The 60,948-nt window shown below is 38.5% G+C and overlaps 4 protein-coding genes and 1 pseudogene across 6 annotated transcripts; 2 read left to right on the top strand and 3 right to left on the bottom strand.

Annotated features, from left to right (window-relative positions):
• Positions 1–203: 203 nt before the first annotated feature.
• On the bottom strand, positions 204–33,631 carry LOC306858750 (CCR4-NOT transcription complex subunit 4-like). 2 transcript variants are annotated; one of them, XM_079399442.1, is made up of 14 exons: positions 33,423–33,617; positions 22,031–22,259; positions 20,919–21,116; positions 18,935–19,021; positions 18,751–18,852; positions 18,550–18,675; positions 18,348–18,466; positions 17,845–18,048; positions 16,771–16,825; positions 16,346–16,601; positions 15,706–16,239; positions 13,290–13,346; positions 3,835–4,056; positions 204–2,099 (listed from the first exon to the last, which is right to left on the bottom strand). In XM_079399442.1, the coding sequence occupies exons 2-14, from the start codon at positions 22,202–22,204 to the stop codon at positions 1,786–1,788; spliced, it is 2,448 nt and encodes an 815-aa protein (XP_079255568.1). In that variant the 5' UTR covers positions 22,205–22,259; positions 33,423–33,617; the 3' UTR covers positions 204–1,785. The 2 variants fall into 2 exon arrangements, with proteins under 2 accessions (XP_079255568.1, XP_079255569.1); XM_079399443.1 differs by lacking the exon at positions 13,290–13,346 and having other exon boundaries at positions 33,423–33,631.
• Positions 33,632–34,800: 1,169 nt separating this feature from the next.
• LOC306859016 (toll-like receptor 1) lies at positions 34,801–36,228 on the bottom strand (annotated as a pseudogene). The gene has a single exon. The product of its transcript is annotated as a toll-like receptor 1 (transcript).
• Positions 36,229–36,936: 708 nt separating this feature from the next.
• LOC306858984 (putative E3 ubiquitin-protein ligase makorin-1) lies at positions 36,937–46,931 on the top strand. Its single transcript, XM_079399802.1, has 8 exons — positions 36,937–37,093; positions 38,236–38,364; positions 41,292–41,503; positions 43,405–43,625; positions 43,712–43,926; positions 44,125–44,235; positions 45,416–45,560; positions 45,717–46,931. Exons 1-8 carry the CDS (start codon positions 37,020–37,022, stop codon positions 45,924–45,926), a joined length of 1,317 nt encoding a protein of 438 aa, XP_079255928.1. The 5' UTR covers positions 36,937–37,019; the 3' UTR covers positions 45,927–46,931.
• A 1,488-nt stretch (positions 46,932–48,419) lies between these two features.
• LOC306859015 (transmembrane protein 121B-like) lies at positions 48,420–49,598 on the top strand (the record flags this gene model as incomplete). The annotated part of the gene is made up of 1 exon (XM_079399828.1): positions 48,420–49,598. The coding sequence occupies one exon, from the start codon at positions 48,420–48,422 to the stop codon at positions 49,596–49,598; it is 1,179 nt and encodes a 392-aa protein (XP_079255954.1).
• A 2,590-nt stretch (positions 49,599–52,188) lies between these two features.
• LOC306858376 (interleukin-17 receptor A-like) lies at positions 52,189–56,815 on the bottom strand. The gene is made up of 11 exons (XM_079398888.1): positions 56,515–56,815; positions 56,276–56,300; positions 56,036–56,182; positions 55,578–55,702; positions 55,367–55,493; positions 55,225–55,272; positions 54,928–55,082; positions 54,709–54,783; positions 54,530–54,602; positions 54,318–54,428; positions 52,189–54,107 (listed from the first exon to the last, which is right to left on the bottom strand). Exons 1-11 carry the CDS (start codon positions 56,617–56,619, stop codon positions 52,714–52,716), a joined length of 2,385 nt encoding a protein of 794 aa, XP_079255014.1. The 5' UTR covers positions 56,620–56,815; the 3' UTR covers positions 52,189–52,713.
• Between the last annotated feature and the right edge of the window lie 4,133 nt (positions 56,816–60,948).

The following is a 60,948-nucleotide window of genomic DNA, read 5'->3' as shown; positions in this document are numbered from 1 at the left end:
AAAAAATGAAGTGCCACAAACCCTCCTCCAGACCTGATCTCTCAAAGCAGCAATTGTCGACAAGCGCTGACGCAAATGAGGAGGACGTGTCCGAGCACTGAGCAAGAACGTGCGAACGTGAGCCCATCACCGCCTTTCATCACGTCTTGAGGCACTGAAAGAAAGTTGAAGGTTGACAGACAAAAAAAACGAGAAAGATCACTTCGACTCAAGCATGACATTTTGTCTTTTATTTAAGATTTATTTTTTATTTTCCTCCAGACCCACAGAGAGGTGCAATTTCCTTTTCTTACATTTTAGCACTGTGTAAAACCCAAGTTAAACAGTACTGGTTTTGTCGTCGTCGTGGAGATTTAATTTATTCATTTCTCTTGAATACTGTTGAATACCGAACTCTCGGCAGGAACCTACACAGCTGATACAGGATTAGGCCTGTTAAAAGAAAACTGAGATGGGGGCGAGTAGGAGTGATGAACAGTGTTAACCATCCCGGACGAGCCCCCTGTGTATTGCCAAAACATCAGTTGCCCAGTAGTGCCGCTATCCCAGCTTCCCCTTTGGTGAAAGAAGAAAAAAAAATAAAAAGGTGCAAACTGCTACAGACACAACCGTTATGATCACATCCTCGTGAATTTCCCTCCGCCGGAATCATTCGAAAAGCCCTTTAACCCTGATTAGTTTCTTCACGCACCCACCAATCGCAAGTTTCACACCACGCATTCACACATCACTGCAATCCGACTCTAGATCTGGCTCCTAAAACTCTGTACACCTCGCACACCTTCAAGTTTCTTCAGGGAGCATAGTCAGAGCGTAAACACTGATTAGGCCACGTACACCGAGGCAGATATGAGAGACGCCACACGGTGGCATTCCTTGTGCTACACGAGCCCTGCGCTTGAAAGGGGTTGGTGGTACCCAGCTCTCAATTCCTCTTAATTTCGCAACGCGCCGCCCTCTGATACAGAGGTTAACCGTGGTGTTGCGATCGAAAGCGGAAGAGCCCCCCCCGACAATTTGGCGAAAGGGTCAAAGGCAAAGGCCTGCATCCATCTACAGCTAAATGCCATGTCGAGAACGGGCACCACGTTTTTGACCCCTAAAAATGTATCTCCCTTTTAACAAGGGCACAGAAAGGTAGAACAAAGATAAAGGCCAAAGATCCTCGGTAAAAGTGCTTTTTGCTTCGCCATCATTATGCCTTTGATCCATCAGAATAATGGAAGCCAAGTACCCTTTTGATCAAACATAAAAACTGAAGCCCTGTTTAGATTTTGGACATCTACTTGATTGCTTAGCTGCATGGCTTTAAGGACTCTCACAGGAAGTATCTCCTCTGTTGTGCAGATGGATGAACAGGTGCTGTTCTTTTTGGTTTAGCTTTGAAGGCAGACTCTTGTTTCTAAATCAAGACACTTTTCGTTTGATTCTTTCCATTTGGTTCCAATGGAATTTCAGGAACACACATCATTGATGATGCGTACTGGTATGTAGAGTTCCAAAAATTAATTACATTACTAGGGAGCTTGTTTAGGCCTCATACCGGTTTTCTGCAAGAACGGGCTTATATGACCGCTTGTATTGGGAAAGCTGGAACAGAGCACTTGGGCAACAAGGAAAAAGAAAGACTAAACCAAGGAAAACACAAATCCGGGATAAAAATGAGCATAAGATGAAGAGAGAAAACAATACATAATCTTGTTATTTTGTTAATAGCTTTGCACTGATTCGTCTGCCGTGTTTGTCGGCTGTTCTTCGGATAAGGGGAATAGGATTTCACAGTTCCTAATGGCGGTCCATGCCGGCACTCTGTAGCAGATCTGTGGAGGCCTGGGCTGAGGCTCTGAAGGCGGTCTGGAAGCCTGGGGGAGGTGAGTGGAACTGGGTGGCGGGGTTGGCCGTGGCTGTGGTTGGATAAGGGGTCCAACCGGCTCTGTGGGGGAACTGGGCTCCGAAAGGGCCACTGTGTGGGGGCTGAGGGGGCACTGAGGAGCCAGTAGGGACATCCATCTCTGTGAGTGCCTGCAAGGAATTGAGCCAGTGTGGAGGATTGTCATCCTGCAGAGAGTCCAGACTGTTGCCTGAGGATGCTGGGATACCTGAAAGTGATAGGAATTTTTTTTTTTAAATATGTAAAATATTCTACTTTAAAATTCATGTGCTAGGTTCTTAGCTATTTTATTTATTTATATAAAATTTAATTAGAAAATAATTTCCGAGTGTGCACATCTAAATATTTATGAATAATGATTAAACAATATATATGTTTTTAGGGAGACACAATGCATAACATTTTACAATTTATCTCTACAATATAATTTTCTGAGAGATTTTTAAACTAAATTTACATTAACAAAACTGGTTCCCTGCTTATTTTAAGATTTGTTTTTTTTTAATGAAGATTCCCCCCCCCCCCCTTCATTATGATATATGGACACTGACATTTTTATGTTCAGCAATGGAGGAATTTTTTTTTTTTTTAATATGTCAGAAATTAAAGATGTGATTATCATAGGGTATGAAGTCATAGGTATGAACCACATAAAAGGAGCATCAAGCGATTCAAACTGTTTCAAAGTTATGAAAAGATTATTAGTAAATGATTGATTTAATTCCATCTGTCAATAGATACTTTAAACATAACAGCATACTGGTACAAACTGAGCAACAGTTTTCTGTGTCAACAAATCTACCGGAATCCATTAATCAAGTAGGCGACATTGAGGACATTTTTAAATAATTTGCAATAATGGGATTAATTACACAAGGAAACAGGGCATTTTGGGGTGCTTTTGCACCACTTAAAACATGCTGGCCTGCTGTGAGCTATTAATTCCAAACCCCCTGTGGATGATGGATGCTGCAGGCAGCCGCTGAGAGCACCCAGACAATATCCGTGACATCCATACAGATTGCAACTTCAACCTTAGAGAGCAACAGATAAGACGTTGCTATTTCCCTTCAACCCGGGGCAGAAAAATGGCTAAACTTTGCTTGAAGTATTGATTACAAAAATTAAGTTTTTGTCTATCAAACAGTAGATAAAAATGTATCTCTAACAAAAAGATACAGAAGAATGCTGTAAATGTTCACTTCATATTTAACCACTTTGTATACTGACTGTTGGCACTGTGTTGTATTCTTGCATGATATCTGATCTAGTCCACATGGATGCTTTAGACTGTCTGAAAGAGCAGGAGACCAAATTGATCTGAAAAGTGTGCCCTCTTCCATGGCCCTTAAAATGGCTTTACATCGCTGACATTTTTAGTGAAAAGGTTACAGAATAACTGTTTAAAAGGCCTAAAATGCATTATTCATTTTAGCTCCCAAAGGCACAATTTGAACGGGCTTGGTTTTTCCTGAGGTCAGGTAAATTTGTTTTGTGATTTTAAGCCCATCAGAACCGAACATGTTATTCTAGTTATTCTCATAAAACCAAAAAGATTGAGAAAATAATTCAATATAAACATTTAATATATACTTAATAAATAATGAAATACTAAATGTTCAGATTTAATATCTTTGTATTTTTATGTACGTAATATAGACCATTTTGTAGTCCTACTTTATTAGGTTTTTAATTACTATGTACTTGTGTAAAAAATTAAATGTCAGGTACAATGAAATTATTGTGTTCATGCTGTGTTGCAAAAAACTTTTACAGTTATTGGGATTGGGATACGGTTAATATTACATATCCATTGATTCATTTAGATGCAAGGACATAGTAGTAAAGACAATTAATATAAAGTGGGTCCAATGAGAAAAACAGGAGAAAAAGGGAAGGAATTATTCACAATTAATTTTTTAGCAAGGTAATTCAGGTTTTACCTGTGATGATGGCAGGGTCCATCCAGCTGGCTGTGCCATCCCAGCTAAGGCTGTGTGAGATGCCGCCTGTGTGGTTAATGCTGGATGAGGAGGAGGAGGATGAAGATGAAGATGAGGAGGAGCTGGGAAGTCCACCAAAGTTGATGTTGATGTTGGGTAAAAGCGCTCTGAGCCCATCCTGCCACTCCTTCACATTTAGACTTTCTACTGAGGTGCTGTTTTCTGTTTGGGAAGGTGATGGTGGAGTATCCAAACACCCATGTGTACAAATACACCACAAAAAATGATGGAGATGGAGAAAGAGAGAGAGAGAGAAAAAAAAAGCAATTATCAGCTTCAACATCTTACTTGCACAACATAAAAAACTGCCAATTTCGAGTGTTACTTTGGCATGATTAATTTTATAATTATGACAAAACCAAACAAACATTCAAAAACAGTTGAACAAAGTGCAACAGAAAACTGGGACAGCTTTTAGCCTGATACAGTCTTAAAAATGCAACGCTTTATGGGGAAAATGACGCAATGTGACGCAATCAAATCAAGTGATTAATTTGATTTATTATTTGGCATTTAATGGCTGAAGATCGATTGATAGCCCTAACAAAAACACAATTTAATTGAATTCCCTAAAAATTTAATTTTCATTCAGGATATCACATCAAGAAACAGCATTAATCAAAGCCGGAGTGTGGATTAATAGCAGCTACAGTAATGATGATTTATACTCTATTCAGCAAAAACAACAGGTGATCTTTGGCTCCCTTCTGAGTCTACTAGCCCTTACTAATGGAGGAACAATCATTATAAAGCTTTTTACAGTCCCGTTATTATTCAATTAGTTTCTCATTTATTCTTTTCCTCTGTGTCACACTGGAGAAGAGACGTGCGGCTTCGATAACGCAGAGCTTCTTTTGGCTGGACTCAGGCCAAAATAAACCTTTTCTTCTCTAATCAGGCCAGCTTTCTCCTAAGGTTTACTTCTGCCCACAGGGAGGGAGAAACCAGGCAGCAAAGATGATGAAGGAGGGAATGGGGAGAAAGAGAGAGAGAGGGGCAAACAAGGAAGAATTGAAAAGACAGGGGTATGGAGTGAATGAGATAACAACCCTGGCAGGGAAAAAACAAGTCTTTAGCCTCTGAGCTTGACTTAAGACTCGGCAAACTTCTCTGGGCACCTTCCTCCAACATCAGCTTCCCTCAAAGCCTGGACAATAAAACGTATAAGGAGGTGAAAACACAGAAAAAAAAAACAATCAATATTAAGGTTGGCTGATAGATTTAATACTGACTGCTGTATTAATTTGAGTGCAAATTAATTTAATATGTGAGAAGAAATGGATTGCAGAGTACTATGACAGATGTGAAACTAGCACAGCAATAAAGGAAACTGATTACCTGACACAGCTGTCAATTTTTGCAGTCATCATAAAATAATATACAATTAACTAATCAGAATTAAGCATTCCATAAAGTTGTCTAATAAGACAAATATTATTTTTTATATAATCTCTGATTAGAATGAAGCAGAGAGGTTGGGAAGTTGGATTCATTTTCGCAAAACTTAAAAACATTGATTCAACAATTTGTTTGCATCACCCAAATTTCCTTGCAATGTTTTAGCATAATTGCAGTAAGGTAATCATTACAAATATGCATTTCATTTCACCGTATTAGAGTATTTGCTAAAGATTAATTAAAATCTGATTAAAACTGATCAAATACGATCAGTTTTACCAGGGTTGACCTGCTGAACATTCGGCACAACACACCACAAAATATTTTAGCGGATTTTGACTTCTCTGACGTTTTGCTGGACATTGTAGTTGGCGGAGCCGTAGCTCTGGTCAAACGCTACAGGAGAACTTGCAGATGGGAGAAGCGAGCAGGAAACTCGCTGATATGATCACAGAGAGTGAGCAACAACACCCGGACTCTGTTTTAATCATTCTCAGGGACTTTAATAAAGCAAATTTCTCCCACGAACTGCCAAAATACAGACAGCACATCACATGTCCCACCAGAGACAGTAATATACTGGATCACTGTTACACAGCGATAAAGGACGCATATCACTCTGTCCCATGGGCAGCTTTAGGACTCTCTGATCACTGTTTGGTTCATCTTATTCCGTCCTACAGGCAGAAACTTAGCAAAACCTGTATTAAAAGATGGACTAATGAAACAGAGCGGGATCTACAAGCCTGTTTCTCTCTCACTGATTGGACTGTTTTTGAAAATGCTGCCAACGATCTGGATGAGCTCACAAAGACGGTTACATCTTAAATCAGTTTCTGTGAGGATGTGCGCATTCCTTCCAGGACTCATTTAGCCTACAACAATGACAAACCATGGTTCACTGCAAAACTCAGACAGCTCCGTCAGGCCAAAGAAGATGCTTACAGAAAGGGGGATAAAGTCTTGTACAAACAGGCCAGATACACACTGGAAAAGGAGATCAGAGTGGCAAAGAGGAATTATTCTGACAAGTTAAGGAACAAATTATCTTCCAGTGACCCTACTTCAGTGTGGAAAGGTATGAAAGATATCACCAGTTACAAGACAGTCCCCCAGCGCTCTGGAGAATCAACAACTGACAGATGATTTGAATGACTTTTACTGTAGGTTTGAAAAAACAACCCACACCCGCCCTGAACACCTCTCCACACAACCATTAACACCTCCAGCAACCCCCCTCTCCCCCACACCTGCAATTCAAATCAGTGAAGATGACGTGTGCCAGGTCTTCAGAAAGAACAAAAGGAGGAAAGCACCAGGCCCAGACGGTGTGTCACCAGCCTGCCTAAAAACCTGTGCTGACCAGCTGGCCCCCGTCTTCACACAGATCTTCAACAGTTCACTGGAGCTGTGCGAAGTCCCCTCATGCTTCAAACGCTGCACCATCATCCCCGTCCCAAAGAAACCCAAAATTACTGGACTTAATGACTACAGACCTGTGGCTCTAACGTCTGTGGCCATGAAATCATTTGAAAGACTGGTTTTGGCTTATCTGAAGGACATCACTGGTCCCTTACTGGACTCCCTGCAGTTTGCCTACAGAGCAAACAGGTCTCTGGATGATGCAGTCAATATGGGACTGCACTTCATCCTACAACATCTGGACAGACCAGGGACTTATGTGAGGATCCTGTTTGTGGACTTCAGCTCCGCTTTGAACACCGTCATCACGGACACCCTTCAGAATAAACTGACAGCTCTCTGTCCCCACCTCCGTCTGTCAGTGGATCAACAGCTTCCTGACAGACAGACAGCAGTTAGTGAAGCTTGGTAAAATTCACAACCACTGACATGGCACTCGTACCATCAGCACTGGATCTCCTCAGGGCTGCGGACTCTCCCCACTGCTCTTCTCCCTCTACACCAATGACTGCACCTCTAAAGTCCCCTCTGTCAAGCTCCTGAAGTTTGCAGACGACACCACACTGATCGGCCTCATCCAGGACGGTGACGAGTCTACTTACAGGCAGGAGGTTAAGGAGCTGGCTGTATGGTGCAGTCTTAACAACCTGGAGCTGAACACGATCAAAACTGGAGATGATCGTGGACTTCAGGAGAAACCCCCTGCTCTCCCCCCACTCACCATCATGAACAGCACTGTGACTGCAGTGGAGTCATTCAGATTCCTGGGCACCACCATCTCTCAGGACCTGAAGCGGAACAATCACATTGAGTCCATTGTGAAAAAGGCCCAGCAGAGGTTGTAGTTCCTTCGCCAGCTGAGGAAGTTCAACCTGCCACAGGAGCTGCTGAAACAGTTCTACTCTGCCATCATTGAATCCATACTCTGCACTTCAATAACTGTCTGGTTCAGCTCAGCTACCAAATCTGACCTCAGAAGACTACGGAGGGTAGGCCGGACTGCTGAGCTAATCATTGGTACAACCCTCCCCACTCTCCAAGAACTGCACTTATCCAGAGTGAGCAAAAGGGCTGGTAAAATCACTCTGGACACCTCACATCCAGCACACTCCCTCTCTGAACTGTTACCGTCTGGTCGACGCTACAGAGGTCTGAGCACCAGAACGAACAGACACAGGAACAGTTTCTTCCTTCAGGCAATCCATCTCATGAACACTTGCCAATAAAACGCAGAACACACAACTCTATTTATTCACCAAACTTGCTTACTTTATTTTTTTTCCCCATTTCAAATTTGCACATATCAGACCTGTACACACGTAATTGTCTATATTATAAATTGTGTTTTTGCCGTTTTGTACATTGCCTATTTGGATATTTGTATTATTCTTTATTATCTGTGTCCTGTCCTGTTGCTGTCTTTCTGTTGCACTGTGGAGCTTCTGTCACTACAACAAATTCCTCGTATGTGTAAACATACTTGGCCAATAAAGCTCATTCTGATTCTGAAAATAGAGTAGAACACTTTAAATTACACTTCCATTTTTAATTTAAATTACATTTCTTGCAATCAGAGTTTGTGAGTGGAGCGGTGTGACTTTGACTGGAGAGAGGAGCGGATTTTTTAAAAGTCGGAGCGTCGTGGTTTTCACTCGCTCCAAGAGCGCTCCACCACTGCTCCATCACGAGTACAATTTATGCCAACAACCCATAATATAACTGCATATTTAGCAAGAATTCACGTTAAACATTTAGCTAGCTTGATAGAGATGGATCACTCAAATCAGAAAGAATGTGAAGGCTATGACGGCAATGGACATGAGCGGGAAGTTTGTTTGTTCCTTCTAGATACTGAATATTTTCAGCTGAAAGCATGATTTAAACAAGCACTACAACACCTATTCACACGTAATTGCTCTCTCAATAATGCATCTAAACAAATGTAATCTTACAGTGCTACTTCATCTGTATCCAATTTCGTATGAGCAGAAATCTGTAAGAAATGCATCGATCCATAGGTAAAATAACTGACGAAAACGTACTGTAATTTTCATCACAAACAAAATTTGCACTGCAAAAAAGCAGCAATTATACCTTTTAATGCTGACAACCATGTTATTAGCTTGTCATGTGGTAGGAAAAAAGTTTGCACACTATAGTGTTCCAATAAGCCACTTTGAAACTCTCCTGTTTTTTTTTATTTTTTAATATATGTTATGAACAGAACTGTGATATTTCATATATTTCAAAACATACTGAATTCCTTTGACGCGGAGCGGTGTTTCTGATATCAGTGAGCGAGGAGTGGAAACGGTGAACCTGGAGCGGAGTGATTATTAAATGCTCAGAGCGGGGAGGGGAAATTGTTGACGCTCCATTCTGCTCACATACTCTGCTTGCAATAAACATTTTGAATAAACATGGTATTCTTCCATTTGAATAAATACAGTCTAATTGCGTGAAATAATTTGTGAGAATCTTTTTACAATAAAATTGTCAGAAAATAATTTCAGAAGACTTCAGAGCAAACATGTATCAGGTAAAAAAAGAAAAACAATAGCCAAAATTAAAATTTTTTGGTAACACTTAAAGCCTTTATATATAATGCATTATAAAAGTAGTTGTAATGCATTATGCCTCGTAACTCACCTTATGAATAACCACATTTAATACATTATAACACTCATTCATGCTTAGTGTCTCATTCATTGAGACACTATGCATTTTAATTTCGGTTATGGTTATAATTATATACTACAAGATATAATGCATTACTATTATCATGAATAATTATAATGCACTATACATATTTATAACTGACCAATTACACAAAAGCTTTAAATTAACTGTTACTGAATTTTTTTTTTGTATTACAGTCCACACTGTAACTGTACTAACAAATGCAAGTGTACTACCACCAGCAAGATGGTCTACTGCGACAGCCTGCTGTTAAAAGGTCTTCAGACAATAAAGGTGCATCCAGCCAAGACACCTTATGCACTGATACTGTCAAACAGGTCATGCTTGTAATTTAATTATTTGGCAACCTGGGAATCTAAGGAGCAGACGGAGCTCCCCTCTGATACCATTTGACAGGACTTCTGAGCGTGAGCAAGGGTCAAAACTATGGATGCTGCAAAGTCAGCGATGTGTTTATTACTCCATTAGTTAGTTAAAACCAGACATAATGGATCTCAACTAAAGTTTGGCTGGTTAGCAGGGGCCAGGTAGCCCTGTTGGGAGATGTAGTAAATACAGTATCTTGATGCAAAAAGCATGTTTCTCCATTGATGAGTATACATGCATATTCTGCATGGAGAATATAAAATTCTACAATATTTCATTTTACAGTAGATGTTTTCCCAGTGACTGTTTCTCTTTCTCCGTCACCAAAATAACAGCGATCAGGCCTCAAACACAGAGGAAGTGATACGTTCACTTGGGAAACACTGAATTGGTTCTGCAGTCGATACGGTCAAACTTGTGCAGATAAACGAAGGTGTTCTTTTTAAACCTCTCCACAGTTCTTTCTTCTGATTAGAAAGTGCTCGTCTAGCCAAGTGTGGCAGGCATTAACACAATCACCCATGTTCGCATTAGCATACGCAGATAAACAAGTGTCGTCATGTTTTATTTATGCAGATGGGACAAAAGCTAAACTCCGAATCACATCAGCAGAGTGAAGAAACTAAATTTGTCTTGCAGGGCTGTAGAGGGTGTTAAGTAGGTCTTTTTGCATCATTGCAGCTTTCTGTTTTGTGATGAACAATATATCAGTTAGACTGGGGCGTTAATAAAACATTAAATGAACAAACGACCACTGCAACGTATACATCACATTAAAGCTCCTTTTGTAGATTATAGTAATTCAATTCAAAATCTTTTATATACACCAATGCTCAAAAGTTTGGGGTCAGTAAGATTTAGTTTTCTCTTTTTTTTTGTGAATTAATTTATTCAACCTTATTAATCAAATGTGACTGTAAAGAATAATCAATTTCTATTTATCAAAGAATCCTGGAGTGTACCATGCTTTCAGAAAAAATATTAAGCAGCACAACGGTTTTCAACACTGATGAGATGCAAACCGCAAATTAGAATGATTTCTGATAATTACATCTTAAATATATTCAAACTAATTTTTTTAATTCATTAAATTAATTTTAAATTGTAATACATTTAATATATTTATTTTCTTTATATATATTTTATTAAAACATTTTTACTGCATTTTTGCTCAAATAAATGTTTTGTCAAATACACACACACACACACACACACACACACATACATATCTATATCTATGTATACATGCACATACATAAGGAAAAAAAGCAAACAAATAAAAAGAAATATGAAGTCAACCAATCTGCTTATATTTTTCCATTTATCATTTGCTTACTTCAGAAAATACTCAATTACATCTAATCCTATATTTTCAATATAGCAGAAATCGATCTCTCACTCAAACAACACATCTAACAAGTTATGAGACTGAATGTGTTGGCCCCTCCAGCCTATTTTGGTATCTTGACTCTTCTTTGTAAATAATGCAACGTTCCCCTCCCAGGTTCTGGGCAGCTGCATCCTCTGGAGGACACCATTGCAAACAGGGAAGACCATTTCTCTCACTGAGACCCATGGATTCAAGAAACAAACATAAAATACACTGCATAGCACAACAGAGCCAGAAATGGAGTCAGTAGTATTAAAAAAATAAGTCATACAAGTTATTCATTGTTTCTATGAGTAATGAAACCCTCAGGTCACTTCCAATTTCCCTTCCCTTATTTTTGCACCATCTGAAATACAAGTTAATCTAATCTTAAAAAGTAGGAAGCTCGCTGAGAAACAAACAGCCTGTTAGCAAATGCTACACTTCCACAGCAGTGTCAGCAGATTAGATTGTTTCACATAAAACGCCCTAAAGCTAGACCGCAAGGAAACACTTTCTATTTAAATGAACTGAATTTCTGAAAGATCAATTCAGGACGTGCTTGGGAAGTGACTGACGCTACTGACTTAAATGCATTTTTTCAGCTGCATGACAGCAGCTGAGCTGCTTTAAAAATGTCTGAATACATCTTCAGAACCAACTTTTATTTGTCTATGTTGTCATGGTATCAAACCAAACTGGGGCTGTTTTATGATATTTGATATCTGGATTTTTTATTTCTTCAGCTTGGCTCGTCGCTGACGGGTTCAGGTAAGGGCTTAAGTGAAATGTCAGACTGTAGCCTCTTCCCCCTGTCTGAGTACTTTCTCTTCAGATGGATAATACCAGTATATTTGATATTTTCTTGAGAGTTATGGGCTGTTCTCACATCCTGAGCACAAAGATGAATCTTTGTAAACAATCTTTGTTTAAGTTTAGGCTCAGAGTTCAGGTCAGGAAAAGCATCTGTCATTTCAAGTCAAACTGAATTAATTAGGCTAGACTGACTTTAAATAAAAGCATGTATTGCCTGAGGTGGACACCCACACTCGGAGGTCCACCACATAAATCACAGAAACATAAAATGCTAAAGGTAAGAAGAAAAAGTGGGCTGGCCCATCATGCATTACGCAAAATTGCAGTTCCGTCATGAAGATGTCCTCAGGGGATGATGATTATATGCTGTACAATTTGTATCAGCACTAAATGTGACAGCGATCTCACTGCTGTACTTCAAATCATGAGGTTTCATTCCATGAGAGAGCCCTCGGCAATCACCAGAATCTTCTATGACAGAGCTCTGATGATATACATTTCTGCATGTTATCAAAACAGCACCACACTGCCCTCTAGTGACTGAGTTTGCAATGACAGTTACCCATAATGCAAACACATATACTATAAATTACATGTACTGAAACGTTAAAAGTCCAAATATTTAGATTTACTTTATTAAATATATATTAAACAAGTAATATAAAGAATATATATTTAATATATATATTTTTTAATAAAATTTTTAGATGTCTATTTAATCAATTTATTCCTAATGTTAGTTCATTCTCACATATACACTCACCTAAAGGATTATTAGGAACACCTGTTCAATTTCTCATTAATGCAATTATCTAATCAACCAATCACATGGCAGTTGCTTCAATGCATTTAGGGGTGTGGTCCTGGTCAAGACAATCTCCTGAACTCCAAACTGAATATCAGAATGGGAAAGAAAGGTGATTTAAGCAATTTTGAGCGTGGCATGGTTGTTGGTGCCAGACGGGCTGGTCTGAGTATTTCACAATCTGCTCAGTTACTGGGATTTTCACGCACAACCATTTCTAGGGTTTACAAAGAATGGTGTGAAAAGGGAAAAACATCCAGTATGTGGCAGTCCTGTGGGCAAAAATGCCTTGTTGATGCTAGAGGTCAGAGGAGAATGGGCCGACTGATTCAAGCTGATAGAAGAGCAACTTTGACTGAAATAACCACTCGTTACAACCGAGGTATGCAGGAAAGCATTTGTGAAGCCACAACACGCACAACCTTGAGGCGGATGGGCTACAACAGCAGAAGACCCCACCGGGTACCACTTATCTCCACTACAAATAGGAAAAAGAGGCTACAATTTGCACGAGCTCACCAAAATTGGACGGTTGAAGACTGGAAAAATGTTGCCTGGTCTGATGAATCTCGATTTCTGTTGAGACATTCAGATGGTAGAGTCAGAATTTGGCGTAAACAGAATGAGAACATGGATCCATCATGCCTTGTTACCACTGTGCAGGCTGGTGGTGGTGGTGTAATGGTGTGGGGGATGTTTTCTTGGCACACTTTAGGCCCCTTAGTGCCAATTGGGCATCGTTTAAATGCCACGGCCTACCTGAGCATTGTTTCTGACCATGTCCATCCCTTTATGACCACCATGTACCCATCCTCTGATGGCTACTTCCAGCAGGATAATGCACCATGTCACAAAGCTCGAATCATTTCAAATTGGTTTCTTGAACATGACAATGAGTTCACTGTACTAAAATGGCCCCCGCAGTCACCAGATCTCAACCCAATAGAGCATCTTTGGGATGTGGTGGAACGGGAGCTTCGTGCCCTGGATGTGCATCCCACAAATCTCCATCAACTGCAAGATGCTATCCTATCATTATGGGCCAACATTTCTAAAGAATGCTTTCAGCACCTTGTTGAATCAATGCCACGTAGAATTAAGGCAGTTCTGAAGGCGAAAGGGGGTCAAACACAGTATTAGTATGGTGTTCCTAATAATCCTTTAGGTGAGTGTACATACACACACACACACACACACACACACACATATACAGGTCCTTCTCAAAAAATTAGCATATTGTGATAAAGTTCATTATTTTCTGTAATGTACTGATAAACATTAGACTTTCATATATTTTAGATTCATTACAACACAACTGAAGTAGTTCAAGCCTTTTATTGTTTTAATATTGATGATTTTGGCATACAGCTCATGAAAACCCAAAATTCCTATCTCAAAAAATTAGCATATCATGAAAAGGTTCTCTAAATGAGCTATTAACCTAATCATCTGAATCAACTAATTAACTCTAAACACCTGCAAAAGATTCCTGAGGCTTTTAAAAACTCCCAGCCTGGTTCATTACTCAAAACCGCAATCATGGGTAAGACTGCCGACCTGACTGCTGTCCAGAAGGCCATCATTGACACCCTCAAGCAAGAGGGTAAGACACAGAAAGAAATTTCTGAACGAATAGGCTGTTCCCAGAGTGCTGTATCAAGGCACCTCAGTGGGAAGTCTGTGGGAAGGAAAAAGTGTGGCAGAAAACGCAGCACAACGAGAAGAGGTGACCGGACCCTGAGGAAGATTGTGGAGAAGGACCGATTCCAGACCTTGGGGGACCTGCGGAAGCAGTGGACTGAGTCTGGAGTAGAAACATCCAGAGCCACCGTGTACAGGCGTGTGCAGGAAATGGGCTACAGGTGCCGCATTCCCCAGGTCAAGCCACTTTTGAACAGAGAAGCAGCACTGGACTGTTGCTCAGTGGTCCAAAGTACTTTTTTCGGATGAAAGCAAATTTTGCATGTCATTCGGAAATCAAGGTGCCAGAGTCTGGAGGAAGACTGGGGAGAGGGAAATGCCAAAATGCCTGAAGTCCAGTGTCAAGTACCCACAGTCAGTGATGCTGGTGTTGGTCCACTGTGTTTTATCAAGGGCAGGGTCAATGCAGCTAGCTATCAGGAGATTTTGGAGCACTTAATGCTTCCATCTGCTGAAAAGCTTTATGGAGATGAAGATTTCATTTTTCAGCACGACCTGGCACCTGCTCACAGTGCCAAAACCACTGGTAAATGGTTTACTGACCATGGCATTACTGTGCTCAATTGGCCTGCCAACTCTCCTGACCTGAACCCCATAGAGAATCTGTGGGATATTGTGAAGAGAAAGTTGAGAGACGCAAGACCCAACACTCTGGATGAGCTTAAGGCCGCTATCGAAGCATCCTGGGCCTCCATAACACCTCAGCAGTGCCACAGGCTGATTGCCTCCATGCCACGCCGCATTGAAGCAGTCATTTCTGCAAAAGGATTCCCGACCAAGTATTGAGTGCATAACTGAACATAATTATTTGAAGGTTGACTTTTTTTGTATTAAAAACACTTTTCTTTTATTGGTCGGATGAAATATGCTAATTTTTTGAGATATGAATTTTGGGTTTTCATGAGCTGTATGCCAAAATCATCAATATTAAAACAATAAAAGGCTTGAATTACTTCAGTTGTGTTGTAATGAATCTAAAATATATGAAAGTCTAATGTTTATCAGTACATTACAGAAAATAATGAACTTTATCACAATATGCAAATTTTTTGAGAAGGACCTATATATATATACACACACACACACATATATACACACACACACATACATACATATACACACACACACACATACATACATACATACATACACACACAGACACTGTATCTAACTATCTATCAAAAAGAATGCATTGATATACACGCACAGATCCCCAGCACCGGTTTGCACTTACCTGTCATATGAATACCTCCAAGCACCGTATTGTGATGATGTTGAGGCACCAAGTTCAAGTCCAAAAAGCTGCTGTGCTGTGCAGCAGAATAAGGGTGTCTGGTGTGATTCAAGTGAGGGAGGTTATTGCGCATGGGCATGCCCATCCAACTGTGGCGGGAGGTCTGCGTCTGGCCGGGAAAGCTGAAGGAGTTGTAGACAGTGCGGTGTGGGAGCTGGGAGAAGCCCCGTGAGGGCAAGCTGGAGTTTGGGGAGAAATGTGAGGATGTGGGGGGCTGAAGTGGGCCTTTCATGGAAGGGGCGTTGTGGAGTGGGCCGAGTAAAGGCCCGTGAGGGAAGACTGGCATTGATTTTGTGCCGGTCATGGGTAAGGAGGCTTTGTCTTGAACGGAGAGCTCTTTCTCTATAAGGTCAGCCAGTGCCTTACTGGTGACGTCAAATGGGTCAAAGCCGAGGTCGTCATCCTGTTGCTTGGCCGAAGAACCGAAACCGAAGGCTGCTTGCCAGTCTGTAGAGGATGACACTGGTATGGTATCTGTTGGAATGAAGGAGAATTGTACATTTTATGTGTAATGTGGTGCTTTTTGAGGTGCAAATAATATTTGGCCCTTGAGATGTAAAGTCTAAATGGGTCCAGGTACCTGACGTGAAGAGGCTCTGTGGTTCTGGGGCAGTGGGCCAATCGGAGTTGCTGTGAAGGGAACTGGAAAAGCCGGACACGCCGCTGGGGATGGGATTGGGGTGTCGGAAGTTGCTGTTGTCCGAAAAGAGTGATTGTGACTCAGCTGCTGCTCCTTCAAAAGGCGACCGTACTGTCAGCCCTGCTACACAGATAGGCACCACTAGAGACGGCTTAGACAGGCCAGGAGGCGGCGATGGAGAGTCATTGCCGGAAATCTGGAGGATTTAGTAAGGGAGAAAAAATAAATAAATAATTATTAGGGTGTGTGTTTCTATCTTGGGTTAAAACATTACCTGCTCTATTTAAAGAAAAGTGGTTTAGATAAGTGTACAGCTTTCCCTTCATTAAGGTAAATAATGATCGGCAGTGTGATCCTGAACTTACTTGTGATGTTTCTCCGTTACTTATACCAATGGAATCTGAAGGTTTGTTATTTGGGCTGCAGGAAAATAATACAAACTTGAATCAATTACATTCATACAGTACATGAATTACTGTATTATACAAAATAAACTGTATTAAGCTCATTGACAAAGACGAAAAAGTTTCATAAAAAAAAAAAAACATGCCTGACAGCATTAAGATAATGTTTGGGAGAAAATGTCCTTAACTGTCACAAAGAAAACAAGTGTAATTTCACAAATAATTTTACTGTAATGCATTTTGTCCTTCTAAAGCATGGGTCGGGAACCTTTTTTGACCAAAGATCCAATTTTGCATTTTTGGTTAATGCATCTTTCCAAAAGAGCCAATATAAATATTATAAATATATTCTGTCAGCCTTTTTTTCTGACAAATTATTTGAAAAACTTGAAAAGCTGTGTGGAAAAATCGAAAGTAAATATTGAAATACTGAAATTTCATGTTGAATGGTGAAATATTTCATACTGGCTCTTGGCACAGGAGAACACCATCTTCTGTAAAACAAAGTATATGTTTCCATCCTATCATCCTTTTTTTTTTTATATACATACTTTTACACTTTTTCTGCTGTTCAAAAAAAAAAAAAAAAAAAAAATCGCTCTTTTCACTATTACCACAAGCAAGCTTGAATCTGAGTGTATTAGCTCTATGTTATCATAGAAACGGCAGTGGTTTGCTGTCGTGACTCTTACGAACAGCACTGAACTGAATGCACACTGAACACGCACTTTGGCCGGTACAAAAGATGTATTATTTTAAACCTTTTATCAGCTTATGTAGTCTCTACAACAAAGGAATTGCTGATCTCTAGTGATGTATAATTTTTGTAACAGATCATTTGTTGGTAAAGGGTGAGAGATCTGGCCATACCGTTGTTCTAGAGTATTCCGTGTTTATATTACTATCCAACAATACCTTGAACCCTCTGTGCCCTTAAGTACGATTAAGTAAGATTATCAAGTTTTTCAAATAATTTGGCAAAGAAAAAAAGGCTGACAGAATATGGCACTAGGCAGACGTTCACAGGCTGGCTACCTGACAGAGTCACAGTTTGATGTGAAGGGAGGCAGGCCAGTGATGGAGCCAAGGCTGAGCTCTGTGTCCAGGCCGTCTGGAGTCATGTTTTCAGAGTCGGAGCCGCCATCTAGGGGTGGGGTCTTATGGTGTTCTGGAAGCCCATTGGGCATCTTTCCTGTGGTTTGTAACGAAGGCCAAGCTTCTTTGTTGTTACTGTTGGAACTTTAAATATGATAGAAACATTACATGTAAAGGAGGAAGACACCAATAAAACATTAATGTTTCCATATTCATTATTGATATTTTAATGCTTAATGAAAGTATACATGAACAAATTATAATGAATTAATTTTAATTATAACTTCACTACTCATAATTATTGTTTGCTGTGTAACTCTGAACAATAAAGTCATGAAAAATATGAAATAACTTCCATATTCCCATGTGTTATTACTAAATGAAAGAATAAATAAACAGGTTTTAAATTGGAGCTGGTGTGAAAGGTATGATTCAGTACAAACCTCTGCGATGTGCCTGATTTGCCCTTTGTCTTCTCCCCTGTTGAGCTCTGCAGGAAGTTGGGGTTTGTTTTGTAGAGCTCCTGTAAGAGTTTCTGTTCATATTCCTGATGTTTCCCTGCCTGCAATGTCAAATGTTATGAGCTCAGATGCAAGTCTGTCAATGTCAATAAAGAAGTTAAAAAGCAGGAAGCAGCAACATTACCTGCATTTCTTCTTTTGTGAAACTAGCAGCTTCGTCTCCCAGCTCGTGAAGATACATACAGTCTGGTTTGGGGCACTGCATGCTTTTTAGAAAATAACTGCAGTATTTTGTTGTACCTAAAGAAGCCTGCATGAAAAATGGCATTTTTAGATATAATGCACACTAGAAATGACTAATTCTTCAAATGCAAGTTTTCATTACCTTAAGTGTTCTGCCATCTACTACAACATTGTTAACACACTGTATAGCTCTGAGGGCATCTTCTGATCGAATGTAAGTGACGTAGGCACTGGCACTAGGACCCTGGGGACAAATATCAAAGCATATTAGATGACTAAATCGTTTGAGCAGACACGAGGCTAGCTGGGAAGAAAACACAGCTCACCTGTGAGCCAGCATAAGAAGTGCTGTTATTGATGACCACCTTATGGATCTTCCCAAACCTCCCGAAGTACTCCGGCCTTTTTAAGACCTGCAATCAGAAATCAATTAAATATTTAAAAAACACCTGATTGCTGTTTGCAGATCATCAACAGCACATACAAATGTAGTTTGTTTAGTTGAGTCACACAGGGAGAGAGAGCACACCTGATTATCATGATTCATCGGAAGGATATGACTCAATCACCATTTATTATAGGCGAAAGGCATACGAAATCTAGGTTAGGAACTAAATATACTTCATCAGCACTGTGGCAAATATCATTTAAACTGTTTTTACACCACCAAAGATCGTTTCTACTTATAAAACCTTACACAAGTAAACCATTTTACACAAGGCTTTTGAGGATGAGAAAAAAAAAAAAAAAAACAGGATTTGCGTGAATGACGTACTGTATTGAGAACCGATGACCTAAACACTATCAACAGGATGCCCACAATGTCCAGCCAAATCAACAGTGAAAACGAAGTGTGGCACACAAGTAGGTCTCTGGCGGGTGACTGACAGTTCATTGGCGGAGGGCTTCGCCTCGACGACATGGTGCTTTTAAGATTCTGGTCACTCTTGAACTGTGAAAGCAGCCCGGATGTTTCTTTGCATTCTTTGTTCGAGTGTAGTGGCCTCACTCGCTTTCAGTTTTTTGTTCTTTTTCACACCCTCAGTGTCAAATAAATGAAGGCACAGAGACTGAAAAGTGAAGGGACGATCGGTATAGAAAGAACATTCAGGCAGACAAACCGCATAAAAACATTGTCACAATGTAGATTTGATGTTTTTAAAGCTTTGTTCTGCTTATCTCATTCGAACGCTCTTGAATTTAGAAGGCATGTTGTCACTCTCTCGGTTTTTCACACTGAATAACTTGTTCTCTGCTGAGATCTATTCAGGGTACATGACGTAAGCTGTGATGGCAAATAGAGGGAGAGAAAGAGCGTCAGAGAGAAGGGAGCGAGAAAAAAAAAAAAAAGAGTGAAAGCTGTTTTCGTGGGCTGGTTATGCAGGCTAAGTGCAGCTGGTGGGCAGGTAGCTTTCATTTCCCAGGAAACAATTTATGGTCTCTTTTTTCCATTTAATGATATGTTGCATTAAAATCAAATCTACACATCTTCAAGAAGTTTCATGCAGCCAGATGGAAGTGATCCTGTACAAAATGCCAAAAGAAATAAGAATACTAGCATCAAAAAGTATGCTTTTTCATATCTGAAAAACAATGTAGTCAGTGTGATACCACAATGCATATTTTACATTGACACCAGTAACTATAAGCAGTTTACCAATATATCACCAATATTGCAGCCGATATTTGACCTTTTTCTCAGCATAAATCAATAAGCAGGACTTTTATAAGTCATAAGCAGGAATGAGAGCACAGGAGCTCCTTTTCTTTGTCTTCATTAGTTTACTGTTTTAGGGCTTAGCTTAAGCCAGGACTAGGCCATAGTTCAATTAGGATTTTAAAGTAATTTTAATAGACATGTCTTAGAAAAACCATTACTGGTGTGCATCTTAAGACAAAACAAGGGCGCTGACATATTTCAAGATCAATCAGTACAAGTTTTTCAGTTAAAACAGCTCAGACTTGCAGTTTAGTCGGGGACTAGGCTTAAGCCTTGTCTGTGAAACTGGGGGTATATTCTTTTCACCTGATCAGGAATGTTTTAGCAGCTGGGACAAATGCTTCTTACCTTAAACTTCATTTTTGAACAGTTAAAAAACAGAAAAGACTTTGATGGGACAGAAAAATGCGTACTTTTTCCATATCTTTCTTGCAGTTTTATAAAGCACAGAAACCAAGCGTGGGTGAATTTTGCGAGCTTACTACCAAATACCACCAAGATGAATATCAAGCTTTAGTGCAATGGAGTCATTTATTCTGAGTGAGAGAAACCATCAGTTACACAGAGGTCAGTGTGTTTAGCTGAATCACCTCGGGATCGGCGAGTCTTTGTGAAAGGCCCACCACAAACACCAGGTTCCTCTGGACGACTCGCACACTGGAGAGGTGCTTGCGGTTCTCGGTGATCTTCTGTTTACGCTCCGTCTGCTTCTGCTTCTTCTCATTCTTTATCCTCTGAAGTTCTTCTTGAGAGAGAGGTTTGTAGACCGCAGGGTCTTCTGGATAGGGCTAAACCAAACATAAGATCCTAAATGTTAGACGAAATCATTCTTGAAGATCGTGTTTCACTAAATGATTAATGACAAAATATTTTAATAATTTGACCATAGCATCAAATGGTAAAAATATTCAAATAATAAAAAATATAAATTAATTAAAACTCAAATCAAAATATTTTTTATAAATAAGTTTAATATTTTATAGCAATGCAAAATAATTTTCCTAAGTGAATCATTTTTTGCGTCGATATATTGTTACATATTATATTTTAATAAACAGCAGTATTTAAACACGTACACTAAAACTCCCATAAAGAGCTGTCAAATGCATTCTCCCGATTTTCCACATTTCATATAACGGTTTTATATGCTACTTATGACTATACAGCCCTTGATTTTAAAAAGAAATTTTAATATGACACTGATTAAGGATCAGTGGATTAATAATAACATGCATCCTGCAAATAAAGGCTAAGTATCTGCAGTAAACTGGACACTATAGGGACTGATTTAAGTGATTGTCTGGGAGCGTTTAGAAAAAGAATACAAGAACTGGAGGCTTGTTGTGCTGCACATGTTCCCTCCACACAGCTGTACTGCAATGATAAAAATCACGCAGACCCTGAGGCAACAGGAGGAGCATGAATTATTCCAGCAAAGCTCCCTGGGATGCTGAAAGCTAGCCATTAAAACTCATCTCCTGGAGCTCCCCAATAGAGCAGTTTCTTAGAAATAAATTAAAGTGTCAAAGGTTCCTTGGGTTAAAACTGTATAAATGCAATCAAGTGGTAAAGCCCAAATTGCAACATGTAAAACTAGATCTCATTTTAGTTTGCAGGTCTAATAACTTGCATAGTTTAATTTAAGTAATCAAGGATGATTCTAACCAAATTGGTTTGTGTGCTGTAATGGCTCATTAGTTACCTTTCTGCAGGCCGGGCAGAGGCCGTTCTCGTCTGTGCGTATGCGATGCCAGCAGAAGCGGCAGATCTGATAGCCGCAGGTGCAAGGGAAGAAGTTGACGTCGTCAATTTCCAATGGTTCCATGCACAGTGGGCACTCCATGGGGTCCTCCTTCACCTCAGGGCTGCGGGACATCCTATGGTACGGTGCAGAGAAAAGATCGGGGTGTTCTCACAGTTTAGAGGCAGAGCTGATGAGAAAGAAAAAAAAAATTGTGTTAAAAACACTTTTAATATGAAAATCAAAGTTTTTAATAAGTTTAAACATTTCTTATATAAATTGTAATAAATAATGTTGCATTTGTTTTTAAATTCCAAAAATTGTCAAAGCTTCTAGGTTTAGAAATGCAGCCAATATCTACAAAAATCTTGTTTCTTTCCGACAGTGCCTAATCTTCAGATGCGAGACAGAATTAGGCTTATATCACTCAAATAGTCTCAAAGCACACTAGAGGTTGCAACAGAGAGCCAATAATGAGACTGCTACTAGTAAGAGTGTGTTTGTGTGTGTGGGAGGAGTTTAAAACTCAAGTCAAGAGAGGAATTGAAGGCATAATTGGAATCGACAAGCCCAAACACCCACACAAGCAATTGCAAGTTTCAATAACATGTATGCGTATCCTTTAGGGATCATCCAGTAAACTGGTTGTCTAAATGTGTAGGTGCAAATTCAGCAATTACAGAAAATGAGTTTTTGGATCCTCATATGAAACACAGATCCGTGGGCTCATGACAAGGTTTGCATCTTGAATGTAGGATGCATTGGTTGAAAAGCAATATGACGTCTCTGTGGGGTTCTGGAGAAGGAATGTGACTGCTAGCATCTTTATTTAAAAGGCTACTGAAAAATCATACATACATACATACATACATACATACATACATACATACATACATACATACATACATACATACATACATACATACATACATACATACATACATACATACATACATACATACATACATACATACATACATACATACATACATACATACATACATACATACATACATACATACATACATACATACATACATAAAAAAAGGGGTTTTAATTAACTTCATTTAGCAGGGGGCGAGATAACAGCTAATTTACATCTTAGTGGCAATCGGTTTTCTTTTGGTCCATGTGTTGTCACATTCTGATTTAGTGTCTTCTGCAGTAGCACTGAAACCCATCTGAATAACAACATGGATGAGCACAAATACAAGTTTGTCCAAGACAGTTCCGTAACTTCCGTTCCCTGGTGGCAATTCCCCACGAGGTTCATTTATCAAACAATGGTCTGAACAAAGCTCCTAAATGGGAACAAATACAGGACAGCCTAGTGTGCATTACCAAACAAACCAGAATATGAAGCTTCCATGGAGTGATTCATCTGTCACATTAAAGGGGTCCTATTATGCTTTTTCACTTTTTGAATTTTAGTCAGTGTAGTGTGTATGTTTGTGAATAAAACATTTATCTACAACGTTACAAATCTCAAAGTCCACTCCAAAAGGAGATACATTATTTTTTTAAATCCCTTTTCAAGAACTACAATGAAGTTTGGACTTCACACTTTTTTCCTGGGTGTTGTGATATCACAAAGCGGCCCATTAAAATATCATTAAAATAAATCCCGCCTACAGAAATTTGAATGGAGGGGTGAGGTAGTGGTTACAACACTTGGTTGAGTGCATCAGACAAGACGACGACGAAGAAGTGCTGCTGTAGCATCAAGTTTTCAATCTGCAGTAATCTGCTGAATTTACACTTCAATTATGAAACTATGGTATAAATAAATTCAACTGTATAACAGTTTCACTGCAATTCATGTTATAATGTTAGAATTAAAGAACAATAAACAATACGTATTACCGTTGCACTTATCTGTACATAGTAAATGCAGTTATTTTAAGTGGTTGTTGACATCGTATCTAAAATGTAAATCAATTAAAGTGATGATTTAGCCAAAAAACAATAACGTTACCACTCTAATACGTCTTGCAATATCTGTGCGTGAAGGTTCTGCGCGATCCTCGTTCAATATTCTCGGGGTCTAAATCCAGCTCAAATTGATATGGCAATATTGACACCATCCTTAAGTATACCGGAGCAGACGGAACTTGCTGCTTTGGCAAGGGGCGGGGCAGTACTAAAACATTTCGTTTTTTTGGAAGGCGGGCCTTCATCAAACCCGGAACTAATCGAGCCGTTTGTGCCAGGCTGGGGAGGAAGGTATTGTAATAAAAATTATGTGAAAATAATGCGTTTTTCAAACCACCAAGCATGAGAGCACATTCTAGTACACCCCCAAAACAAAATCAAGGCTTCGTAAAAAAGCATAATAGGACCCCTTTAAACGAAATGGCAAAAAACATTACGGAACCAACAATATCTTATAAACTATAACGGAAACAACCAGATTTTATGATATTAGTCTTATATTTGTAGTTCTTGTTTTAATCAGAGGAGGGACACATTAGTGAGTTCACAAAACACATTATTAGACTATATTCCAAGGCTGCATGATATATTAAACCCATTTAAAAATCATTAAACATAATTGTGAATTCATAAACGCTATGATTTATTTAAATAATTATATGCGATACAGTTCTCAAACTCCATCTCTGCATGTTGTTTGGGTTTATTATAACATTCTAGGAACTGGGAAATCAACGTGCGCCATTTCATCAGATTTGCAAGGTAAATTATTTATAAATCTGCACAAAACACAGGAGAATACGTCACAATTTCAAAATAAAAGCTCGAACCCTTACCCACCCTCAGTTTACACGTTTTGATGTACACATATTCATTTAATTATAGTGCTATAGCATTTCTGTCCTAAAGAAATGGCCAAATATTAAAGATTAAGTGGACATTTGAAGTAAATGGTGCTTGGTCAATATTAAACAGTAATGTGTAAAAACAGTCATCAGGCCGTTGGCGCCTCCTGCAGGCCTTTGTTGTAATGCGTAATCTACATAAGCTCTTAGAATACATTATGTATTTTAACAGTTTTGTTCAATAAAAACCATATGATTTCTTGATTTTGATTTTCAACTAATTATTATTATTGCATCATTGCTATTATACATGTATTTTAAGTCATTTTAAAATCTATTGTTCACTTACATCTATTTTTACCAATGAAAATGTTTTTTCCATTTTCATTTGTCTATACTCTGTTTTAATGGTTAAATTAAATTGTATTAATTAAAAAGCCAGTCCAATTAATTGAGTTTTACAGTTTTATCTTTACCAAATTCTGTTTTACATTATTTTATGGATTCCATTTTAATGGCTCCATTAAATTTTAATAATCAAAAGCATCTCCAATTAATTGATTTTATATTTCAAAAAGTATTTTTTTTTTTTCTCAGAAATACTGCACATTTACATTTTTCACCTAAATAAATTCTGGTAAATAATATTTCTGGGAAATACTCCTTTAAAAAGTGCTTTTTTTATTATCATTTTATTACTAGAACACGTGGATGTGTTGTCATTCTTAAACTAGAATACTGAACTTGATTTCAGTGATTTGGACTATGAGATGGACACTTGCTTCTTGCACTCTATAGCCCTATTCGGACGGGATTAGTTTTACATGGAGAGGTGGGGTAAAGTAATTATTACTAGAGCTTCTCAGTTATTTTAGTCCCGTCCGAATGTCAGTAAAGATTACGGCGACTTTTACCTTCTGTAAAAAGGTCCGGAGAAATTACCTCAAGTAATACTAATCCGGTGCGAATAGACCAACTAAAAATATACGTAAATATTCCATCATTTTCTGCGTTTTTTCAAAAATGGAGGCGCTTGAAGCTTTCAGTTGCGTTCTAGGCAGAGGGACAAGTCAGTGGCAAACCTAAATTCTTTTCAACATAAAACGATGCAGGATTAGTAAAACAATACCAGCTACGCTACGCTTCCTCTCTCTCTGACAGCGAGTTTATATCACACACAGCAGTTCTACACGCCTCCTGTCAATCACTCAGCGCATCACTCGTCTTGTCTAAACCACCTCAAGCATTTTTACTGTTACAGAACCATGAAGAGCACTTACATTCAGGAAGTAACAAAACGCACATGACAACAGGCAGGTGACTCCGGTGCGTAAATCAAGTTACCCCTCCCACTTCTGATAGTTTTACTGATATTTCTAATCCAGTGCGAATCGGCCATTAATATTACCGACGTCTTGTGGTAAAATTACATTATCCCATCTACCCCTGTAAAACTAATCCCGTCCAAATAGGGCTTATGTTGCACTTTACTTTTACTTTAAAAAGGGATTTCATAGATATGTGGATTTCATTTGGTTTAATAAAATATTTAATAAAATTGTAGATTTTTTGTGTGAAATTAATAGTTTCGATTAATCGATAAATTAGTCGACAGATTAATCGAAATAAAAATACAGTTTTTTGTCGTTAGTGGCAGCCCTAGTAAACGTGTGTCGTGTCGTGTGCGCGAATGCCCTAAACACAACAACGATGCAATGCAGGGCTCCAGGCAAAAAAAATCGAGTAAGGAGCCATTGGCTCCTATAAAAGAAAAACTTAGGCGCCAAATTATTTTTTTAGGTGCCACAGAATAAAAGTGGTTTATTTTATTATTATCATTTTATTTTTCCCCCCTATTTTAACATTTCAATCATTTTGTCATGTGTTTATGTCTTATCTTTTCTAGGCTTTATCAGCATTTTAATCCATCTTGTAGATGATCAGGTCGACCGGGGGACTAAGGTTCACTTAAAGTGTGAATTAAATGTCTTTTACAACTTGAAATATACAGTCACAAAGAATTGTTCGTTACACAGAATCTGTACCAATATCATGGACCATAAGCATCACTTGGAAACTGAGTGCAGTGCATCCTATAAATGTTGTCACGTCTTTCACACATTCAGTCTGTTTTTCTTCATTAGTAAAATGCAATTTTATAGGAGGAGTTGAATCATGTACAACAGAATAAGTAAAAATATTAATATGCAACAGCGCATAAATATAGTAAAACGCTCCTCTTTATAGTTATTTTTCTAGCTGACTGATGAGTTTATGGACACTGAGTGGTTATTCTGAGGTAAATGTTACAATGCAATGTTTACAAGCTTTATACATTTCCTCAGTTTGAAACACTGAATGAGCTTTTACATAAAACATTTCAGTAAGTTCAGTAAGCCAGTATAGGCTTTCTTATTGCCTACCTTTTGATCATGTTCATTTCATACTATAGTAGTAAATCGAAATATATAATGGGTTCACTTACTGCTTTAACTGAGGAGCTAAAGAGATCGCGCCTGAGCATTAATACTCTCCGCTCGCGCGATCCGGACGCATACACGGACGTGTGGACGCGGGGTACTGGTGTTTATATTACCGAAAGTGTGCGCTTGTGGTCCGCATTAAAGAGCACCCAAACCGCATCATTTGAATTTCGTAGCATTTTAAAGCTGATACTTTGTTTATTAAAAAGTAAGACAGCACAAAGCTGTCCGAAACGCATTCGAGACGGATATAAATCCAATCGCTCGAAGTACTTAGGAGGTGGTCTGGGCGAAACTGGACAAGTGTAAATGCATCTGGTTGTTGAAACCACATATGGTAATTTTACTCCTCCCATAATATTAAAATAATAGACGTGTGAGAGCGTTTTATAGGCTATATGGCATGTTATAGTCAGATATGACAGCGCAATGCAACAAGCATCACCGCGGATGAGTAGCGGAGTATTCAAGTAGTACTCAATCTTCTTCATTAAAAGTAGCGAGACTAGCCTATCTTTCCAGTGCTGATGCCGCGCGCTCTCTTATCGCGGTCTGTGATATTGAAATTAGCTGATAATTAATAAAATTATCCATTGCTTTCATTGACGTGAAATCCGTTATATTTGCATATGAAGCGGGAATTGAAGAACGGATTTATATCCGTTTTGCGAAGACACATTTATGTGGCCAAGTGTAAATGGGGAAACGTTTTAACAAATCATATAGATATCCGATCAGAGAAAATGCATGAAGTGACCAGGTGTAAACAGGCCCTTTCAGGTCTCTCTCACTGCCTTCAGCAGACTGTGTGCGGCAGAGACGAGGACTGTTTGAAACTCTTTTCCAAACTTTGATGCGCACCGTCTTATGTAAGTTTAATACGTGAACATAACAAAAGATGTGAGCGCAAAACAATCGGGAAAAAAGTCCTTTCATGCAAATTATATATAGCCAAGTGGATGCTGCACACTGGTGGTGGTTGAGGAGAGACCCCCCCACATGATTGTAAAGCGCTTTGGGTGTACAGCAATACACAATAAAGCGCTATATAAATGCATCATTCATTCATTCATTCATAGTCGCCAGTGGCGACCTCAGCAAAAACTTCACTCGCAAATTAATATTTTTGGTCGCATTTTAGTCGCAGTTTGGAGCCCTGCAATGAAGGTGTATCTAGGTCTTTTATTAAACTGGATAAATTATTACACGTTTTTATATTTTATGTGGTGCCATGATTTGATATTTGATCAAATCATGATTTGATATTTGATCAAATCATGATTTGATATTTGATCAAATCATGATTTGATATTTGATCAAATCATGATTTGATTTTTTTATCAAATCATGATTTGATTATTGTATGTTCGTTTGACATTTCATTTATTGAATACCTTTTAAATTTGCTTATTGAAAGAACAGCATCAGCAGCAGCAGTATGGTGTAACTTATTTGAGGCACATGTATTTGGTACTTGCTACCTTATATCTTTACTCTTTCGTTTAATTCTTTTCATGGCTTTGGAAAACTTGCATCTGATGTTTCTCTATGTCGCTTTTTGCATAAGTCTGGGTCGTCGACACCAAGCTTAGTTGCAATTTCTTTCTAGGAATTAAATGCTTTCTCTGAACCTTTAAAGTCTCCCGGTGAGCGATTGTACAGGTGCGGATATATTTGTGGCAGCTCAGCTATTCGACACAGTGTATTTATGTTGCTAGTGACTTGGAGATGTTGTTCTCCGGCCTGACCTTTGTTGAATGAGAAAAAAAAAAAAAAAAAAAAACGCACGTCAAAGGCAGCGGAGTTCCCGAACACACCCACCAATTGCGTAATCGCCACGGACCAATAGTAGCTCAAAGGTGTTTCGAAGCCAAAACGAACTCCCCAGAAAGTTTGCTTTGGTGATCTGTATCGAACTGCCAAAACAAACTCAAAACTAACTTCGTTTCGGCCTGATTTTGTTCAAAATGACATCGTCATAGTTCGTTCTTCGATTTCGTTTGAAGTATATTGGGGCCTTAAAAAATGTTTCTTTTGCACCAAATCAGCATATTAGAATGATTTCTGAAAGATCAAGTCACACTGAAATGTAATATATTCCGCTTTGGCATTACATGAATAATTTACATTTTAAAAAGTATTAAAATAGAAAACATTTTAAATTGCAATAATTATTTCGCAACTGCATTTCTGATCAAATAAACGCAGCCTCGATGAGCATAAGCGACTTCAGGAACTTTTTTTTTTATTATTTTTAAATCTTACTGACCCAAACTTTCAAACAGTTTTGTATGTATACAGCCTCACAGCTAGCACACAGACTAAAAGCCAACAAAGCTCATTTGTCATTTCATAGGGTCTTATGGTCACTGTCAGTAACGGAAGCACCAGGAGTGCGAAGAAGGGACAGCGTGTGGTTACAAGAGGATAGGGGGAAAACGGGAGTTGTCTAAAAATATCCCATCCTGGCCAGGCAGAGTACAGCAGGAGGAGTCAGTCCCTTGAATCTCCCTTTAAAAGGGAAATGCTGATTGAACGCAGGGGGCGGTCTGCGCTACATGTAGGGTGATCAGCACTTCCTCGGATCGACAAGGTCTCACCCCAGCTAGTAAGGGGGGCGGTGGGGAAATTGCAAAGCACAGTCTCCTTAACATGCCAATATGGAATTAGAAACAGAGTGTGAGGGTTTTTTGCCGTGGAATGTATGGAGAAGGAATTCCCACTGTCGGTGAGGATGGGATTCCTTCCCAGCAGAGGCGGATATCAGCTCTGGGTAATGAAAGCTTTCCGCTGGCCCCTGCTGGGGACGATGCATAACAAACATTTAACCATCACTCTTGTAAAAAAAAAGATTTGAGTCCACCACAATGATTATAAACCCCCAAAACACACTCAAGCTGTGCGGGTTTGATTCCCTCTGGCATCCAACATCACATGCACATGTTGTGAAAGAAAGATGCATAATATGGAATGAAACGGGGCAATAAAAGTCACAAGATGACCTTTAAAATTAAGACAAATGCTGTGCAAATGGTCTCATTTCTGATTATCACAGTTCAAAGAGTACAAATCCTGATTTGACTTCCAATGTAAATGCAAATCTGGATTAAACTAAACTGAAATCATTATGCTTACACTGAGCAATGAAGCCAGAATCACTCACAAATCTCTTTGGAGCAGACACGGTAACAAACATGTTTGCAATGTGACTAAGGTGCTGGGAAAGCGCAGGAACAAATTATAATCTAAACCTACAATGTTTGAGTTTTGGCGACGGTACATGTTTTTGTGTATACATTAACCCAGAGTGCCGTGGGAGCTGAATGCTGAACGGACGGCCTGAAGGGCCCTCAATACTGTGTGCAGGGGTCAACATGGAATGACCTTTCTTCAAAGCATACCGAAATCCTTGAGAAAGAGAAACTGCTAATCGCAGGCTCATTGGGCTTTTGGTTTCTCCGCACCTCACTGAGATGCTATGGCACACCGATTCAAAGCAAAAACAGAGTAAACTGAACATTTCTGATAGCTCACTCACAGGACTAACAACTGAGTATGCATGTATAATTCAGAAAACTTTCGGCATAACCTTAAAAAGAAAGCCAACATCTGAAAACACAAAAACAATGCAAATATCAGGAACATTGTGACATCTAGAAGCAAAAATCAAAGGCTTTCACAATATTTTATGACAAAACATCAATAACCACACTAAAGGCCACACCAAATGATGAGAATAACAGCTGTACAACACTGAATACAGCAACTTAAAAAAAAAAAAAAAAATTCACAAGATGAAGTCTTGAAGGCAGACTTATATAGTCTTTGGCAGCATTTTGAAAGCGTTTCTGTAACAGACAGTTAATTTTATATGCGAGTCAAATCAAAAGGTCTGTGTTTTTGAAATGGACTTTGAAAATTTGGTCAAAATGCTATTACCTTTAATAGAGTCTCAACATTTGAAACCACAAGAACAGCACAAATCTCAAGAACACTGCCATCTACAAACAAAATTGAAGGGTTTCATAACACTTTATGACAAAAGTGCAACTTAAAACAAACGTCACAAGCTAAAGCCTTAAAGATGGACTTAGAAAGTCTTTGGAAAGTGTTTCTGCAACAGGCAGTTCCTTTTATGTGCAAGTCAAATGGAAAGTCTGTAAATGGGCTTTGAATGGTGGTGAACATGCACTTACAGCAAGTCAGCAGCTCTAGTACACACTCATTTCATTTAAACATCCTAATACACAACTACAAACAAATGTCAACTACACACTGCTACACATTAAGACAGATTGAATTCAAAACATCATGATGTTAAATGTATAGTCAAAGGCTCTAAAAGCTGCCTTTTGCTTTGACAAATGTATGCAATATGGTGAGAATTAGCAAAAAGATGGACAGTTGTCTCAGCTGGCATCATTCTGATGTCACAAAAGTGTAGCTGAAATTATCATCAGAGTGGGATAATTTGTCCATTTGTGGGCTGCTCTTCACGAACAGATGGAAGAGGGATCGGCAAGGAATGAAAGAGATGCCTTTGCCACAAAAACTATTCTGGGCAGACAGAATAAAGGCACTAAAATGTAACACAAAAGGTATCCATTTTCAAACGTATCTGCAATAGCCCATAGCCGAGAAAAAAAGCATGGTTATCTAACACAGCTAAACAACTTTAATCACAAAACAGCCAATCTTTCCAGATCTTACCAAAGTTTAAATTAAAAGGATTTTTTCCTGTACCGCCAGGATTGCGGCTGACCCATTTGGACTGAATGTAAAGGTGCAAATTAACTTTTTCAACCAACTATACAAATAAACAGCACCATTTCTATGCAACTGAACATACAATATAGCACCGGTGACCCTTGGCAGAAAATTGTCTCTCAAACATTGTGTCTGGCAATGCCTGACGGTGCACTGGAACCGGGCCATGACAATCGGACCACTTAAAACTAATATATATATATATATATATATATATATATATATATATATATATATATATATATATATATATATATATATAAACAACTGTCAAAACTTCAGTTTAATTAAATCTTAGCTGTCATGAAACAAAGTAAAGCGTTTAAGGAAAAAGTTCACCCCAAAACTGAATAGAATCAAATGTATAGTCTCAGCCATTGCATCCGTTTTTCCATACAATCAAACTGATTCTACCCAACATCTCATTTTGTGTTCCACAGAAGAAAGAAATATGGGTCTGAAAGAACATGATCAAGTTTTCATTTCTGGCTTGTTTACTCCTTTAAAAATACGCTCACATCTTAAAGACAAAATGCAGATGGTAAGCTCAAAAGGCCCACTGCTGACAACAGTATTAATAATGCACACTCAACAGAAACAATGTTGCAACCAAACACAAAAATATCCTCTTCTGAGAGACTCTGGCTTCATATTATTTCTTGTGGAAAGGATGACAGGTGCTTTTGGTCCATGAAAACCTGTAGGAAGCACCTCCTGTCAGTGGACTGCCTACTGAAACGGGCGCCACACACAATAAAGGGTGTGGACAAAAATAATGAAATAAACTGCAGTAACTGAGCAATGTCAATATCACAGAAATATTAGACGTCATATCTTTAAAATAATATTTGCTCAGAAAAAAACTGCAACTTCCTACTCCAATAACAAGGAAATTCCCTCTGTCAAAGTAACATATGCATGTAAGTTACAGAAATTAAATGTGTTTCCTTGTTGCCTTTGAGTAAACCAGCTAAACTAGCACATATGGAAGTTATTCAACAGGCTAAATACATACTAAAATCACTGTACATATACTGTGTACTGTCTAAGAGTCTGAATGACAAAAAATAAGTCAGTGTTTAGCGAAGCGAGGATTAATATTCGTGTATTTTATTAAAAGCCGGTCAAACGGTGCGGCTAGCGGCTACTCGGCTAATTGTACGACTAACGTTAGTCTGAAACACACACAAAACACAGGCATTTCCACAAGAAATTGACTTTTGAGGGAGAAAGAGGGATGAGGTATGTTATAAAGAGGTGAATTGAGAGAGGAAAGCAGCTGAATGTGGAGGCGGTGGACAAGAGAGGCCTTGGTGGGATACTCACCCTGTCTATCTGTACAGACAGCTTCACAGCAAATAAAATCTATCTGAACGACCCAGGTCTAGCACAACAGGTCACAATATAATTTCCCGGGTGGTTTGTCCCTGCTCCTGTCTGATTTGATGCGAAAACACCAAGCCTTGTTTCTTATAGCCTCTCTGTAGAGCGGTAGTGCCTCCTAACCACCATCTTACATTAAAATAGGGAGGGGCGTCAAATAGTGACTTTTCCGCGCATGCGCAGTTGGCGATGGGCTTGGGCGTATGTGGGTAATGTAGTGTGCAATATGGCTACAGCGGCACTGGAAATGTTTAGAGAACTACTAGATAGCTACATTGAACGGTGTGTATTTTCACTTTTTTTATTGAAGCAATTTGATGTTTTGGCAAAATGTAGTAACTGCGACGTTTGTAGGCAAATAAATGGCTATTTGTACATTACCTGTTACATTTTTCATGAATTGTTTCAGAAATGTTTTAATGCCTAATGTTACTGTTTTATTAGAGCAAGTTGTCACGCGTTTTAAATTGTAGCCTAGACTTTGCACAATTTATAAATTACAATAGGCTACATATTGGCCAATTATAGAGTGATATTGTTGTTGCACTAATTATCTTATTGAATTATGTATCATAATAGTTTTACTAACTTTGCTGCAGATTTTCACGTTGTAAATTTTATATATTTGCAACATGTATTCATTTCAGCATTTGAATTGCAATTGTTTCATGAATTATGTCAAAGTAATGCATTAGCTATAAATAGGTATACATCACTAAAGCCAGAAAACTACTATTACTCTCACTACTTGTAGTAATAATAATTTGGGTAAAACTTTGACAGCTCCAGTAAATTAAATATCACTATTCTTTCTTTCTTTCAATTATTTATTTAAAAAATAACTAATAATAATAATAACTAATAATAATTTATTTACAAATAACAATAATAATAAAAACTGGAGTAAAAAGTATGACATGTGACAGTTTGCCCTATATCAGTATTTTTATTTTTATTATTAATATCTTTATTAGTACATCACTGAACAAATGTTCAAGAACTTGATGAAATATTATTATTAGTACTAAAAACTTCAACTTTAAAAATATAAGTTTGCACCACTTCTGAAGTTCAACAGTAGGTGGAGACACAGGCCAAGGTTTTTAGAAAGAATACATTTCATGTTTATATGATCTGGGCTGTCTGTCTAAACAAAGAACACATTCATAGTTTAAAAAGAAATGAAAATATTCCAACACTGAATAGAACAGAACTTCTGTTCTGCACTAAAGGTTCATGCAAGCCAGAAACTTAAGATTCTTTTTTTTTTATCACAATTTTATTTACAGTATTATTGTATTTCAAAAATATAAACAGAATTTCATTCTTTAACAGGCACCAGAGGACCCATTTCAGCAACGTCTGTGGCCACATCCTTTAAAATCTTGCTCTGGTCTACGGTCTGCAGAATAGCTTTAAGATTGCACCAGAACACTCTCTGCCTGTGTTCATCTGCCGGCCACTCCAGGTATGTTTTCCGCCTCAGAAGTGTTCTTAACTTTAGAAACTTTTTAGGCAGAGAGTCTGCTGGTATGGGCTCCAACAGAACAAAGACCAGAGAGTTGTCGTTCACACTGATCGCCCTGTGCTGAGCGAAGAACAGTTCATAGTTGCACCACTCCCTTTGCACAAAGTGTTTGGACAGGATGAAGAGGCTCTTAGCTGTCCTCCACACAATGGATTATATTGTCCACAATCCACTTCCCAGGTTCAAAATCTCTCTCATGGACGCAAAGAGACAGGCCTGACCTTTCTAATTCAGGTACCAGCTGAGATCCCACCCAGGTTGAGTCATGTTGGCTGTAGGAAATAAAGGCATGGTAGCGAAAGGTGGCATTTAGCAGTCGATCAGCCCACTTGCAGCCTCTCCTTTTCACTCAGACCCAAACCCAAAGCATTTTGGTGTACCAAATACCATCACAAGCATAAAAAATGATGGCTAGTGCAACTCCCACCACAGATAACACAGACAGAACCACAGCAGCCTGCAAGCCTGGAAAACGATGGCGGGGTGCAAGTATAATCCTGGGGCCAATCTGATAGAAGTGATTTATTATACATCGTCATGAACCAAAAGGAATCGCAAGCACAGCTAAATGGATTGTGGCCGGCTTTTAAAGTCCTCAGCTTGGGGAAACCTTCCATTGATTTCTGGCTAACGAAAGTAATAGCATTCTGGTCAATGTGCAGGCTTACTAACATAGGAGATCTGCTGGGTTGACCTGTATGCTGTTAAAACTCAGATAGAGGTACGTTAGTCTCGGAAACAATGATATAATATTTAAAGGAATAACACTTATGCCTGTCTTCGAAAGGTCTATCTTTTGGAAGTATGGAGATAGGTAATGAAACACATCTTTTCCTAGATTGTTGGGGCTAAGGCTCAACTCAATCAGGTGGGGTGGCCAAAAACATGGTTTGCCAATGGAAACAGAGTTGAAACTCAAGTCAAGAGGCTCTAAGAACTTCATATCATTGACGTTTTTGGCAATCTCAGCGAGATTTTGAAACGGTTATGGCTTAGCGAGAGCTTCCTCAAGGCTGGAAAGACTTTGTGTGATGAACAACCAATCCACCAGAAGCCACTTTCATCCAAGAGGTTGTTTGACAGATCCAAGACTTGTAGAGACTTTATGGCTGAAATTAGATTGCACGGAAGAATATTCATTCCGGTACCGGAGAACTTCAGGTAGGTTAGTTTGTTGACTAGTTCCATACTCACGTTAAAAGTGCGGTAGTGGTACTGATGGTGGTGTTTTTTCAGAGGATGTCATCCACCTTCTGGCCTGTGCTTATATCATGTCTCTTACTGATTTTGTTAAAAGCACATGGCAAAGAAGTTGGTTACTTCTACTAAAATATGTGGCAACTATAGTAGTGGGTTTGGGCATTTACTTGTAAACTCTCCATAAAGTTTTGAAACATGAAACAAGCAATACCTAATTCTGTCTGCTTTTCAGAGAAATTGAAAGATTATCTAATATTTATCTAAAGGTTATCTAATATATGACATCACAAAGTAATTAGCTTGGAAATTACAATTTACTCATTTTGAATGAATGCAGATTGAATGCTATATATATAATCTTCGATAATGTGATTATCACCATACATTTTAAGATTGTAATGTTTAATGTTTTATTCTGAATATTCATTCCAAAAATTATATTGACGCTAATTTGTGTACGATCAAATGAACTACAAACGGTCTGTCCTAGAAAAAAAACATTTGAATATATTCTAAAAATGTACAAGCGCCAAAACAATAGGTATAAATATATTTTTAAGGGTATGTCGATAATGTATTAATTTGAATTGTTGTTTCTCCTACTTTTATTAGTAATTACTTTTATTGGAATGTTTTATAAAGGCATCTGACTCGTGCTGTCTTCGGTTCTCCGAAAACACCCGATTACGATGCGGTTTTGTTTTCCGACAGCACTCGATCAAGTACGACGCCTTCGGTTTTCCGAAAATGGCCGAGCGCAGAACAGTCGCTTTCCGGAAGATCCGGGTGCTGGGGCTTCAACATAAACAGCAATGGCGGAGGCAGCGGCAGCGTCAACAGCGGCTCCAGCAGTTATCGGAGGCTGGACGAAGCACGTACCCTGCAGGTTAGTGAAAATCAGTCGAGGAACGCGGCTGTCGCAATATTAAACGGTCACAAATATAAAACGCAACCGTCTGTCCGTGTGTCGATGTCGAGGCATCGGATAGCGCCGCTGTCTTTGTGCTGAAGTGGAGGAGTGTGTTTGTTTGTTGTTGTAACGCACCGATCATCAGCCGACAGCGGCTGCTATTTGCGGTCCTTTCTTCCTCTCTCTCTCTCTGTGTGTGTGTGTGTGTGTGTGTGTGTGTGTGTGTGTGTGTGTGTGTGCGTGCGCGCACGTTTATGTGGTTTATGAGGACACAAATTTGTATAATGACATGGGTATGACAGAGGTATTACAATATGAAGGTGGTTTATGAGGACACTGCCTATGTCCCCGTAATTCAAGGCTTAAAAAAAACATACTAAATGGTGTTTTTTTGAAAATCTAAAAATGCACAAAGTCTCCTGTGAGGGCTAAATTTAGGTGTAGGGTTGGTGTAGGGCAATAGCACACACAGTTTGTTCAGTATAAAAACCATTACGCCTATGGAGAGTCCCCATAAACCACAAAAACCAATGTGTGTGTGTGTGTGTGTGTGTGTTATCTCTGCAACATCTGTGTTTGTGGAAAACAACACAGCACTGCATCCACCTCATATGGCAGTCAGTTTGACTGTAAATATTAGCCTATTCAAGGAAGCCATTAAAAACCTTGAGTTTACCAGTTTGGGCAGCAGCCAATGTGTCAGTGTCAGCCTTGATGATTTATGTAAATGAATCCATTTACCAAGCTTTATCATAGTCTATTCGTGACTGTACAAAATAACCTTTTATATTTACCCACATATCTAATAGGATAAAATGCAATTAGGTGTTTTTGAGATTACAACAAACCCAAGTAATATGTAATGTTTACATTAGCACTGTTGTCAAATGTAACATGCACATATGAAGGGTTATTTGGGTCAAGCTGTTTATACAGTAAATGAGGTGGGCAGTGTATTATGAATCATAAGCTCTGATGCTGAATAGTATGAGATGGATATTGATCATTTTATATTAGGATGTCATAAAGCAACCTTTGTTCACAATGTGTAAAATCCTATACAGAGGATTGTCTATGAGTGTTGTCCTATTGAGGTCAGAATACATTTTAATTTGTAGGTATTTCATGCACGGGCTTTGCAAAGAGGGCGACAACTGTCAATATTTACACGACCTCAGCAGCTGCAAGCCAACCATGATCTGCAAGTTCTTTCAAAAGGGATGTTGTGCTTTTGGGGACCGTTGCAGGTAAGAGACATAATGAAACAAAATGTGCTTCAAAACAACCGCTTACTCTCCTGATTAGATCTGTGTGAATATTACATAACAAAGGTAATGTAATCTGTATTTCCGTGTTTGGGGCCGTAACACGTGAGTGCGTTTAAATGTAGTAGCGGTAAGCAAGGCTTCTGAGAAGTGTTGTGTGTTGCTTCATTACGTACTCGTGATATCCGAGATGCAGAATTTTCTGTAAACAAGTTGTTGGGTTTGTCGCTTTTTTTAAAGGGATAGTTCACCCAAATTGAATATTCTGTCATCATTTTTTAATTCCTAAAGCTGTGTGAGTATCTTTTTGCTGCAAAACACAAAAGAAGATATTTTGAAGAGCATTTTTGTCCATAAACAACACTGGCTATCACTAGCTGGCTGTCATTGTATGGGCATTATTTAAATATAAAAAATTATGGCATATAGGTTTGAAGTGACATGAATTTTCATTTTTTGCCTGAACTGTCACTTTAAGAGCTATTACAGGTCGAATTGTGTTTGCACTTGTCTTTGTGTTACATTAATGTTGGAGTTTTCATACCCAAGGATACCAAGTGCACTCAAAAAGAAATGGCCTACAACTGTTTACATTTGTGTTGTATTAATGCTGTCTGTAGACATAAATGGCAAAACTAATGCAACACATGCAAATGGTCTGTTTGTAGGCCATTTCTTTTTGAGTGCACCAATTGGCGTTTATATACCTTTAGAAAAGAATTAGCCTACAAACAGACCACCTTTAGCCATTGCAGTCAAATGCATTGGTGCTGGAAGCAAAGTAAAAAATTAGCCTGTGAGCCAGACAGTGTTAGACAATGTTTGTCTCATATCTGTCTACGGTCAAGTGTATCCCCATAGTAACTGCTGCCCCCAGCTCGGCAGTATGGGAATGTCTTTGTTTGCCGAGGCTGTTCTATGACAGCATTACATCTGACCGAGAGGTCCCTCTTCCTCTGCCTGAGAGGACTGTTTCCTGCCGTTACATGGTCTTGAGCTTAAATATCTGATGTCAGGAGGCTAGATTGATGTCTGACAGAGCTGTATTGCCAGCTTTGTCAGATGTATAGGGAGGTGCAGTGATGCTTTTGTCCCCATATGGGGTTTACAGCATTATTGTTCCTGTGTGTTTTGCGAGAAAGGGGGGTGAGGTTTCATTAAGTGTGTGTAGAATGGGCCTCAGTGTATGCTTCATTATGGATGGATTCTTCTTTGCTGCTTTGTGTCTATCTCTGTCTCTTGCTGTCTCCTTCTATGTCCCCCCCACCTCCACCCCAACCAATCTGGGGGCCAAATGGAGCAGCACACTGCAGCCTGCATGGCAATTACATAACCCCAGTGTGTTAACATGCATCCCTCTCTCTCTGTCTCCTTCTGCTGCTGTTGCTACCGCCGTCAGGTTCATTCGGTTCATTCTGCCATTCTGCAGTAGCCAATTGTGCTTCCACCGCTGTGTCATTTATTTATGCGACCCCCACCCCCACGTATAGGCCGACACACGCGCACAAACACACTGGGCTAGAATAGGGCCGAATGACCCAAGAGGTTTGAGGATGGAGGGGTCTCTGGATGCTTAAGGAAAGCATTGAAGCGTGTTGATGAGGAATAATGAGAAATGTAAAGGTCAGATGCTAAACTATGTTATGACAGTGTCATCAGGCTTGTTAACTATCGTAAATAATAGTATGCTTATGAGTGCATGACATTTATCTATGTACTGGTTTCTTTATAAAATTATTTTCTAATTAATTTATATTCAATTATTATTTATTTGATATTACTTAATAATTTGACTCTGTTTCTGCAGCTCAAATTAAAGTGAAAACAGCTAGAAATGAAATTGCAAGGTCACGTGTTTGATTTCCAGGGAACACATACACACTGATAAAACACGAAAAAATGCATACTTCAAATGCTTGAATGCCAGTTGGTTTTAAAAATAAAATGCATAAAAAAACAATAGCAATATGTACGTATAAGTAGTTTTACAAAGTAAATACATAGCATGTGCATGTAATTTTATATTACTCATTACTTATGAATAATGAGCTACTTATTACACGAACGCATGTAAAAAAGTATTTTTTTTTAATAACACTGGTGAATCATAGTTCTTAATGAAAACCTTGTAATTACATTATTGCCAAATTAAAATCATATCATTATCCTCTTGAGGAATTCAAATAGATTGCTTCTTGTCTTAAACAATCATTGCATGTGAAAACTAGCTGTTCCTTTCTAACAATTATGTTGTCTGAAAAATTCCCTCAGATGCAAGCAACCCAACGCTACATTTAAAACTTGTTCTTGTACACTAAGTAAGTTTGACTGGTTTACCTACATTTGTTATCTTCTATTGTTTTTAGTCTTGAAATGTTTAGCCATTGTGTTTTCATTAGCATGGTGAAGACTGCAGATAGTTTGCACTGTCAAACCCACTTGGAAATGTTACGTATTTAAATGAATCACTTCTGAAAGAGGCTAACTGCTGCATTAGGAGTGTGAACAAGACATGTACTCACCATAGTAACCACACACAAGTCTTCAAGTTTGTGACCGTATCAGCATGAGAAAAAATATCACCAGTGGGAAACACTCTGACACCTGAGAAAGAACAACAACCAGCCGCTTAATGATTATACGGTGCTGAAGCCTGTCTAAAATAGTTTATCTAAGCACAATGTTTTAATAAAAGCCAACACTCACTTAAATATGATATTTCTGTGTATTTATACTAGCAAAAATGTTATTACATTTCATAACTACCACAGAAAACAAGTTTTTAATTTAGAAGCTTTCATTTCAGAGATAAACTACGTAGGCCTAGGGGTGCATTTTCATTGCATGGCTTACCTGCTTTATCAGTCCACATTTTATTGTATTTTCATTAAATTTGCATTGTGCCTCAGGTATGAACATACTAAACCTGCCAAGCAAGACGAAGTCCCTAGTTCTAAGCCGCCGGTGCCGCTGACCGCTGCTCCCCTTGCTGGCACTCCTGATCCCGTGTCTGATGGGCCAGGTGGTACAACCGATGCCCAGGAGAAGCCCCAAGGCTTGGGGGCAGTAGACTGGGTCAATGCTGCCGAGTTCGTCCCAGGGCAGCCCTACTGTGGGAGGGGTGAGTGTAGCAGGGAAACATGTTCAGTTGTCACTGCCAAGACGATCTGTGAAAACACAGTGATAAGCCAAGCAGATAAGCCAAGCATTCGGCTTTCAGTATGAAGGCTCTTTTACAATTAGGCTTTTATTTTATATCTATTTGTTTGATCAATGCTTTGGTTTGTCATAATGCTGTAACTGTTGTGGTTACTGTTTTTATGGTATGTTTCTTAATTGGTGTAAAGAAGAACCAAAGGAATTGATTTTCACTTCCTGGAAAATAAATGAGACAAAATGCAACTGAAATCTCTTACTCTGATTCCCAAGCAGATTGGGTTTGAACTAGATGTAACTTTTTAAATACATTTCTGTAAATAATTGATTGGTAACACAGTAAGTTTCAATTTGTTAACATTAATAAATGTTAACACAACATGAAGTCATCGCTAAATCTAAATACGGTTGTAAAATTACCGCAACATGAAGAAAAAAATGCCACTGTTCAATTTAAAAAATATATATTCTTCTGTGTAGTAATGTTGTTATTGTAAATGAAAACAAACTATTTTATTTCAGTTAAATGAAATGATTTTAAACTATACAGATGATATGGGGAAACTTTAGAAAATTATTAAAACTAAAATAAAAATAAAAGCTAAATATAAGAAATCTAAATAATAAAAAGACAAACTAATTTTGACACTAAAATGACAGCTGTAAAATCTCATTAACTGTAGACTTTTTACAGTTGCCAAGCAAAATAGCAACTCTGCACATTCTTGAATGTTTATATAGAATGTTTGGCCACAGGTGTACATTTATCGCCATTTTATGACTACTTCAAATGTGGTACATACGATCAGAACTAACCATTTTATAATGCATAAATAATCAGCCCCCTCACTAAACTTGGACTGACTCTGCACACGCAGCAGAGCTCAAGCTGTGCCCTACCAGTGTGCTCTCTTGTTCTTGTTGGCCCAGACCCACTTACATTCATCTTAAAGGGTGACTTCATCAGCAAAGAGCTGAAGGAACAGTTCTGTTTCTTTCCTAGTCTTTGGGTGGCTGCCAAAACTCCTACGTTCAAGGAAGCAGGTGCTTTTCCTCCAGCGTTTACTGTGGTAGACCACATTACGAAACCTCCAAATACTTCAATAAATCTTACTGTTTCTTTATTTCAAATTTCTTTCAGGTCATTTAGGCCTCAAAATCTGAAGGACTGAATTTTTTGAAAAAAACAACAACTTGGTGTCATCTTTAGATTGTAAACAAAAAGATTGGCATTCTTCAGCCTACACTACAATAACGTGGTTGATTTTCTATCCCTATCCCAGGAACTCACTTAATTAGTCACTAAACATTAAAGGGTTAGTTCAATCCAAAAATGAAAATTCTGTCATTAATTACCCACCCTCATGTCATTCCAAACCCTTAAGAAGACAAATTAAGGTATTTTTGATTAAATCTGAGAGCTTTCTTACCCTCCATAGACAGCTACGGAACTACATACAAAAATAACGACTTTATTCAACGATTTCTTCTCTTCGGGGTCAGTCCTTCGCCATTCACAAGAGTATCACAAAGAAGAGAAGAAATTGTTCAATAAAGTCATTATTTTAGTTTTCTTTGCGCACAAAAAGTATTCTCATAGCTTCAAAAAATGGTTGAAACACTGTCACATGGACTATTTTAATGATGACCTTACTACCTTTCTGGGTCTTGAACGTGTCAGTTGCATTGTTGTTTAAGCAGGGTCAGAAAGCTCTTAGAGTTCATCAAAAATATTTTCCTTTGTGTTCAGAAAATGAACGAAGGTCTTATGAGTTTGGAATGACATGAGGGTGAGTAATTAATGACAATTTTCATTTCTGGGTGAACTGTTCCTTTAAAATCATTCCTCTCTTGATCCCTCTGCAGCTGACCCAGTGCCGTTTGAGGGGCCTGGACCTCTCATCGAAGAAGAGTACGAGAAAGAACTAGCTAACAAAGAACTGAAGAAACAGTTTTGCCCGTACGCCGCTGTTGGCGAATGTCGCTATGGCCTCAACTGCGCCTACCTCCACGGCGACGTTTGCGACATGTGCGGCCTACAGGTTCTCCACCCTTCCGACTCCTCTCAGCGCTCGCAACACATCAGGGTGAGTACGGAGTTGACATCCTGTTCTCAGACTCTTTCCATTTTCTGAACATTTTATAGTAAAACCTCATTGTTTGTTAACGGCAGGCCTGCATTGAGGCTCACGAGAAGGACATGGAAATCTCGTTTGCCATCCAGCGTAGTAAAGACATGATGTGTGGGGTGTGCATGGAGGTGGTGTTCGAGAAAACCAACCCCAGCGAACGCCGTTTTGGCATCCTCTCCAACTGCAACCACTGTTACTGCCTCAAGTGCATCAGGAAATGGCGGAGCGCCAAGCAGTTCGAGAGCAAGATCATAAAGTAAGACCGTCCTTAAGATAATTAAACATGTATTAAGTTGAATAGGATTCTGGGGAGATGATCTTTAATCACTTCAAATACTATAATCGTTAGCTTAGGATTATTATTGTTAATTGTAATTGTCCACCTCTTCTTTTAAAGATCAGTGCTGGTGTAAAAGGAACAACCATATTTTTAGTAGCAAATTAATGTGTTCAGGTCCTGCCCAGAGTGTCGAATCACATCGAACTTTGTCATACCAAGCGAATACTGGGTGGAGGACAAGGAGGAGAAACAGCAACTCATTCAGAAGTACAAGGATGGCATGGGGTACACAATTGAGATTTTTTCTGATTAAATTAAGAGTAAAATAGTAATAATTAAATTCTGTCATTTACTCACCCGAATGTCGTTTGCCTTCTATGGAACACTCTTCAATGGAAGAGTATTCTGGCCACTATTGTCCATATAATGAAAGTGCTGGGACTGGGACAAAAATGACAAAATATGCAGCATTAAAGTTTTTCAGGAACTTAAGTCATTATTCCTTGAAAATCTTCCCCTCTGCTGTAGCTCTCATTTCAGATGTAACCGCTCTAATCTTTGCATCGAATTTAACATTTGGTCGTGATAAATGCGAAAACCAATTTTATTGGCTTCAGTGGTGTTAAATGGCATTTACAAGCCATTTTTGAACTCGTGCAGGTCTTGTAATTCCTTCGGCGTTAACATGAAAGTGAATAAATGACAGAATTGTAATTTTGGGGTGAACTGTAATTTTAAAAGGATAGTTCACCCAAAAATGAAAATTCTGTTATTAATTACTCACCCTCATGTTGTTCCAAACCAGTAAGACCTTCGTTCATCTTCAGACCACAAATTAAGATATTTTTGATTAAATCCAAGAGCTTTCTGACCCTGCATAGACAATGCAACTGACACGTTCAAGCCCCAGAAAGTCATTGTTAAAATAGTCCATGTTCAACCTTAATTTTATGAATCTACGAAAAGACTATTTTCACAATTTCTGAGGGTGAATAATTAAATGACAGAATTAGGGCTGGGCGATATATATCGCATGCGATTGTCATATGCGTCTCGTCAGTAAAGCCGGTTCCGTGATTAGCGGTAAATCTCCATCACCTGCTTTCAAATGGAGCGGCATTTAATACACAGAGCCGTAGTTCACTGACAAGCTACACAATATTGCGTTCATAATCGAAGGCGATTCATCTGCGATAATGAGCACGATTAGTGCGTAGCTTGTCAGTGAACTACGGCTCTGTGTATTAAATGCCGCTCCATTTGAAAGCAGGTGATGGAGATTTACCGCTAATCACGGAACCGGCTTTACTGACGAGATGCGCATGATCATCCCGTTCGACGTATCGCCCAGCCCTAGACAGAATTTTCACTTTTGGGTGAACTCTCGCTTTAGGGCCAAAGCATTATGAAGAATTTTTGAGACTCATTTGTTTAGCTAATCAGTTTTGTCCATCTTCATATCCAGGAGTAAACCATGCCGATATTTTGATGAAGGCCGTGGGACCTGTCCGTTTGGAGCCAACTGCTTTTACAAGCATGCATTTCCTGATGGGCGTCTGGAAGAGCCTCAACCCCAGAGGAGACAGACCGGCTCCAACGGAAGAAACCGGGTAAAGCTTCTACTGAAGCCTTATGGCTATTTTCTCCCAACGTCGATGCCAAACTGAAAATTCCATTGCGTGAAAGCATATCGTATTTACTTAATGATGTGCAACGAATTCGATCATTGGCATTCGATTGAGCCGTTAATGGAATCTGTGTTGCAGAACTCCAGACGGACGCCACTCTGGGATCTTTTCGACGAGCGGGAGAACAGCGACTCCTTCGACAACGAAGACGAGATGGTGACGTTCGAGCTCAGCGAGATGCTCCTCATGCTTCTGGCTGCCGGAACTGACGATGATGTCACCGACTCCGAAGATGAGTGGGACTTGTTCCACGAAGAGCTGGACGATTATTACGAGCTGTACCTATAGCAGGCCTCCGTCCGTCCTTCGCTAACTCCCTCCTAGACTAACCCTCGTCCCTATTTACTCTATTTCTATCCCTATTAGAAACTAGACAGAACTGTCTTGTGTGACTGATGGGCAGTAGCGTCTTTTTTCCCCTGTGTTGTGGCAGTGCCTTTCAGCAGGCCATTAAAACACGTCAAAAGACATAAAAAATAGCTCTTGTGCTAAAAAATATTTTCTAGAAAGCCTTCTCCATTCTGTGAGTCTGTCCATGTCTGGTTAATGTACTAGAATAAGTATAAAGAGCAAAAACAAAAGTAATTTAAAAAAATTGCAAGAAAGGACACTAAGTTATATATAAAATTGGAAAGATAAAGCTAACAAACCTGACCGAGTTTATCTCGGGTGTGGGTTTGACATGTTTATTATTGACTGTGAGGATACAGCAACTGTGTATGACTTAACTAACTGGTGGCTGTTAATGCTTCTGATATTTTTGAAATATCCTCTTCTCATGCACTGATTCTGACTGGGTGGGAGGTGGTGGTGGTGGCGGGAGCTTCCTGGATGTCACAAATGCACTCGTCAACGTTCACATGGACAACTCGTGTAACATTTATCCCTAAATGTTTTGTTCCCCACTATTAAATTATCCACCGAGTTGTTTTTTTTTTCGTTTTTGTACCTGTTTAGCTGTACCTGATTAGCTGTGGTATCCCATGGGAAGTCCCTACGAACTGAGTGTGCCGATGATTTGTGAATCTGGACTCCCAAAAGCCGACTTAAATGCATTCAAATATGAAGCTGAATGTTCATCAGTTTAACTGTCTATTAATTGTAAATTTGTTTCGCTTCAGTGAATATTGCATATTAAGCTCAGCTGGCAGTAGTCAAACCACAAACACCCAATTGTTATTCGGTTCTTGTCGAACTTGGTTGATATGCATATGTTTATACAGAAATGTGCTTGTTTTCTATGGTTCAGAACCATCCAATGTAACTTGAAATTAAAGTTTATTATCAAATTATTACATGTCTGTGGGTTTTTATGTAAATGTTACTGACAGATTGGTAATATTTAGCCTTAGAGGTTTGGAGATCAAGTATTCAGGGCGTTTTCGTTGTCTCTGTAGTTCTGTGTAATGGAGAATAGCTTGCTATCATGGTATTTAATTTAGCAGTTATGCTATGGGCTTATTGGTTAAAGTCTTATTCATTCTGGCCCAAATTATGGTATTGGTTTTTGTAAATTAAAGTTATACCTGAAACAAACCTTTAGAAATGGATGGTTTAAAATATTTTATTAATCAGCATTATGCACTTATACAGCTGACACACAGTGTAACAAACTGCAGCATTTTTGTAATGAAACAATGCTCAGACTGATGAAAAAATGATACTCATTATGTTCATATAGGCTTCTGATGTCCTACATCAGGCTTCTGTGAGTGATTATGCTTGAATGCACATCATCTTCAAGACAAATGTGATGGTCTATAAAAGCACTGCTTTGGTGAAGCCTTTTGCATTTGACTTGTTTTGCATTTTTATGGAAACAGTTTTGTGAAATTCACATCAATATTATTCTTATTTTATATATTCTTATCTACATTATCTTTCCAGAAACAAAGCATCTTTGAATAAAATTAAAAGGGACTTTATTCTGTGATTGCCCCTTTTCATAAGTTATTAGAATTACTACTAATAATATATTTTTACCATGGCTTCACCAAGCAGGCCTATATATTATCTTGTTAAACATAATATTCATTTATTTTGTAAGTTATAAGGTAATACCTTCCAATTTGTGATATTTCAACATTTAATTAAAATTTTCAACATTTGAATTAAAACTAAACATATATTTCATTGTCTTTTAAATTATACTTTTAGCAGTATATTCTAAGGTAACTTGCAGATTATATATTTCTTTTAATATACTGTAGCATTTTTATATTCTTCTTCCATTATTTTTTTATTTGATATACAAATTGCGAAGACCAAAATGAACTGTTTGCAATAAAAAAAACGCTTTTACTTCCAACATTCCACAAGCACTCAAAAAAAAAGAACAAAGAATAGAGGATCAAAGTATAGATTACTAAATTAAATAACGCAATCAATAATGACATGACCAATTTATTTAGTAATATTTTTTAAGTGCATATTTACTATTAAATGGCTATTTGGTGAAATCGACGTAGGCTATTTCATTGGGAAAACTTAAGACAGCTCTTATGAATGCGAAAAACGACAACGTTAAAAGAAAAAAAGCGCAGCACGACTATAATTTTAAACCGGAATATGAAATGTTTTAAATATTAATTTATGTGTTAACGAATATCGGATTCGTATATTTAATCATCACTTCATTATCAGTTTTCATTTGGAGGGAATGGTAAGTGCGCATTCCATTCCACCGCAATTCCATAACGGGATTTCCTCCTCTGCCCCCTTGAGCGGCTATCATTACACTAGCAGAGCCAAAACAAGTCGGGAGGAGAAGGCATGAATACAATGACTGCTGAAATCATAAAAGACATCTCCCAGCCCGACTCACCTGTCTCCTCAGCACCAGAAAACGGACAGCTGTTGTTCATCCGAAGCGTCGCGTCCAGGAGGGACACGCAGACCACCAGCGGCAGTGCCAACCTCGAGGAGGGCAGCTCCCAGCCCCTGGTCTCCTCCTCAGCCACAGCTCAGCCTCAGTCTTACACCATGACATCGGGCGAATTCATGCAGTCCACCCCTCTGTTCGTGCAGAGGTCTAACAAGAACCTGTTTTATAAGATCTTGTGTTTCCTCGTGCTCATTCTCCAGGGAGGCATGCTGGATTTCTACCTCATCATCTTCACAGATCTCTACTGGTGCTCGTGGATAGCCACGGATCTGGTGGTCATATCGGGGTGGGCGATCTTTTTCATGAAAAACGCCAGGAGTAAGCGAGAACGAGCTTGTGGTTTCCATCAGAAGAGCTCCATCTTTGGATGCAACCTCGGCGAATTCACCTTTGCGTACCTGGCATGGCTTATCTACGTGATCGCGTCCACCCCAAAAGTGGTACTCGTTCTGGAAACGTCCATCCTGGATCTGATCGCCCTGAAGGTGCCATTTGGCATCACCGGGTTTAAAATAACTATGCTGCTGTGCGCGCCTTTGCTTTACTGCCTCATCAACTCCATCATTGAAGATCCCAACGGTGCCACGCGCTTTCACTCCCAAGGCTGCTTCATGAGCACCTGCTTAGACATCCTGGACAGCTTCACGCTGGTGGAACTGCTCCTTAAAAACGAAATCCCCAACATATACCTTAGGTACACGGTTATATCCGTGTATTTCATCGCACTCGGCGTTCCAGTTGTTTGGCTTTACGAGTTGACGGCCTCAGAGATGAACTGTCGCTGGGTATGGGCGAGGTTCTTCACCGGCGTGCTGCTCAATGCACCGCTCTTGGTGGTCAGATGTTTCCTCGTCTTTGCTTACAAAACGCCCATCTCGGTTTTCATGTTCAAGAACATCTTCTTCTTGGGGTGTAAGTGCCTGGAGCTGGTTGAACAGTGCATGTCCTTAAGAGGTGTCCGAAGGTTTGCACGTGGACGCGGGGGCAACCCATCCCAGTTCTCCCACTGCGTTTCCGAAAACGACATGTGTCCTCACGGCTATGTGAACACGCTGGCTGTCAACACTCAGTCATAGATGCTCATTAGGGACTGGCGTTGACCGGAGGCCACGTAGGCTACTACACAGTGTGCATCAGCCCTTTTAAGGGGTGGTACTACAGGTGCTAAGATTCCTTTCCTTTTAATCAAAATACAGATAAACACACATAATAAAGGTGTTTCAAATAAAGGTGTTTCCTTCACAGCGATGCAATAGAAGAACCATTTTTGGTTCCACAAAGATCAAAGAACCATCTCTTTCTTACCTTTTTATAATCTGAAGAACCATCTTTCGACACAAAGAACCTTTTGTGAAACAAAAAAGCATTGTGGGACTGTGAAGCACCTTTATTTTTAAGTGTATTTTAGAATTATATATATAAAAAAATTGTTTATAAAGTCTTAACCGCCAATTGTTGCGAAAATTACTGACAGAAATGGTGTGCAAAATTAGCTATCATGTAATTAGATTTTCCCAGGTGTGCATAATATAACTAGAACTCCACAAAATAATGTGTATATGTGATTAACTCAGTGGTTGCTAATTGTCAGACTTTGCAAAAGGTTGTTCATTTAGCAAATTAATAAAACAGTTACAAATCTCTGACAGTTTACCAACAAAAGCAACATTAGGATTCTGTTCAAAACATGAGAAATTAAGTTTATTAGCTGGTGGCCTAAATCCAAAATATCATTTGTGTCAGACATGCCCAAAATAGCTAACTGATTTTACATTATGTGCTTGGTGTAAGTGATATAAAATCCTAATAATTCAGTGCTTATGGCAAAATTAGGTAAATCTAATCAAAACATTGGCCTACATTTATGCCTGTAGTACCTCTCCTTATGAACGCCGTCGTTCTCCTCCACTCTCAACAGGTGCTACAACCAAACCACTCAATGTGCCAATGAAAAACATTCCACCTGTGACCTCTGCAGTATATACTTAATGTATTGGGACGTGACTGTCAACCAGTGCTTATGTGACGATACAAGAATCTTTGATTTGCACTTGTTTTGTGAGGCACTTTAATTCAGTGTGAGGACTATTCAACTGAGGAGAAGTTGTAAGTGCAATGTTGTATAATTTATTTTCTATGTAAAAATGTCCTTAGCTGGCAGTAGGCTGATGTAGACACATGTTTATAGTGTTTTCAGACACCTTGTCAAGAGATGTTCCTAAATGCACTTGTCAAAAGTGTAAATATGCCTTGTGACTTGTTAGGCTTGGTGTACACTTCAAATTGTGAATGTGATGTAGCCCTTTCCTATTTGAAATACTTTGTCAGTGGCAATGGTACTTATGAATGGAAAATCGCTGAACGGTGTATGATACGGATTCATAATGTTCCTTACTGTAATAATAGGCTCCTTTAAGCATAGTATCTATGAGGATAACTGTAATCCATCTTTAATGACCAAACTCCATTGCTGGTCCCAACCAGCCATATTACCATCATCAGTTTGTACAAGGCTACCTCTCTTTACAGAACCTCGTGGTTGAAATCACAAACCAGTCAGTTTATCTGCTCAATTCCAGATGACATAATAATAAATAAGGTATGATTATCCCAATTAATAACATTTTGATCAACCATGAATATTGTTATAGTGCTGATAGACAGATTGCGAAAGGACATTATCCATTAATCTACACGCAGTGCATTCATGTCTAAATCGAAATATGTGTATTTCCAAGCTCGTTAGTTACACTAATATTTACACCAGGAACTTGAACAAATATGTCAAAGCTTAATATCCGTGTTTCTCACTCCAATTCTCCACCGTAAAAGGACAGTTCATCTGACATTATTTATGCACCCTCATGTCATTTCAAAGCTGAATGACTTGCTTTCTTATGTACAACATAAAAGAAGTGATTTTACAGAATGTTTTTGTGCATATAATGAAAGTGAATGGGGTCCAAACAATGTTGGTTTGGATCCCATTGACCTTCATTGTAAGGACAAAAACACATTTTTCAAAATATCTTCTGAAGACACAAATGCATCCAGGTTTAGAATGACATCAGTGTGAGTAAATGTTAACAGAATATTCATTTTTCGGTGAGCTGTCACTTTAACTGAGAAGCAAGCTTGTCCTGTCACTTTTAGTTTTAAAACAGATTATTATATATGCTAGTCCAACATGTAATTACTAACAAATGTGCATCCTATTCTAACATATTATTACTCTTGTGCTTTGAGGATTGGGGTACAGGGTGAGCTAAACGTGTTAAATATGCAGGCCGAAAGTGCATTATGGGATTTTTGTGCCTCATTGCTCAGTATTTAACCTGACAAATATATACCACTGCATACTACGCATGTTTTACAGGTTTTAGTGTATGTACATAAGCTTTTTGATAAGGAAAGCGACTTCCAACCCCACCTCTCTCTATTTATCCACACAAATGTTTTACAGAGAATTTTCTTACAAGGGCTTTAGTTTGCAAGTTAAGTTATGTTTACATAAGACATTATTTGCACTGTAACAGCTGCAAGGGTCTGAAAACATCCTGGTTCAATTGGTTAAAAAGTAATTTGAAGTCCAAAGTTGGATGAAATTTGATGCAAGCAAAGTGATTGTTTAACTAAATTATAGTAAAAAGCACACAACAGAAGATTACCAAAGAATGCTGTTTTAGAAATTTACTTATACAATATTATATACAAACTTCCATAGATGGTTATAGCTGGAATTAACAATTAAAAAAATAGTGCAATATAATACAACAAAACATTTCATATGAGCAATTAATATGAAAAAAAAACAAACAATACAAATGTAACATTGCAAGCCCAACCAAATTACTTAGACTTGTGTTCAGTAGCTAAACATAGGCTTAAAATCATGTGATGTGCTGTTCTATATCAAGCTGTTTAACAACGTACTTGTTCTGCTCCACAGTAAAAGTGAACCAATCACACTCTTGTGTTTATGTCTAATTATTTATGATAAATATCTAACATGTAATCACTTTTAAAACAGCTGATCATTGAACTCGCCCATCTAGTAAGTTTCCTGTTCCTGTAGACACAAACAATTTGAATGTTTTAGGAGTGACGACCAACCACAGACTGTTCAAGAACATCCTGCCATGGTGCTATGGCGCACTGCAAATGAAAAAACAGCCAAAAGACACAAGAAATTCAGATCTTCATAGTTTCGGTGAAGAAACCAGAAGAGATCGGGCTGTTAAAGAAGAGGTCCATTTGTAACTTGGCCAGAGAAGAAAGGTCTTGCTGACACTTGCGTTCCTCCCTCACTGTGGAATACCTGGAACCATATCCTTGATCGGACCCTCGTGATGGTCTCGTCTCAGAAGCACCCTCCATTTCACTTTCCTCCATCTCCACTGGCTGGGACATGTCCATCTCCTGATACAGATGGAAGCTGTCCTCCATTGATGGCGGAGGTGCTATCAAAAAGCACTTTCTGCTGTCTGTCGGACAATTATCTGACGGTTCCCCCATTGGAAATGCAAAAGGAAGATGCGTGGTTTCCACTGGTCCTGGTTCAGCGAGGAGACAAGGGTAAATTTGTGGGTCCATTGGTGTCCGAATACCAGTCAAGCTGGGCAATTCAAGATGAGGATCCATTGCTGGATAATAGGAAAGTACTTCGCTGTGCCCTGGCTGGACTCTTGGCTTAATAATCACCACGGACGACTCTTCAGGGTTCTCTTGAATTTGGGGAATTACAGCACAGACGCTCTGGTACTCTTGATTGATGTCTACCTCCTTCACAAGAATCGGGAGTCCGATGTTTAGCATGGGCGTTAATTCATATATCGGCTGCATGGGCATCTCAAGAAGTGGATCGGCTTCCCCTCTCACTTCCTCCTCGCTAGTCACGCACTCTTTCTCAAACCAGTCTGGATTCTTCATTTGGTGTGCTTGGAATGCTTCGATTGCGTTCCTCAAGGCTTCGCCCGAGGGGCAGTTGAAGTATTCGTCCTTTCCGATACCCTCGATACAGTGCTTCACTCCGTGTTTATACTTCTCCACATCGAGGATACGGAAATAGAGCTCCTCGAAATGCTTCATCAGCTTATATTTGACCGCAATGTCAAACATAGATGGCACATCGCCTTCTCTGCTTACGTCGTCAAAGTAAGCCACCAAATACTTCCCGTAGGAAGCCGGACGCTGCATATCAGGTGTAATCAGCTGAAGGGCGAGAGTCAGCATATCACCGACCGGAGAGCGCACGTCTTCCCGGAGGAGGACGCGAGGCTCTCCACACATCGCCCCCCACTTGGCTTGCACTCCTCGGGAACAAAGGACCAAGATCTTGTTTGAGGACTGCTCAATTTGTCGCTTTTTTTCCTCAAGCCACTGTAGCCGGCCAATGGTGCCGAGCCATGTCGTGTCAAGAAGGTCTAGCACAACCTCAATGCCGCATTTGGCCCGCAGGAAGGCGCAAAGCTTCAGGACTATGTCTGTGTAAAGGGGATGATCTCTGGAATAGATGATTAATACAGATCGAGGACCGGATGAAGCTGGCATTTCTGGAGGTGGCTCTGGCTTTGGCTTTGGATCAACTGAAATAAAATAATAAAAAAATTAGAAGCAGGGATTTTCCTTGAAAATAATTCTTTGCTGCATATTAGATGTATTGTTTCAGTCCTAGCACTGTCTAGGTGGCTAACCACAGGAAGTTACTCTTGAAAGACATCACTGCTACTGTTGCGTAACGAGATTAAAATCAGTCTTTGAAGATACAAATACCTATCTTAAATGTCACTGCTTACCGTTCCTACAGCGCAAATGAATAGCACAAATACCAACAGCACAAATTAAGAGACATAATCCAACACAAATGATCCAGAGTGCTGAGTTGTTCTCAGGAGGGCTTGTTGGCACTGTGGAACATATATATATATATAAAATGAGTAAAGTTGTATTATGCTTTTTACATTTATTTTCTCGCTAATTCAAAAGGTGAAGCTGTTTCCATACACACCAGGACCACATATGTTAAAATTGTGTTTCTTTCGACGACAATCGTTGCCACACTTCCAGAAAAATGGCTGGATCTAAACAGGAAAAAAAAGCACTATTAAATCAACACACTTGTTTATAAGAATTGTCTTATCTATAATATTATTTTATGGTGTCATATGTTTCTTTAGGCCTACACACCTGAACATCAAAATTGCAGCATGTACGTGGCCAGTTCTCCAGGTCATATGTCACATTTAGTAACGGCTTGCTCTCCTAAACACACCAAAAAACACCCTTTAAAAAGTCAAGTTGAGCTTTATGTTTATGAAAACAGTTCTGCACAGTTTTATGTGCAAAATCATATTATCCTTATTCATTTAGATATATTTAAATAGACAAACAGATAATATGTCTTACATTATAAAGAGTCTTCATTTGGGTGTCCCTGTTGCACATCAGAAAAACATTGTATTTTTCTACGTTCTCTCCAGGATTAAATGTAACATACAGAAAATCCTTGTCATTCACACCTGCAGTCCTTCCTACAGTAATATTGGGTCGCCATGTATCCCCTTAAGAGAAAAATCAAACCAAATGAATCTCATAGTATTAGAAGTGCATGCATACTTTAATATTTAACTTAAGCGCTCAGGGTTTCTAGGTATATATGTATCTGACTAAGGTAAACCAGTTGTAAATAAGCTCTTCTCTCACCTCTTTCAAAACAGACTTTGGTCGTTCGCATTAAAGGATCGTCACAACCTGTGGTTACAGATCGAAACTGAGGCATCATTCTGAATATAAATTGTCGTGTGGAAATATCTAAACAAAGAATTTTGTTTAATTTGTCACTTACCTGGAACATAAACCTTTCCGGAGATATTGTAACTGGTGTGTTGTAAATTCGGCTTGGGAAGGTTGGAGACGGTCACTACATATGTGCTGTCTGGATCTACCACAACTTTATCCAAAGAAAAAGACCACTAGAATAAAACAGATCATACATTAGTATTAGTGAAAATAAAAATAATAAAAATGCAAACAACAAATAAACAAATCAGTCTTGCCTTTTCGCCAGCACTATTTCTCATGGACTTAAAAACTTTGAGGAACTTGTAATGAACACACAGATGTTCATTGGTGGATGACTTCATCACACCAAGCTCTGTTCCTTTCAAATGAATTATGCTTCCTGCAAAAACCAAACCAAAACAAAAAGGAGATTATTTATCTTTGATGACTACAATCTGGTCCTAACTGGGAGATAATGCTTATTGAAATACAAAATTAAAAGAGTCCTTTTATCCCCTTTTGAAACCGTTAAATATGGCACTGTTTTAGTATTGGTGCACACATTTCGTAATGTAATTTCTTCATCATGAATTCCATCATAATTTTTTAATAAAGCAGAATATAGGTATAAATGTATACATTAAAAGTGAATTTTCCCAGAAATTGTCCAAGTAAATGTACTTTCACATAATGTAACATATCGGGCTAATATGAAAATGCTCAAGTAACCCACCATCGTCCTTTGCTTTCCATTCTGCCACAATCACTGGTTCCAAATCATCTTTCATATTCCTTCTTACATCAATATACACTGTTAATTCATCTGGTCCACTAGGAGTGAAATCTGAAGGAATGAGCCATTCTTTATACATGCAATTATCTGTGAGGAAACAATCAAACCTCAGTCAAAATATAACCCACAATAATACTAATAATAAAAGAATACTGAAGAAAAAAAGAAAGCAGGACTTACTGAACTCAGCGGTGCACTGTACTTCCTGGAGAGAAAGAAAGAAAGAAAGAAAGAAAGAAAGAAAGAAAGAAAGAAAGAAAGAAAGAAAGAAAGAAAGAAACAACAACAGATCAGACGAAATATAACCCTCATTCAAAACTTAAAACCCCCAAAGGACCCACATATCAGTGTCTAAATAAACACATTTAACATATATAAATAAATATCTAACACTTTTTTTGGTATCTAATGGTCTTTACCTCTTGTGTACAGTTAAGAGAGCGCCCATCATCCATAAGTGTGAGATTTAGCACTACAGGTATGAAGATGAAAAACAAAACACCTCTCAGGTACAAGAACTTCATGATTCGCCTTTTAACCTACATAAACCTCACTAAAGCTGAATGAATACTCGTTTTAAAACAAGTTTTTAATAGACGACTAAGATCGACAGCGACAAAAAGTACGGAAAACGATGTGGCGTAGGTGCAGGAAACAGCCGACCTAAAAAAACTTCCTGGAATTACTGTAATATGCAAAGCAGTGACTCAAACCTTGTGTAGCCTACTTTGGAAACGCTGTCTGGTTATGTCGCGTCGCGTCGCGTCGCCTCATCGCTGAAGATGCGTACTGGAGGTTACTGTTCGCGTTTTGTGCGTCATAGCAAGACGCGAAAAGCTGATAGTTTGTATTAATATTATTGATTAATATGATTGCATTCAATACAATTCACAAACAAAAAACAGAGATTATGCAACGCCAAGAGAACAAGCATTATATGGCAGATGATCAGTGCCAACATGACTTCATACTAGAAAAAGAAAGGATAAATAGGTAAAAGAATGAATGAATGCATGAATGAATGTTAAAACCCTTTATGTTGTATATATTTATTTTGTTTGCATATTTTAAACGTTGCATTTCCAAACTTTCTCTTTCCACATGAGGGCGCTACATCACCATTGTATGTTGGCCTGTTTATCAGTCTGTTAAAAATAGATTGTCTAGTTTTCGTATGTAAATATAAGCAAATAAAAATATAGATATTACCCTATGTAGATATCAGTCCCGATAAATGTGGTAATACAATGTAGTAATTTCTTCCAGGAAAAAATATTTACTTGTATGAAAATATACATAGAACTCAACTCAACTCTATTATGCCAAAATCCTGAAATGAAAATATTACAATCTTTTTTTTTCACATAATAACACGTCTGTGCAACACGGAGGCAGCATTTTCTTTATAAACATATGTATATATATATATATATATATATATATATATATATATATAGTCGTGGTCAGAATTATTGGCACCCTTGGTAAATGATCAAATAAGGCTGTGAAAATTAATCTGCATTGTTAAACCTTTTGATCTTTTATTTTTTTTAAATGTACAAAAATCTAACCTTTCATTGGATAATAACCATTTAAATGGGGGGGGGGGGGGGGTATCATTATGAAATAAATGTTTTTCTTTAATACACAATCAACGGCACCCTTTTATTCAATACTTTTTGAAACCTCCATTTGCCAGCTTAACAGCTCTAAATCTTCTCCTATAATGCCTGATGAGGTTAGAGAACACCTGACTAGAGATCAGAGACCATTCCTTCATCCAGAATCACTCCAGACTCTTTAGATTCCCAGCTCCATGACGGTGCTTCTTCTCTTCAGTTCACCTCACTCATTTTCTACAGGGTTCAGGTCAGAGGACTGAAATTTCCATAGCAGAAGCTTGGTTTTGTGTTCAGGGATCCATTTTTGTGTTGTTTTTGAGGTTTGTGTTTGGATTATTGTACGTTTGGAAGATCCAAACATGGCCCCTTATAAGATTTCTAACAGAGTCAGTCACTTATTGATTTTTTATCTGTTGTTTAATCAGATAAATTTGATAGAATCCATGATGTCATGTGTCTAAACAATATTTCCAGGACCTCCAGCAGAAATATAGGCCCACAACATCAAAAATACAGCAGTATATTTCATTGTATACATGGGGTACTTTTTATCCCTGTGTTCACCAAACCCATCTTGAGTGTTTGCTGCCAAAAAGCTAATTTTTTAGTTTCATCTGACCATAGAAGCCAGTCTCATTTGAAGTTCCAGTCGTGTCTGATAACTGAATATGCTGGAGTTTGTTTTTGGATGAGCTAGGAGAATTTTTCTTGAAACCCTCCCAAACAACATGTGGTGATGTAGGTGCTGTTTAACGATTTTTTTGAAATACTTTGTCAGTGGCAATGGTACTTATGAATGGAAAATCGCTGAACGGTGTATGATACGGATTCATAATGTTCCTTAATGTAATAATAGGCTACTTTAAGCATAGTATCTATGAGGATAACTGTAATCCATCTTTAATGACCAAACTCCATTGCTGGTCCCAAGTCCCCGAGACTCAACTATTTTCTGCAATTCTCCAGCTGTGGTCCTTGGAAAGTCTTAAGCCACTCAAACTCTCCTCCTCACCGTGCATTAGGACGATATAGACACAAGTCCTCTTCCAGGCAGTTTAGTAACATTTTCTGTTGTTTGGAAATTCTTAATTATTGCCCCGATGGTGGAAATGGGGATTTTCACTGCTCTTTTCTTAAAGCCACTTCACTAATTTGTGAAGCTCAATTATCTTTTACTGAAATATATGCTTTGGTTTTTCTCATTGTGGTGGATGATTAAGGGAATTTGGGCTTTGTTTTCCCTCCTATTTATATTTCTGTGAAACAGGAAGCCATGGCTTGATAATTTAATGTTCATAATCCCCCTGGAGTGCTCAAAATTGTGAATATGAATGGAAATATACTTCAGAGATATTTTACTCATAAGAATTTCTAGGGGTGCCAATAATTGTGTCCAACGTGTATTTGAGAAAAACATTTATTTCATAATGAGATTTCCCCCCATTTTAAATTAAATCAAATTAAATTTAAACTAGTAATTAATTAGTTTTTTACAGTAACCCAACACTACATATATGTATGTGTATATATATATATATATATATATATATATATATATAGTGTTGGGTAAGTTACTGTAAAAAACTAATTAATTACTAGTTACTAATCTTCAACAGTGTAATTAGATTACTGTACAAATTACTCTCTCCAAAAGTTATTTAATTACTTATTACTTTTTCTAAATCCTATATCAACCTCGACAAGTTAATGATACAAGGATCCACATGAAACAGTTCTTTTAATTCATTCAAGTAACTACATAAATTATTCTGGTCACTTTAGATTAGGGTCCAATTCTCACTATTAACTAACTATTAACTATGACTTTTGCCTCAAAATACTCCTAATTACTGCTTATAAATACTTAGTAAAATAGTTGTTAAGTTTAAGAATTGGGTAGGATTAAGGATTTAGAATAAGGTCTTGCAGAATAAGACATTAATATGTGCTTTTTAAGTAATATTACTTAAAAATTAATATCTCTCCGCTTACTAGCTTGTACTTATTTGAACAATGACTGAGACTTGGTGTTACGAGCAGTTCCTCTGTCTGATTGCCTCTTCAAGATTAATCCAATTATCTGCCAAATGACTAAATGTAAATGTAAATGTAATAATAAACATCCAATATCCCAGTAATATCCATGCTAAAAACCAACTAGTTAATGGTGAGAATTGGACACTAAAGTGTTACCAATATTCTTATTAACTGACCAAGTAACTGTAATTAAATTACAGAAAAAACAAGAGCAATCCCTTACTTTACTTTTTCAACTTTACATTTTACTTAGTAATTATATATATATGTGTGTGTGTGTGTGTGTGTGTGTGTATATGTATATACATATGGCCTCCCTTTTGAAATGAGTGTTCAAAAAGACACAATCTGAAAAAGTAACACACTGTTATCTCACTAAAAAGGCATTTTAATGGGATTCCAAAAGCCACATATTACTAAAAGGATGCACAGCGATATTATGCAAGCACAGTTAACATTCACTCACATGCTTTTTGTAAATCTATACGTTTCATTCAAACACATTTTAACGTATTATTCCCAAAACTCAAATATTTTACACTAAACCAGAATTATTCTCATTTTTAGACCTCAAACCTACTGTGCTGAAGAGAAATGAAACAGAGCAGATGAAGATAGAGTGTCTGCTCAAGTGATCCGCAACAGTCACAGTGTCTCTGTACTGCATACTACATTAATGAACCAGACCCACAGTACAGATTAGCCAGTCTATATGAGGGTCAGACAACACAATGTCCCAGTCTCAAAATCCTCAGATTAACAGTGGCATCACAGAATGAGGGCTACCCACACCTAGCCCAGGTGCGCACACTCCTGTTTTCAAGTACTGGCCGGAGATTAGAGAAATCTAGTGCGCTAACATGTTGCTTCTTGGGATTTGAAGGGAATTGTTTGGATACTTCCATGCAGGTTGGACAAAGACGTTGACTTTTATAAAAAAAATACTGTCTTTCATCTCATCCATCATTCTGCACCTTAGAAGTTACAATCAAACATTTGCAATATTATTAAAAAAGTCTAGAAGCATATTTAATCTTAACTTTGACTGAACTTGTGTAACAAATGTATACAGTATGTAGGTGAAAGTATAACTTTTCAGAATGCCAACAAGTAATCTGAGACTTTCTCAGTGTTTAACAGTCATTTAATAGTTTGACGGCAAGGGATGCATTGTCAGAAATTACACCTTTAAAA

The sequence above is a fragment of the Barbus barbus genome, assembly GCF_936440315.1.
Source record: "Barbus barbus genome assembly, chromosome: 39".
Lineage (NCBI taxonomy): Eukaryota > Metazoa > Chordata > Actinopteri > Cypriniformes > Cyprinidae > Barbus > Barbus barbus.
This window is presented reverse-complemented; position numbering and strand designations above follow the sequence as displayed.

Coding starts and splice junctions, on each gene's coding strand:
- LOC306858376 (XM_079398888.1), bottom strand. CDS start 56,619: ATGAAGTTCTTGTACCTGAGAGGTGTTTTGTTTTTCATCTTCATACCT. Junction 54,603..54,708: donor GCTGCAATTTTGATGTTCAG/GTGTGTAGGCCT, acceptor TTTCCTGTTTAG/ATCCAGCCATTTTTCTGGAA. Junction 54,108..54,317: donor TCATTTGCGCTGTAGGAACG/GTAAGCAGTGAC, acceptor ATTTTATTTCAG/TTGATCCAAAGCCAAAGCCA.
- LOC306858750 (XM_079399442.1), bottom strand. CDS start 22,204: ATGTCCCGCAGCCCTGAGGTGAAGGAGGACCCCATGGAGTGCCCACTG. Junction 18,049..18,347: donor AAATCAGGCACATCGCAGAG/GTTTGTACTGAA, acceptor TCATATTTAAAG/TTCCAACAGTAACAACAAAG. Junction 4,057..13,289: donor TCTTCAACCGTCCAATTTTG/GTGAGCTCGTGC, acceptor CTTCCCAAACAG/AAAACAGCACCTCAGTAGAA.
- LOC306858984 (XM_079399802.1), top strand. CDS start 37,020: ATGGCGGAGGCAGCGGCAGCGTCAACAGCGGCTCCAGCAGTTATCGGA. Junction 38,365..41,291: donor GCTTTTGGGGACCGTTGCAG/GTAAGAGACATA, acceptor ATTGTGCCTCAG/GTATGAACATACTAAACCTG. Junction 43,626..43,711: donor AGCGCTCGCAACACATCAGG/GTGAGTACGGAG, acceptor TGTTAACGGCAG/GCCTGCATTGAGGCTCACGA.